This window comes from Leuciscus leuciscus, assembly GCF_965113295.1.
Source record: "Leuciscus leuciscus genome assembly, chromosome: 25".
Lineage (NCBI taxonomy): Eukaryota > Metazoa > Chordata > Actinopteri > Cypriniformes > Leuciscidae > Leuciscus > Leuciscus leuciscus.
Window position 1 is genome coordinate 21,018,151 of NC_138724.1, and position 67,531 is coordinate 21,085,681.

A 67,531-nucleotide genomic window follows, 5' to 3' on the forward strand; every position below is an offset into this window, starting at 1 on the left:
GGATTGTCAGCCTCTAGATTTTGCCAAATTGAGAGGGAAAATGGAACGGTCGGAAAGTGCAAGAATGGAATGGTCCTTCTAGATGATGACTGCTTTGTTAAACTTGACACAAACATCTCTCACGGCTGGCCTCAATTACAGCCAGTCACCAGTAATTACAGTACTGGGTAGTTTAAGCTTGAGTCAACTTGCAATGGTTGTACGTTACCTCATCTATATGCAGATGTAGTGTTAAATAGATATACTAAGTTTAATGCAAGTTCAGCTCAATCAACAGCATTTGAGACACAAGTAAACGCAAAACAATTATTATAATTCAGCCTTCGTTTTCTTTAAAAACAGCAAATGTTTTGGTTATGGTGAGCCACTTACAATGGAAGTGAATGGAGCCAATGAGTGGAAGATTTAAACGCAGAAATATGAAGCTTAGCAAAAAAGAATTTTAGTGTTTGCATTAATTCTTCTGTTAAATTGTTTATTATATCCGTAATCTTGTTCTCATCGTTTTTAGTCTTGGCAATGGAATTGGAGGATGTTAAAAGGATGTTACTTTTTTCCTCACTTAAATCGTGTTAACAACACATTATGTTTACTTCTATATATTATTTTTAATTTACAGATGGACCTCACTCTTTAAGTGGCTCATTGTAACCCTTTTTTTTTTTCTTTTTTTTTTTGCATACACTATGGCACAGATTCTCTAAATAGTTGCCACTTTTCCATAATGTATTTCAGTACCTTGTTTCTATAAATAAGGATCACTATATATTCACAAAACTCACTGCACTTTATCTCCAATATTAATGAAGCCAAAATCCAATGTTGCTTTGTGTAAATTGTGTGAGCATGCATTTGTATATTTCCTTTAGTGAATCGGGCACAAAAATCAGGGCAGATAGCAGACAATGCATTCTTAGTGAATTCCCCCATGCCTTGTTGAATGCATGAACTCTCACTGTAAAAATGTAAAACATTTCCTTGTAGGAGAAAACTCATCATCAATGTGACATTTGCACTTGACGTATGACTTTTTGAATATTGACAACCTTTTATTTTCTCAGATAACTTTCTTTTTTCAGTTGAAGAAGTTGGGTTGAGTTCCACCGTCAACAGATTTGGAGGAGACGTCTGAAACGTACCTTAGCATTGTAGGAGTTACAGGCAGGTGATCGAAAGTATATGACAGAGCGATCCTAATTGCTGTCTTGGCAGAGAGTACACTGCTTTTCTTAACAGCATAATTAAGATTCCCATTAGTCGGTGCATCCCTCTGTAATGTTTTGACAGAGGTTGTTAGACTTCTTATCTTTATCGTCACCTGGCCATCTCTTATTTTTTTCTTCTGAGCCCAACCTTATTGCCTGGCTTTCTCTTGCAATCGATCTGTTTGCCTTCCTTTGGCCGTTTAGCTGGACAATACTTTTATTTATTTACTAAATTTGGCTACTTCATTTTGACAGCCCTTAACAGCGATATCATTACCCATAACACTTCATCTTAAAGATGTTACCTCTAGAATTTAGCAAATAAGTGGAGTATTGACAGAGCGCTAAAGATGGCGAAGTGTCATTGTAAACCAAGTAGGCCCGGCGGTCTCTCTCCTTCCATTAGTTTCTGAATGGCGGTGCCAATACAGTGAAGAGAGTATTAGGATCAGAGGGCGCATGTCAGAGTTCACTGATTGAGCCTTGTGCAGAAAGCCTCGCTGACAGTGCAATCAATGCAGCGTTGGGTATCGATTCGGCAATATCACAGCTGTCTCTTAATGAAAGGGTAGCGGAGAACGAGGCAGCGGCTGAGTGAGGGGAGAAGGGCCGAATCATCGCGCGGGCTGGAATTACCTTTCGATTGGCCCGAGTCCACTGTGTTGTGACTCTCATTTTGCTGCGGCACCTTTCTCGGCTGATCAATACGACATCAGCCAGTGAGGCGGTAATTACCATCCCTCCGGCTCCACACAAAGCCCGGCAGCATGGGCCGGGGGGAACGGAGAGGTCATGCAAAAAGCAGCCGGCCACGCTGAAGGTGACGGGAGGTGGGGGGGAAGAAAGGATCCCCTTGCGCTCAGCGGAGTACTTAGCTGCCTTTTTAATTACTGTAATTTTCCACACAAGTCAGGAGAGCGAGCTGATGAAGTCAGACACTCTCCTCCCTGCTGTTCCTGATGAGGCTTGATGGGCCTTCAAATTACGCATTGACTTTGCTGTTTCATTTCCCAGTGTTTAGTGCTAATAACCTGTAGAGCCCCCTTTTTTCTCCTTCTCTTTGCTCCCTCCCCCCTCCGCCACTGCTACACACTTTCTACAATCGCTTATATATACACACACACACTCTCTTTCTCTCTCTACCTCTGAGTCCTTGGTGTCAGTGCGGTAATTACACTGTGTGAAATCTCTACCGCAATCACAGCTGTCTGGCCCTCTTCTCGCGCCCAGGTCAACCGGGCCACAGCTAATCTGCACCGCCGTCAGTGACAAGATGGTAGACCGCTCTCTTTCTCGGCTACTTTTGGAACTGTGGACTTTAAAATAAAGTCTCTTAAAACACTTTTCTCACTCTCAGTAGTTTAATATATTTGTCTACTATTAATGTCCAACAGTGAACATACTTCACAGATTTTTTTTTTCCCCATATCTTTACATTTTTTCATTTCTATCACGTATCAAATTATGTGTGTTTGATAATATTATGTGGTGAAAATGACATTTTAAACATTTTTTGAATGAAATAGCAGACGGTTTTGTCTAATTTCACAGCAAGCACTTTATGTCTTAAATGCACATGATCAATATACCTATTTTTACCCTTTTTTGGGGGGGGCTAAATGTAATGCTCTTAAGTCTGTTAGTTTTAAGTCTTTTAGTTTTCATAAAAAGTCTAAAATATGTTAGTTGTAAAACATTTTTGGAATTAAATGACAGGCTGTTTTGTCTTGCTAAGGCAAATTTCATACCATTTTATGGACCTTGAAAACAATTAAATAATATTTTCTTATTTTTTGGCAAAATTTGATTCTCTTTTAGTCTTTTAGTTTTAACAAGAAACTTGTCTGAATAATATTGTTATAAATTGAAGAATGCACATGCATATGTGAAGTTAATTACATTTTTGGAAAGAAGCGGCATTCTGTTTTGTCTTTCTAAGGGTAATTCATAGTTTTCATTTATGTATCTTTGGGTCATCATGAAATCAAAACTGACCCTATTTACTTTTTTTTCACACATTACTCGTCCTTGTGGTGAACAATTAATCTGTGCAAATTAATACACAGAAAAAAATGTTTATCGTGGTAATCTTTAATCAAAATAGGAACATTTGCTTCCGCTCTTTAATGGCATTCCCTCTCTGATGACATCAGTTTGATGGCTTGGGTTGAAAATCCTTAACCACCCCCCTCCAACCATCAGTCTGCTATGAGCAAAGGATGGAGAGGAGGTGCGCTAAAAAAAACCTATTACAATATTCTGTTTCACTTGTAAAATGTCACAACACTGAAGTAAAGTCGGTTGCAACTTCCGGTTCACTGGGACTTTAAATACATGATTAAATGATAGTTTCACATGTGAGTAACACAATATTGATTTGAAATTTGATGTTTAGTGTATAGTTTTGCCAAGCAGACCAATGAGGTTTCATTTTGAGTGGGGCTACCCAGAGCAACTCTGTAGAAATAGAAACCGCTGTTCATTGCTCAGATTTACATGGAGGCTTTTGTCACTTATCAGTCTAACATGCATGCCTGTCAGCAGAAACAAGGCACCATCAAATCTTTATAAAAAAAATACATTGCAACTCTTTTTGTAATACAAACCGACTGCATGGCACTACCCCACCTCTCTTCAGCCCTGGGTCTTTCACAAAGACCGTGAAGTCACACCCTCAGTTTAGCAGGTTACTTGCCGCTCCCCAGGCCTCGACACTCGCTGCAGAGAAAACAGTTGGAGTTCGAGTGTGACCACTGATGCATAACATTCCAATTTCAGTGCCATCCCATACTGGAAGACTGCAAATGAGACGAGGGAAGAGATGAATACTCTGCCCTCGACGAGATTTGGGCCTGCCGTGTGTTGTGAAATTCCGCTAAAGAGCTAGAGACAACTGTGGATAGGGATTCTCGGTTTCTTGCATGCCAATTATCACAGAGTGTTAGTTTCAAATTTAATGGAAGAGTGTGCTTGGATTTCTTTTTAACATCCTTTGGTTGCTTTTGCAAACATATTGACAATCGTCTAGTTTTAAACTCACAAAACTAGACATTTTAACTAATGTTGTTGTTTTCTTCAACAATACTTCATAGAGTAACCTTCAATGCAACTTTGCCTTTTGAGCTTCAGAAGTTTAAAAAATACATTGTTTGACTCAATCGATGTGTTATTTTTGTCAATATGGCAGGAACGGAAGCCTGATGGACCTGTAGAGAAGCGTCAGTTGTCGAACTCTAGAGATGTGGCATTTCTACAGTCTTCTCTCCATTGAAAACAATGGACCTTTGGTTGCCTATTGACTTGTGTACATCACCATTTTTATCACTACGGCTTCACTCCCGTCCTCAGAATGAATAATTGATTTGTCAAGGTACAAAAAAAAGGTGAATAATAGGAAAAGTAGGGAATAGAATGAAGGGAAACAAAAGTGAATTGATCTCAGATGAGAGAGTAATCAAAGACCTCTCAAATACAGTAGCCCAATGATACAAAAACCACTCAAAGAACTGTTTAGGAGGCCTTTTGATGCTGCTGGGCTTTGTCCAGATATGAGGACCACACTCACGCATGCCATGTTTGATTCCAACAGTTCTGTTGTGTGGTGGCTGAGTGAACTTGAGGGGGAAATGAGGAGGCTTTGAGCAGTGGGGCCCTGTTGGTCCTGCTTTGCTCGTCCATGAAAGCAATGCTGTTCATTAGCTCGGCCAGTTCTGTCTGCCTCACTGAGCCCAAACACATACACACACACACAACAGCACACCCTCTAGACAGAGCAATTGGACCTTGCACGTAAGCCACCCAAAGACCCGTCACACAATGAGCTTATTTATCTTGGTGAGTTGCGATCTGTTCTCAGGAAGAAGCGCGCTGGACTGAAATGGTCAAGGTGAACGCTAATTACTTCTGTTGCAGAAAGAAGCCGAAAAAGGCGTTGAATAGTTCTTGTGTTCATGCAGTCTGTTCTTCTGTCTACTGTGTCTTTATTTCACTTGTATTGTCTGTCTGTATGTTCTGTGCATAATCTGTCTATATATCTCGATAGTTTGTATAATCTGTCTATCTATTGTTCACATTGTCTGTCTGTATATTGAGCGATCATTTGTAAAATTGGGATCTATCTATCTATCTATCTATCTATCTATCTATCTATCTATCTATCTATCTATCCGTCTAAATGATAAATCCATCCATCCATCCATCCATCCATCCATGTCCCCTTTTGACAGGGTTTAGTTTTTTCTTCATTTAAAAAATTTATCTGGGCTCCAATTACAAACACATACATTTAGAATTATTCCTGTAGGTTCTCATCGTTCATCATAATAGTCTGAGCACCTCAGCCTGTTTCAATCATTTGGCATATCCATTCACACAGACCTCTGGTATATTACTCCTAATGAGCGCCTATAATTAAGGGTAATAAGTGTGATCTGCAAAATCTTCACCCTTTCACACACACAGTCTTGGCTAATATACCTCTGTCCGTGTGTGTGTGTGTGTGTGTGTGTGTGTGTGTGTGTGTGTGTGTGTGTGTGTGTGTGTGTGTGTGTGTGTGTATTTTATAGCATAATATCTTATGGCAGATTAGAAGACTTGGAGTAAACACATAAGTTCTGTGGTCTCCATCCACTTTCATTGTGTGAAGAGAGCAGCATAAACATTCTTCAGAACTTCTCCTTTTGTGTTCCACAGAAGAAAGAAACTCATTCCGGTTTGGAACGACATGAGGGTATAAGTAAATGATTAACTATTGCCTAAAATGAATTGAATTTAGTTTGTAACATAATTGATACAAAATTACGTTTTCATAAAAAAAATGCATGTGTATGAGTCCATAACTGCCAAGTTTGAACCTTTTCATACACTTTTGAGGCCAATTTCATAGTCATAGGCCAAGTTCTAAGTCATATCTTGAAGCTGTCCACCATCTGAATGCTTTTGTATCTCCTCTCTGGCTCCAGGTGTCAGGGCGAGCGCTCACAACAACAACAACTGGAGGAGAACGAACCTTTCAGGCAAACGCTGGTGTCTTAAGCTGCGGTAGAAATAAACTATGAGCAAATTGGACAACAGCAAGACTGTCATGCTGTGCAATGCCATTTTCCTGCAGGCTCCTTCTCCTACTGTCTTCAAACACTGCTGGGGTGGTGTGTACATGTGCATGTCTGTGTGTGTATGAACAGAGCACTCACTTTAGAGTTGATCAAAGCTAGCAGGCCTCATCCTCGCACTGGGGCATCACCGAATTGCTAGTGCCGAGTTTGTCAGCCACAAGTGGCCCAGCAGATCTACGTACCCCGACCGAGACAGAGAGTGGATTAAAGAAAGTACACAGAGGGTGAGAGCTGTGTACGGGCAGGCAAATAAATCAACAAACCACACTGCTCAAAGAAAAACACATTAAATGTGAGATTGTAAAACGCACAAAATATCATGGTATTCCTGTGGCCATGTGTGGCTCATTTATTTATTTTGATCTTTATCCATACATTTTTTATTTTAATTAGGCACTTAACTGTATAGTTTATTAATTGATAGAAAATTTAAATAAATTAAAATATATATATTTTTTAATTGGCACTAACTTTGTGACCTTTCTTATGGTTGCAGTCCATCTGATTTGTCATATTTCTTTGCAACTCAAATAATATCTTTAGTAGTAAATGTTTACTAACAAAATTATCTGGAAACAAAAATCATTCATCAAAAAACTAACAGTTGTTGCAGGAAATAACTACAACACCATTAAGCATTAGGTTAAATTTCAAAGTTTTCGGAAATATTTAAATATATTTTATTCACAATTGTCAGATCCACATCTATATAAGGAAATAACTTATTTGTTTAAAAGCGTGTAATTTCTGTTAAAGTATTCTTGAAGTATTTATGCTTATGATCCAGGTGTGGGTTTTAGCCCTACAGTTTTCTCCCTGGCACCATAAAGGCAATCAAACACCCATAATCCCTTGAAACTCCAACGAGAAAGAAGCTTAGTCACTAGTGTAACAAAATAACACAGAACCGAAAGTGAAAGATGGTCAAACAAGTTCGCAGAGGGTGTCATTCTATCCCTGGTGGCCTGCAAACACCCCTGCAACCCACAACCTCTCCTGCACACCCTTATGTGCCCTGACAGTCGATAAGAGCAGCCAGCTGGGCGGGCGGCTGGGGTGTGACCCAACTCCCATATGCATACCCATGCCAGGCAAAACTCTCCATCTTTTCCTCAGTCTCCCTCTGTTCTTCTGGGCTCAGAGGGTGTGAAGTAGGCGTTGACCTGTGCCGCTGGGTCTCCAGGGAGAGAGCTGTATGTCCGGCTTCATTTGCCACTCACCTCTCAATTAGAAGCAGAGCGGGGACGATTCCCGTCGCCTGTGTGTGGGAAGCAGAGCCCTGTCTCTTTCTGCCTTCGTGTGGTTTGATGAGTGCCGTGAGGGCTTGTATTAGTTTCACTCACTGTCTCCGTGGGCAGCTGGAGATTTCAGATGCTGCTTTGTGTTGAGCGCCGAGATGGTGCAGTGATGAGGGCCGTACAGATTCCTCCCTCAAATAAATATCGCGTATAATCCATTTAAAATGATCTATGGGGAAAAGTATTATGGAGGGTGTAAAAAATATGCAGCTCTTTTTTTTTATATAATTCTTTCAAACAAAAATTAGCTTTATTCAAGCTACAAAGTTGCCTATTTCAGCCACTGTCCAAATCGGTGTCCTGGGGTCCATTTTAAATTGGCAGGAGTCTATGAAAATTCCTGAATTTTTAAATATATATATATAAAGCCAAGTCATCAATTGCAATTCACTATAAAACTGGCTTCACGCAAATTTATAATTTATCTGTGTTTACCTAAAGGTTTATATTGGCATATTCCATTAAGAATCTTTAACATCCATGGAACTTTTTCATTGCACAAAAGCTTCTTTTAGTGGGGGAAAAATCCTTTAGATTATTTTTTTTATTTTTTTTATTGTTCACTGAAAGGTTCTTTTGGGAAGCAAAAAATAGTTCTTCTATGGCATTGCAGTGAAAAATACTTTTCTAGGATTACCTACTGGTTATGGGTTACCAATTTAATTTCTGTGGGTGGATTTAAACCAGCCCTTTCTGGTATTAATTTGCTATGATAACTGTGTATATTTGAACATTTATCTGGGTGCAATATCATTTATATATATTTATATTCAAAGTGATATAAATGTATATATATTTATATTTAAAGTTATATATATAAGAGAGAGATTTACATTAAATAAACTGGAACAATTCTGTTAATTAAATATCCTTCTGTGAGCTATTGCAAAAAGCATAGCCAAAATAAATAAAATGCTTATCAAAGTCATGTGTAAGTACAACAGTTATATCTCTTTTCTGTAAAGGTCAATTTTTGCAGCTTTTTGTGTTATAAGACTCTGCAGGCTCATAAAATTACTTATGAGGTCAGAGCCTCGCTGAGCCCAATACTAATCCTCTATGGCCCCCTTCTGGTCAGATGTATTAAATTCGTGTAGCACGGGTTTATCACAGTGCCTGTTTTTCTGTCGCTGTCCCTGACATGATAATTCTCTGTGTCTGTCTCCTAGGTTCAAGAGCTCTTCCTGGAGCTGGAGTTGAGTGACTTCTCCCTATGCTTATGAAAAGTCCATTTCCTCACTCGGATGAGTCATGTGGTCCTCCCAGCTTCCACAGATAATCCTTCAGAGGCTGGGGTCACAGGCAGGCTGCAGTTCAACGGGCCCCTGACTATTTGTTTGATGAGTGGCTCTTGGCCCCCCTCGGAAAGGGTACAAGGTTTATGCAACTTAGAGGGGGGCACATGGGCCGGCCATTTTTGTAATATTGCTGAATAATCGCTCATTGATGGGAGTCCTACTGTCCATGTACTGGTGATTCTTCCAACAGGCACAGAGCACTGCTCTGCCAATAATACTTTGATAATGGATGGTTCGGGGCAAGGCCCACAGAGTGGCATATGAAATCATAGTGGCATCTTCCTCTCTCTCTATATCTGTCTGTGCTGTCCTGCCTGACGGCTGTGTGACAGAGAGAGTGGCGAGTGGGCTTTTTCCTTCATGTCTGACTAGTCACTGTAATGACTGCAGATGGGAGAGCTGCAGGGGGCCCGAGGCTCCGGGGCCCTGTCATTGTTTTGGGGCCGCCCTGACCCACTCCTCTCATCCTCTTCTGCCTTCTAACGCTGAGCAGTAATTGAAAAGTATATTAAAGCAAATTGCTTATATCAGAGGACGCAATTTGTCCGAGCCGGCATATATTTGTTCTCATATAAATAAGAGAAAGCACTTCCAGAAGTTGCAATGGGTCTCCACAGCATTCATGTATTAGATTGTTTATAATTTGACAGCAAACACTGAAATCATTTGTCCACGGTGATGGTCCTCCCCTGGGATGTTAGAAGGATTAACGATGATCTGCTTATTGACTTGAATTAATGTCGCACTTCGACGTTTAGAAAAACACACACTCGTGTTTGTCAGTGCAGAACACCTGCTATTTTGACTATTGTATATCAACAAACAGTCTCTGATCCTCCTGGTTTTGAAGTTTAGATGTGAGGATTACGTTATTGTTTTATTATGCTCCAGACATAACAATGTTTTTTTTAGTCTGGAAATGTTTTTTGTTACGTTCTAAAAACATCACATTGCTTTCATCTGATGACTTCAGACGAAAACACTGTTACTCTTTTAGTTGCTAATTTGAATGACGGCCGGAAGTGGGCCACAGGATGGCAGGAATTGGTCTCAGGGGACCCTCGGGCTTTGCTTATGGCCCCTGAGATGAGGGTTAGTGTTCCCAAGTGAGGGGCCACGGGGAGCAGCAAGCAGCTGTGTGGAGTCTGGCCTCCATCTTGCCTGGTACATCACCTTAGGTTGAGCTGAGCAGCCATCCAGAAACAATTTGGTTTTGTCCCCTAATGCTGTTGCTCTAGCCTGGACTCTCTTCACTTTCTTCTGACTGTACATCTTTGTTTTGAATATGATGGAAAATGAGTGAAGGGGTTTTACCCGTAATATGCAAAATAATAATTATATATCTCAAGATGGGCTCTTTTGACCTTATCATTCTCACTATTTGTCCACTAAGTGGATGCACATTTAGGTATTCAAGAGATATTTACCTTTTTTATACCCATAGTAGAAGAAACACCCAACTTTGCATATAGTCTATTGATGTTCTTTATGTATTTATTATGCTATAGTGTTTATATACATTAACACATATCTGATTGTACATTCATTTGTTGTGATCTGTATTTATACTATTTATTCAATGGTTCTCCCCTTTATTGTACATCATTTCCAAGCTATACTTTTTCTGGATGACACCTTAAGTTAGTAGCCTATACAGCAAATTGAATCCATTAAATCATATTTACTAGCATTGGGCCTACAACAATTAGAACAAACCAAACCTTATATGATGAGACAAGAATGTAAAGGGTTATGTTGAGTTTAGAAGATATTTCTGGTTAAACATGATGAGTTGTTGGACTGTGACCTTTAACAGCTCTTCAGACTCTTATAGGAAGGGTTAGTCTTTACTCCAGACCTTTACTGACATTAACCCTGATCTCTAACCTCTATTGTGCTAGCACAAGCTTAACAGACCCCTCAGGTAGATCAGATTCATGAGGCCAGATTCATTTCTCATCTGCCTTAAGTCCCTGTTTGTGGATGATCCATGTTGTAACATTTTATATAACTGAATCAACCTGATTAAATTCAATGTATACAGTCACTAAGGCTTTAGCATTTGTGTTACATTAAGTAAATGCATTTAATAATTGAATTAAATGCATTAACTTGTAATAACCGAATGAAGCCTGCAACTCATGAAGTAGTTGTCATGAAGTCCGCTTGGACTACGAATGAAAAGGAGAGTTTGTAAAAAGGAATTATCTTTGAAATAACAGTAATTCGCTGCACTTCGAGATTACTTCACTCTTGCTCTAAGCTCTGCAAGACTCTTGATCAAATGTTGAAAATTTCAAGGTTGACTGCTTTGAAATCAAAGCTAATTTAGGACAGATGTTGAGTGTCTTTTCAAGCAGTTAATTGATCTGATGTTTTGTCTAAATCTGAGAAGAAAACGTGGCATTAATCAAATTAGTCTCGTAAGAGAGTGTGAATGTCTTAACATTTGCTAATTAGTCTATTTCTGCTTTGGGTTTGTTAATTTGATTAATTATCTTTCTAGGAGAACACTTGTCCAATTGATAATTAGATGAAAAATATGATCTCATATACTTGGTACATGTGCTATATTGTGTAATTAAAAAAAATTATATATGGTTTACATGAAAAATAATGCAATTATTGTTTTGAATTAAAAGAAACTATGTAGGCTACTTAGTAGTATATTTCACATTTCTCATTGTTTTTTGTACTAATATCTAAATATTACAGTCTTATATTGTAGTTGTGTAATACTGAACCAAATGTTCAGAAAACACAAGGTTGTACTTCCTTCAAAAGTTCCTCCCAACCTAATGCATGTTCTCTCTTGCGTACCCCGTAGGCCTTTGTTTCAAGCTAAGCACACAACAGTGATCGAGAGAACTACCACAGCTGGAAAGAAAGGAATTACTAGACCCGAACGAGGGACACCTCTCCGGCTGGACAGGGCTCAGTGTTTGTGGGACTTAATAAGCTGCCAGCCCTAATCTCAGTTTGAGGTGACCCCTGTCACTGTCTTTTTCCCCTTTACATCAGCGCCAAAGGGGGAGAAGATGCTCTCATCACAAGAGGATTAGTCGGGACACGAGGGACCCAGCATGCAGTAATGTGCTGACCAGGGATCTGTCTTTGCACTGGCTTAAAGTAACATAGTAAGTTATATTGTCCACTGCGAAACACATGGCAAAAGCTCAACTTGTTTAAAAAGACTTTTCGATTTCAAAATTTCAGTTTACTTTATTTGTAAGTTACTTTCTTTTAAATGATTAATCAATTCACGACATGTTATTCCAAATGATTTTCCTATAAGAATTTGCATGTAGTCGTCGTAATCTTAAAAAATAACTGACACTAAAACGACTTCCTTTTCCGGTAACATTATCCAGGCCACACAGACTATTGGATAATGTTAACGAATATGCAAATTTCTCATAAATAAACATCCTGTTTCACTTGTCGCACTACGAAAGTAAAATGACTAAATAAATTTCACTGCACACCCTAAAAGACTTAAGGAGTTCTTTTGACATTTGAAAGTAGAAACTCCTTGTTTAAGTTTAGCGAAGCGAGTAAACTTGAAGGCTTCGAATGCATGTGAAAATATACATGTGAACCTAAGCTAATAATTGCAGTGTATTCGAATGAAACTTTTTCTTTCTTTGAAAGAAGATGATATGTCTTCCCACACATTATGCATTAATTAGATATGTGCAATTCTGTCTGAGGTGGCGATGCTCTCGCAGAGGGCAAGTCTTTTCGTTAACTCAACAGAAAGGTGCTGTTTAAAAGTAGCATCTGCATAACATATAATTAGACATGCTTCAACTCAAAGAAACGTAAGTTATTGTAGGGGAGGCGTACAGAGGCTCATATTATACTTGTGATATATTTTTTGTCAGGTTGGTTTGTGTTGTGTTTGTTCTTAGTATCTCGGAACGGAACGGCTGTATTACTATCCAGGTATTTGGAGAATATAGTTCTGAATAGATTCCAAATTAGATTCATTTGTCACGCAAGAGAAAGTCACACCAGGTCTTAATTTTCGACAACAATACTTTTCCTAACCACATCTGCTCTCCGTTACTAGGACATTTGTCATAGTTGGGTTTTCGGGTGATTTCTGGTTCAGCGAACCTGGTGGGGATCAGTGAGTCGAGGTACGGTCTGTTCTCTGTCCGTGTTCAAATCGACATGTGACTGGAATTGATTCAGGCTCATCTGGATTTCACACTTTCTCACCCTGATGTTCCAAGAATTATGCACTTTAAAAAATAGAAAACAAATAAAACAGCCAAACTGCTTCAGTCTATCACTGCAGATCTTTCAATTTACATTTGTCTCATTATGCTACATGACTCACAAAAAATCTGCCAAGAAATGGGTTTTAGTATATGATTTAAAATTACCCAGTAGGGTTCTTACAGCCCAATGCCTCGCACAAGTAAAGGATAGGGAGTTATTTGTGGGAAAAGGAGTGTGAAATCAATGAAGTGTGTGAGTTAGTCTAAGGCCGATACATAACAGATAGCACAGGTCAGCTCTAAGCTCTGCTGATTTGCTTGGCTTTACTCTAATACGTGTCAAGCGCAACAATCTTCTCCCTCGCTGCCTCCCCTCCAGGGCCGGAGATCCGGAGAAGGGATTGTCCTCTGAAGCCTAATCGCAGAAGATGACACCATCTCAATTGCCGGATCACTGTTGAGTAATCTAATCTTTTCCAATGAACTCGGAAACTCAAAAAAGGCATTATGCTCCATGAGTCTAGTCACTAAATTTATCTAATGAGGAAGATGATGTCAGTAGCATGGAAATAGACATGGATGGGGGCTGAGGTGGCTTTCATGTTGGTCTGCGGTTTTGCATTTGGGCATTAGGTTAGCTGAAATTACACAGGCACTAAGCAATGCAGTACTGCCATTAGTTGAGCAAATGCCAATGTGCTCAAACAGTAGGGTTTGCAATATATACAGACCCTTTCCAAAAAATTTGAATATCATGGAAAAGTTTATTTATTTCCACAGTTCCATTCAAAACGTTAAACTTCCATAGATTATAGATTCAGGGCCCACAACTTAAACGATTTCAAGTATTTAGTTGTTTATTAGTACATAATTTGGGCTTCCAGCCCCTAAAACCCACGAAAACAGGATTTCAAAAATTAGAATATTACATGAAATCACACAGTAATTACACAGTAATACCATGGTCATTGAACCAGCTTTTGGTTCTTTTGGCAGTGTGGGCAGGTGCAAATCCTGCTGGAAAATGAAGGAAGCATGAAGTGCTCTGAAAATGTCCTGGTAGACGGCTGCGTTGACTCTGGATTTAATAAAGCACAGTGGACCAAAGTCCTCTTTTCTGATGAGAGCAAATTTTGCATCTCATTTGGAAACCAAGGTCCCAGAGTCTGGAGGAAGAATGGAGAGGCACACAATCCAAGATGCTTGAAGTCCAGTGTGAACAACAACAGTTTCCACAGTCTGTGTTGGTTTGGGGAGCCATGTCATCGGCTGGTGTTGGTCCACTGTGCTGTCCACTCAACGCAGCCGTCTACCAGGACATTTCCAGAGCACTTCATGCTTCCTTCAGCAGACAAGCTTTATGGAGATGCTGACTTCATTTTCCAGCAGGATTTGCACCTGCCCACACTGCCAAAAGAACCCAAACCTGGTTCAATGACCATGGTATTACTGTGTAATTACTGTGTGATCTCATGTAATATTCAAATTTTTTGAAATCCTGTTTTCGTGGGTTTTATGGGCTGGAAGCCCAAATTATGTACAAATAAACAACTAAATACTTGAAATCGTTTAAGTTGTGGGCCCTGAATCTATAATCTATGGAAGTTTAACGTTTTGAATGGAATTATGGAAATAAATTAACTTTTCCATGATATTCTAATTTTTTGGAAAGGGTCTATATATAAATATATGATTCTGGTTGTTTAATTTACATTTACATTTTACATTTATTCATTTAGCTGACGCTTTTATACAAAGCGACTTACAATTGCTATATATGTCAGAGGTCGCACGCCTCTGGAGCAACTAGGGGTTAAGTGTCTTGCTCAGGGACACATTGGTGTCTCACAGTGGATTCGAACCCGGGTCTCTCACACCAAAGGCATGTGTCTTATCCATTGCGCCACCACACCCCCTATTTAATAGTTCTGTTAGCAATTCTTTTAGTATTTTTAATGAAGAAATAGATCCGTGAACGTATTTTATTGATTCACTATAGAAAACCGAACCGATTCACATTATTAATTCATTCGAGAACTGAAGAATATTGTTTGCGGTGTACGTGTGTTTTTGATTCACTGTTGAGAACCGATTCACATGAGTCATTCATTCTGGAATCGCATTACACTGTTTGCGCTGTTCGTATGTTTATATATATATGTGTGTGTGTGTATTAAAGAAACGTTTCACAGGAATCATCGGTTTGGGAATTGGACTACACTACACAATTTGCGTTGCATGTTTTTGTCTGCTATAAAGAACCGATTCACAAGAGTCATTTGTTCGGGGACTACGTCTGTTTTGCGCTGTAGAATAGATTCACTAAAGTAGCGTTCCGTCCTAACGCGCGAGCGAAACATTTAACAAACTCGAACGTCATAAGGTTTCGAAAATTTTTACATGGAAAAAGTTCTAAATAAGAACCAACTTTTGGTTCCCAAACCTATCAAACAAACTACAGATAGAAGTTTTGCTACAGAAGCAGTGTTCTCACAGCTGTTATTGAGTCCTGAATGATGCCATTCGTTTTGCGTTGTTCCTCTTCCCTCAGGCATCAGCTCATCTACTCCTGCTGATCTACTCGTTGGATGGACTCAAAAAGTCAGAGTTGACCCCACAGAACCAGTGTGCCATTGAACAGACAGCACAGCTCAGCTTGAGATGGACGGCAGCAGAAACAAGAGTAGGTCACTGCTAAAGCTACTGAATTCAACATTTGCCCCGCTAACAACACTTTGCTAACGTTCCCATTAAGTTATGAAATTGTAATTTATGTATGTTCTCTGAGCGTTCAAAACGTCCTTTTTTTATTTTTAAACGTTTTTTCTTGGTTATGCAAACGTTAAGGGAACATTCCAAGTTCTTTGAAACAAGTAGTAGGCTAACATTTAAAAAAAACTAAGACTTTTAAGAAGAAAAAAACGTTCCATTAACAATGTAGCCTATATAGATAATGTTTTTTGTGCTAACATTTGGATAATGTTATTGAAGAGATGACTTTAAATGAATGTTCTGTTAATATTACTGGAAGAACATTTCTTTATAACTTAGAGAGAACCTTGCCAGAACAAGAACAATAGGACAGTTATATATACTGTATGTATATGTGTGTGTGTGTGTGTGTGTGTGTGTGTGTGTGTGTGTGTGTGTGTGTGTGTGTGTGTGTGCCATATGATTACAAAAAAATTAAGAATTTAACTTCAGCAGAGTTGCTATAGTGCTATAACAATTTAAAACCTATTAGACAATAAACGTAAGTTAAAATCCCCACAGTTACTTTAAAGTTTAAAACATGGTTTATAGGGCTAGAGTAATCACTGAACTGTAGCTTTACATATTCAAAGCATTTTTACTGCTTCATAAGCTAGTATTATTGTTTCACTCTGATTCACTCATATTCATAGAAATTATGCGAGGAACCTGATATGGTCTACTACCCCTTACATCTTAAATGAAATCTGCATCCAAATATGTGAGCATTTTACTATTATCAGATTCACATAAAGGGACATTATTATAATAGTATTCAAATGTCAAGTCAAGTCATGCTTCATTGTCATTCAACCACGTAGTGGACTGTTCCTCCACATAACAATACGATACAATCAAATATAAGACAGATGCGTACATAACATACGTAGGACAGTGTATCATGTGGTGCGTGTTGTTGACTCAGTCCAGCCCCTGTAATGCAATTTAACAATGTTGCATTTGCCACCTCATATTTCATAACGACAGTATGTTAAATCACAGCAAGCCACCTCAACAACGCTGATGGGCCCAGATGTGTTAAAGGCACAGAACAATACTTCCACCATGTTTAATAGGTGTGTAACCTTCCAGACTCATCTTCCCGTCACCATAGTTTCAGCATTAGAGCGAGCAGTGTCCCCTTCTGCATTTGAAGCCCAGTGCATTGTATTTGATTTGCTTATTGGCAAGTTTATGCCCCACTTGGCACCATTGATGCTAAACAGAGAAACAATACACCCATAGTTAAAGTATAAATATTTGCCATGTGACCTCGCAGGGGAATCCTTGCTCGCCTTGAGTTTGTTGCATGATATTTTAACTTTCATTTAAAGGAATATCTGCATAGCAGGGCTGTACAGTGCGAGCATTTCACTCGCATATGCGCCTAAAAATAGTTTGTGCGAGTAGAAAAAATAAAAAGGGAGCACCGGTGCGACTACGGATTTCAACCCTTTCATTCGCATTTTGCTCCTAAACTAAATCCATACTATGTGTATCAAAGTAGAGTAGCCCACAATTCTCGCGCATCTCTGTATAAAAAATGGACAAGCACTGTCCTACAACTTCTTTTTCACACCTGCAAAACACAGAACTCAAATGATGAGATGCGGTGACGTCGCCCTGCGGCGAGTTTATGAATGAAAACATCCGCGCCGCCCGGCCAGCACGGGCGATTCACCGCCCCCGGAAGTTAAAATTAGGACAGATTGATCTCTCTGTGTGTGTGTGTGTGTGTGTGTGTGTGTGTGTGTGTGTGTGTGTGTGTGTGTGTGTGTGTGTGTGTGTGTGTGTGTGTGTGTGTGTGTGTGTGTGTGTGTGTGTGTGTGTGTGTGTGTGTACGTGTGTGTGTGTGTGTGTGTGTGTGTGTGTGTGTGTACGTGTGTGTGTGTACGTGTGTGTGTGTACGTGTGTGTGTGTACGTGTGTGTACGAGAGGAGGACTAGTTTCTCCACGCCACTGCGGAGTCCGACGATGCGGTGGAGTTGAGCGGAGCGATATCGGTGTGACAGTCGTAGCCCGCTCAACTCGAACGTTGAAGGAAAATTAACTGACCGTGTACAATGAAGAGAATTGACTCGTATTTCCTAAAAAAGCAAAGCGAAACCGCTGACAGAGCGGACATCGGTGAGAGAAATGTGGGAGAAGTGGAATCTGGGACTGACGATGTTGACTCCGTCGAGCCGGAGGAGATGCCAACAGTTAGCCTAGCTAGCACCGGTAGTGCTAGCAAGGTTTACAAATTTAAAGGACTATGATCCAAGTCCTGCAGTGGACCGCTGGATGAACTCAGCCAAGCGTGCCAGGCGACTTGACTACAAAAAGATGTGGGACAGGGGTGTTCTCTGTGTTTAATTGAGGGTTACAGTAGGCCTTATGATGGCCCTGTGTTTATATGTATTAGTGCACATGTGTTACTGTGTACGTGATTTGAGTGTAAAATAATAAAATTGTGTTATTTATGAAATTTAGTAGTGCTCCTAAATTTTTTTCTGTGCTCCTAAATTTTTTCACTAGGAGCACTTGTGCTCCTAGTGAAAAAGCTAAGCGTACAGCCCTGCATAGTGATACAGGACAAACAGAAGTATGTAACAAAGGTGAAAGAGATGTTAAGGGATGAGAGTTGTTATATGAAATTATTGCTTAATCCCACACTAAATTATAAAGGAGAATTAGATACATTATTGAATAGAGCTGTTAAGAATGCATGGATAACTGAGAAAGATAACTATAAATCTACATATCCTAAGTTGGTAAATCACATACAATTATTAAAACTTGTACTAAAATTAAAACAAACTAAAAATATTAAAATAATAGATAATTCAAAATATGAATAAATACTAAAATAACACTGCAACAAAGTTGTAATATTGGATATAACTACACAGAAAAGGTTTTTTCACACTAAAATCATGGTAACACATTATTTACGTCTTTTGAATACACTATTGATACGGTGAGTATTTTAACATTTACGTATTGCCCCATTGTAAATACCTATCTGTTACCCATATTACTTGCTTTTTTAAAGAAAAGGGACATGTGGAAATGATCCCACAACTGCTGTCGGCTGAGCTTGTTCTAAACTGGGAATATTCCTTTGACGACTGATGTTATAGTGTTTTTTATAATGTTGAGAATTCTCAAAAAATGTGTTGAGATATCATTGTTGAGATATCAAATTATCAAGCAATTGCGTTTTGTGAAATATTTTATTAAGAAAAATGCCTTAGAGATATTCATTGGAGGAGATAGCAGTCTGCTAGCACATATTAGATCAGATTAGATAGCAAATTGTTGGAAAAAACGAAGTTTCTCAAAGCTTTTGCCAGCTCTTTTGGATGGGTAGCTCAGATCATGCGTAATTACATTATAGCCGAGCTAGTTACTAAGACTGACACATGCCTCATACACATTAGAGGTTCATTAATGTGTACCATGATCACCTCCCTAACACTACATGGCCTCGTTTGAAAAGGGCACATCTTCATTAGACTTCGTGTGATGGTAACACTTAATTAGAAACATGGATTTGGAACCTGGGGAGCGCAGCAAATGGAGTTGTTGCTACAAGCCAATCAGATGAGGTGGCGAACACCTTTTCCCAGTATGCCGATGGCCGCGTGTGACTGTGTGTGTGCGTGTTGGGGAGGGGGCTGTTCAGTCGAGCATGACGGCCCCTCCTGTCACCCACTGACCTGTGAGGGGGCCCCAACGAGCGGCGAGTGGTTGTCAACCTAAGCGCTAGTGACAGGCCCCACTCCGGGCACAGCTGTGCAGGACCCCGCTGTTGTTTTCCCACTGCCTGCTGGGCAGCTGCACTGCTGAGGGGGCGACACTCTCGTCCTCTCCCCCCTTTTCCCTCTCTCTATCCCTTTCCATGTCTCTTCCTCTTCTACCCTCACTCGTTTTGTCTCTTTTTCTGAATGTAAACACTAATTTTTAATCTTTTTGTTAGTGTTGCACTGTAATTAATTTCTTTTAATTTAGCCAAAACTGAAAATAAAGTTTTGGAAATTAAATTTGAGTGTCGTGTTCTCAGATAATTAATTATACCAGTCGTCAGTAGGCTAATTACATTTCACTATTAAACGTCACTAATTAGGGCAATGACTCTCCCCAAAACAAAACCAATTATTTTTATTTTTTTGCTGTTTTGGCTGAATATTTTAGTTTTGGGTTATTTTTTGTAGTTTCCAAGCAACATGATTTTCCAGGAACTCATCCTAAGTCTCTGTATGAAACCTTAAAGGGTTCTGTCTGGTGCTTCATATATAAAGGAACCTTTTAGGGGTTTCAATACATTGTAGAATTTTTATTAATTTCTGTTGAATTAAACAGCTCATAAACATATTTATCACTAGATAAAAATTTAAATAACCCAACAAACCTGAAAATATTATACAATCATTTAAGACATTTCTCCTACTGTAGAACCTTTTTGTGCATAAAAGGTTCTTTAAAATTAATCTCAGAACCCTAGGGTTCTCTATAGAAACCCACTGAACCTTTTTTTCTAAGAGTGAGCGTCATTTGCGTGTATCGTGAGTGATTTGCCCTGTAACCAGGCTGGGAAAATGGCAGTTGGGGTTGCAGTGACAACCCCCTGCTCTTACCCCAGGGTGGGCGACAGGCTTGTAGCCCTTGGGGAGCCACTAATCCCTTAGTCTGTCCTCGGTTCTCAGTTACTAGTTCAGGGTCATGTAAGACCTCAATAGTTCATTAAACTCTGACATGAACAGGTCAAAGGACCAGTTTTGCTGTCCTCGGTTCACCCAGTTGCCTCATTTAATGCTGTTTGAAAGAATTTTACATAAAGATTTGTGTGTATGCACTTTTATTTATTTATTTTTTATACATATTAGAGAAAAAAATTTAAGAAATTGTCACCTATTCGATATGTTTGATAAACTATTATTTAACATTTAATTAACCTAGCATGTAAAGATGCATTAAATGCCTGATCTTGTCCTTAAAAAGGGGTATTTTGGTCTGTCTTGACCATCTTGACTGTATCCAAAAAATGTATTCATGCAATAATCTCATCATTTTGACATATGTTGATTAGATATTCAGTTCATTGTGCTGTAGTAAAATATTTTTTTGGTTAAACTAACTTTAAATTTAGCTGTGTCCAAATGTGCGGCTAGAAAGGGCATATATTTAAAACAAAAAGTATTTTGCATCAAGCTTGATATATTGTACTGTGATGATTTGATTTAATTCAGATTTATTTTAATTCAGATTTTATAATTCAGTGTGTCAGGGTTATGTTTGGTTTGTCTGTGTTTTAGGGTACATTTACACGACAACAATGTATTAAAAACAGAAAAGATTTTCCTTCGCGTTTTTCACGTACAGACAGCAGCGTTCACGAAAATGACAAAAAATGCTGCATTATGCATGCCAGGCCAGTAGGTGGCGAGGTCCCTTTGTAAAGAAACTACGCACTTATAGACTGAACATGTAATACACATAGACTGTAAAAAAAGATGGACAACGCCCCTTCGCTCTCTTCCATTGATGAGAACTGAAGCCGCCAGTGTCCCGATATGGCGCTGACATTTTGGAACTTGAGTCTGCGCAGTAGCGATCTCGGGACCAAACCTGCGCAGTAGTGAGCAGGAAGTAAAGCCGCGAAATCAACGCTCCGCCCTCACTCTCGCAGAATGCACTCAGGGAGAGTGGATTCTGCACACTTTTTAAAAAAATGTATTGCAGTACGACAAGAGGCTTGTTAAAATAAAGTAAATACAATCTCCTCAGTCCTCCGAAGATCCCGAAAAAAATGTCCGTTGGTGCTTCAGTGACTACTTCGCTCAGAGAACCTGTCAATCACAGCTGTCAATCATGACGTTACACCACCGCATCACGTAACTAACTAAAAACCAACTTATTTTTGAAACAGACACTTGAACTTACATCAGCGTGATAAAAACGACAGCAAATGAAAGAAACCACCTTTGGAAAAAAGATATTTGAAGTGTAATTTAATTGTTTAGTTGGTCTCACGTCCCATTGAATAACACAGGGAGGCGGGGCTTATGACCTATACTAGGACCAGTCACCGGGGGGCGATCGAGACGTTTTGGCTTCACTTTTCAAGGGCTTGTGCGGCACGCTTGGTAATACACATGCGCATGACATCACCGTATTCACAAAATCGTGTTTTTGTAGTTTTCAAAAGTTTGTGTTTTCAGGCCTGCAAAAAGGCGTTGTCATGTAAATGAATGGCCAAAACACATAAAAAGTTTTCCATTTTTAGTTGAGTACGAGGGAATGGAGTGGAGACCTGCCCATACTCCGGAGACTGCGGTAAATACCTGGGATTCTACCCCCCTTGTAATTATGGAGGAGAGTGCAGAGTTAGCAAAATGCCTGTTTCTTCACCCAGCACCATGACTGTTTCATCGTCCTGCACCAAGCTTGTTTCGTCACCCAGCACCATGTCAGTATTGTCTGTGTTCCCACCCTTCCTACCACTCCCACCTCCTCTGCCTGACTTGTGTTGACCAAGGAGGCTGTTCCTGAATTGTCTGCCTGTTCAGTGTCTGCCCCGTATCGGCCAAGGAGGCCTTTTTTGAACTGCTCATGCTACCTAGTTCTTCTGCCCTGTTTTTACTTGCTCAATTCAGCCCTTCGCCTCCTCCTATGCCACCTGCACCTGGCATCCTGGATCCGCCTTGAGCTACCAGATCGCCAGCTCCGCCCTGGAGTGTTGAACCTTTAGCTACACCTAAAACCTCCAAGCCCGTCACTCCACCTCGGCCCCTCCGACCAGTCAGCTCCACCTTGGCTCCTTGCTCCCTCGGCTCCACCTAGGACCGCCGTCCCTATGGCTGCACCGGGCTTCCTCATCCCTCCAGCTCCACCTTGGTCAGTCATCACTCGGCCTTTACCATAAACTTCTGGGCTTTCGTCTGCGACTCGTCCCACCACTCCTTTGGCTCGATGTGTTTTTTGTTATTAATTAGTCAAATCAGACTTATTGAAACGCCTTTGACTGATTTGACTGACCTTTTGCAGTAAATGGTAAATGGACTGCATTTATATAGCGCTTTCACAGACCCAATGGCCACCAAAGCGCTTTACAATATTGCCTCACATTCACCCATTCATACACCGACGGCGGTGTCAGCCATGCAAGGCGATCCAGCTCGTCGGGAGCAGCTGGGGTTAGGTGTCTTGCTCAAGGACACCTCGACACTTGGTCAGGTGGAACCGGGGATTGAACCACCAACCTTCCGGTTTGTAGACAATCTACATGAACCACTGAGCCACTGCCGCCCCACTGATACAGTATTCAGTATCTCTTCTAAAGACATTATCATGGTTCTTATTACTGACTGAATAGACTTCACATTGTTTTTAGCAACTGTGAAGAGTATGCCAAGGTATGTAATGCATGAAATGGCCCTATTAGGCAGAAATTGGCTTTAAAAAAATACCATAATATGTTTGTTTTTTTCCAGAACCAAATGTAGTGGCATATTTATTTATTTATTTATTTATTTATTTATTTATTTATTTATTTATTTATTTATTTATTTATTTACTAACCTCAAGATGTCTTTCTAGAGATGAAAAGAGAATAGAAAGCATTTTGACATGACATCTGTCTGTCTAAATTACTGAATAATAATATTCGAAATTACGGCTTTATTACATTCAGTTTCTGAAATCAACTCAAGTCATTTATCAGTAAATAATTACGCACCATTACTGGTGCAGTCCCTGCCAAGTTTATTACTGTCAGATTGGTTAACAACCGCTCTGCCAATAGCTGGTTTTTGGCACTTGCGCCGTTGATGTCCTTCTCTCTTGCTCTAAATAGCTTTGCATTCTCTCACAGCAGCTCTGAGATTATCCGTCTGCGCTCCGTTCACTGCGAGATAAAAAAATGAAAAAGAAACAATGTCTGATTGTCTTTGTACATGAGCTCTGGGCTCTTGGGAGACCGACTCATTCTGCTTCAGGCGGAAACATCGTCCTCAGTACAGATGTAGGCCTTAGTGACAGACAATTTAACACTGTCTCAAAATACGCACACACACTAGTTCGGTCTTCCAATTGGTACGTTTATTGCCATGTAAATACAAATTGTCTGTAAACAAAGCTAAGCTCCGATAATGAAATTATAATCATCCCAATAATGCTTGCTGTGCCGTGGATGTAATAATTATGATGTGTTTTTGTTTGTTACTGTCCTCAGTTATCATTAACGGAACATTTTAAATGTTACGTTTAAGCGTTTTGCATACACTTATCCAGAGCGTTTTGCATTGCATTTTAGGTACACATTTTATCACTTCATGAGTTCCCTGCGGGAATCGAACCTGACTTGACAGTAACATGTAGCATGTACATGTTTAAAATGTCGAAATGTTTCGGGTGCATAACCACCTGTAAAAAAGAAAAATCATAAATGAGAGCACTTTATGATTCTCTAAGACAATACTGAGACTAAATTCTTGCTTCTAAGATTTGTCTCCTGAGAAAAAGACCCCACTCGGATATGCTGAGATACCAAATAGCAATTTAGTACATAAAAATACTAACTTTAAATGTTGGCATATTGAATAACCCACTACAGCATCAACAACACATCAAAATAAGACGATTTGAAGTGCACTACAAATGCGCTATGAAAAAGCAACCTTTGTGCAATAACATTCTCCTATGAGTTGTAAAGTGACTATTGTTAACCATAAAATGTACAGTGATTACTTGTTTACTTTTCCAAATGACAAGATTATTCTGTGATTGTGTACATCAGTCTTGTGTAGATGCATGCAAGTGCCATCAGGGTTGTGCCTTCGCTGTGTGTCTGCAAGGCACTTCCAGAGGTTACATTGTGCTAAGCTAATTAAGAGCTTGCCTTGCCGCTAGCCCAGAGCTAGCATAACGCCCGGATCAAGCGTGTGCTTGCCAGTGACTTCAAGTGATGAGTGTACAGGCCATGGCCGAAGTTATGTAGAGCTTTTCAGAGTTGGATTGAGATGTCAACCGTCAGACAATGAAAATAACAGACGCACAGTTGAACCACATTCACTCCATTGATCCATTTTCTACAAGAGTAAACAAATCATCAAAGTGAAGATCCGTGCCACAAGGTGGGTGGTGTAGCCGTGGCAGATTTGCGCACGTCTGAGATTTAAAGTGTAACAGGCCAATGCGGATGTTCGTATCCATGCTTTTGTGTGTTTCCCTGTGCGGACCTGTGTGTGTGACAGCAAGCGCGTCTTCGCCGTATAAGGGGGAGGGCGGCATTCTGCACCCTTTCTCACACTATCCCCAGTGGTGCGTGGCTCTGTGAGGCTGCGCTTAGTCAAGCAAGCCGCCCATGCTCACTGGCATTTCCTAAATGCGGCCCAGCTGGAGGCCGACTCTCTCGCCCGCCTGAGTGGCACACACACACTCTCTTAGCAGGAGAGGGAGGGACGGCAGAGAAGGAGGGAGACGTGTGGCGGCTGATGGAGTTCTGCCCCTCGTTCGCCATCACCGGTACCGCTACGGCTATTAGCCACTGCAGCGACGCATTTGATGCGCATTTCCTGTCACAGTGGTCTAGCTCCATTTCGAATGCGCACGAGGCGCTTAATTTTCATCATCCGACTGTGTGATGCCCTTTCTTTTAAGTAATGTCAGTGTCTTTTTTTTAATGGTATTTCTGTCAAAAGTCTCTTAAGGTAATAAATGAAGCTTACGGGGGTGGATAGCTAGTGGGCGGGAGGGGCAGAGAGAGATAATTGACTTTCCAGAAAGCTTCTGAAATTATCTCCCGACTTCAATCATTAACATGAACGAGCATCTGTCAGGGAGGGGTTGCACATGCATATGCACACAAAATGCAGCCAAACATCAAAAGATCTGGGTTTTTTTGGGCCACATATCCTGAATTTGTTACAGTGACCATAACAGGTTTATTCAATAAGGATAAGCTTTACTTCGTTGCAAGTTCAATTTCATTCTCCGCAGATCATAATAGATAGTTTACAATGGCTTTATTTGTAACTTTATTTTTCGCATTTGCACCTTCATACAGGATCTCAAATTTGCGCTTTCGTATCTCACAATTATGACTTAATTTATCATAATTGCGACTTGATATCTCACAGTTGTGACCATGCAGTATATCAGGTTTCTCACATTTGTGAGATTAATTCACGAAATAGTGACTTTATATCTCACAATTGCAATGTCATATCTCATATTAGGATTTTCCAATTTCACAGTTATAACTTTTGAAATCTCAATTACGACTATCTCAAATTTGTGATTTCATTGCTCACAATTACGACTCCATAATTCTCAGTTGAGACTTTTGTAACATTTGTATTTCCATGTCTAATGAGTATGACTTTTTCTCACATTTGCGACTAGTTCTCGTAATTGTGACTTTATATCTCACAAATTTGACTTCATATCTCACAATTGTGACTATATCTCAAATTAGCATTTTCATATTTCACAGTTATGACTATACAGTACAGTTTTTTTTTATATATATGCACAACAATATACCTGTCTGAAATGCATTACAGAAACTGTTAATTGATCAAGCCTATTTATGACCTCAAAATAGTCATTCTTATGACTTTTCCAAGTGATTCACTTATTCAGGCGTTAATAGCAACAGCAACACTGCCTCGTTTCTGCATAATATTCATATACGCTATTGGTTATAATAGAGCTGTCTAGATAATTATTAGTCATCATTAAACTGTCTCTCAAAGGTTTATTCTCAGCTCATATTCATTTCATTCTTGAAGGCATAATCACGGCTCAAAGAATAAAGGCTTGCGGTTTAACAATTCCGTGTAAATACTTAAAGACACAGGTTTTTTTTAACTGCAATAATACAGCCGTACGCTAGTTAAAAACACAAAAACTTCTGTGAAACAGGCTTTGTTATCTAAATTGTGAAATTATGTTTTGTCATCTACTTTAATCACTCATTGTTCTCCTTCTAACAATGGAACCGCAAACGGAATCACATAAATTGGTGGGGAATTACAGTCGACTCAAAACATCCCATTTGATTTAAATCCATTGTTGTGCCAGCCGAAACAAAAGAAAAGAAAAATGTTGAACCCCCCAACATGCATTCCGCATTTTGCATAAACTCTTTTAGTAATTCTCCCGGTGGACTGCATTGTCTCCGACGTGCGTTTGAATTATCCAGCTCTAATGTGTTTTTCATTAACACAGCTCTTAAAGACCCTGCGCACTGGTGGGTGTTGTGTTGACCATGTCAGATCCAAGTAGGGAAAGAGAGAGACGAGCAACTAAAAAAAAACTTTCTAGTGCCATTTTGTTTTGTGTGCACTGTAATTAACTTGCCAGCAGTAGCACATTAGCATTGCATTAAGCTCTCAAGAGCGGAGCTCAGCCGCTAGGTAAACAACAGGAGATTGTGTTGGCCATGACTTATGTTGCTTCGGAGACTCGGTGACCCCCATTAGAGCGCTGCCCTCCTCCTGGTGCCCACAAAAGCGGGCACGGCTTTAACTGTCACCCTAGCACCAGCGTGTAATGCCCACCATTCTGGCTTGGTTAATTATTACTCATCTCTGATGAGATTGCTTACCGATGTGGCTCATTATATTGAACTTTTGTGCTGGCAAAACTCTGTCACATTCTGTATAATGCTTTAAGATTTTGAAATGTTCCCCTTTTAAATCTTCGCCTTTTTACTGTACATGATGATTACTCATGATTTATGATTGTTTAGGTGTTATTTTGGCCTCAGATTCAAAAGGATTGGATGTTGATTTCAGTCCATTGTGAGGGAAACCTGGGAAAATTGTCTCAAGTGTTGTAAGTCATACCAATTTTTGCACAAATATGTTTTAGCAGTGCTTTTTTTCTCCAAACACTTCAAAACATTTAAAGCATTTAATAAAAAAATGTGTATATAATTTATAGGTTAGCCAAAACAACGTTTTGCTATTTTAACTAGCTAATAAATGATTTTGTGTTTGGTAATTGTTTTTTGTTGTCATGTTCCCTGTGGTTTTGTATGTCGATTTCAAACATTTTGTTCAATGCATTTTGGGGCAAGTTGTCACTCAACTCCCTTTAAATTACATTTTAAACAATGTTTTGCTGTTGTTTTATTTTAGAATGAACATTTTAGCTAGTTCGTAAATAATTCTGTGTTTCTTAATTGTTTTAATTAGTTTTCAGTGGTTTTGTATGTTGATTCTAAACACAAAGAGTGAACTACAATTACAAAGAGTGAACTTTGTTCAACTCTTTGTGAGTTTTTATCGGGGCAAGTTGTCACATGTGTTTTATACAGATTTTGTACATGATTTCTGTTAGCCAACACATTTCTCTTGGCCTTTTCATTTTAGCTTGTTCATTAATTGTTTTATGCTTCATAACAGTGTGGGAAAAAAGCCTGTGACTTCTTTTTTTTTTAAGTTGAATTTTGATCAAACACTGAACTACGGACTCAATTAAGTCTCAAAGAGCAACATTTGAGCAATTTGTTTTAAAGAAGCTTTTAAAATTTAGGTTGATAAAGCGTTTATTGGAATGTAATATGGAATTTAAATGGAAAATTCATATTTTTACACAATTTCTGATAGCCAATTTCTGTCACACATTCCATTTTAGCTTGTTACTGAGTTTCTTAATTGTTTTTATTGTTTAAATTTAGTTGGAAAACTCTTTAATAGGTAGAGTGTTTGAGTGTGAATGTGAATGCGTCCCAGTGCTCTCAGTGCTGGGTTGTGACAGGAAGAGCATCCGACGTAAAACCTGTGCCAAATCATGTGTGTGTGAAGCGGACCATGCAAATGAGCGGGAATAACACTAAGAAAGAGAAAGAAAAACTGTCCCATAGTGACATCTTGCCCCACATAATGCATTAACCTTTTTATTACATTTAGATGTTGAATTTTGTTCAAATTGAGAACTTTTTTTTTTTTCGCAAAAAATTAAGAACTACAACTTCTAAGACAACCTTCTATGGCATTGTAGTGATTTTAGTGAGGTTTGGTGAACACTTCTGCAACTGTGACATTTCAAACCTCTGAAAATAGCCTTGAAGCATTTGGACACCTTCCATTCGTCCATTCTTCTCAATATGCACTCATCCATCCATTCTTTGTGTCCATTGCGTGCGTCGGCTCCTTGAGCGAAGCTCTCGTTCGCACCACACTTGTCACCCCTGATGCGCAGTGGTTACAGGAACCCAGCAGCCCCGGCTCTGCGTGTCCTGTCAGGTTGCCGTATGACTTGTGTCAGGAACAATCTGTTGCCGATTTGTCCGTCTCTGGTGGTGTCCAGCCATGCGGCAGGTCCGCGGCCTCTCTGACCTCAGGTGATGGGACACTGCCCTGTCACATGATATTTGCAGATAGACTTGCGCACCGTGTACGTGTTTGCGAAAGTGTGTGTTTGTGTGTGAGTGTTTAAACCCTGTAGGCTGTTTGTACAGTAATTAGCTACAGTAGGGAGGAGGTGGCAAAAGTAATTCGAACAGACAAGAGTTTTTACACTTGAAAGAGAGATCACACACACACACTCAGATGTTGAAGTGTGTGTATGTGGGAGAGACTGAGAAACCGACTTACACCTCAAAGAAATGCATTTTTTGTTGATTTTTTAGTATTGTAATTCCAGTTATGTCCACAATATGCAAGGCCTATAAACTTTTAGTCATGTGGCTTATTGTCCCAAATCTTTGCTCAGAATTATGGATAGAAATAAAATACAGTGTATAATGTGCAACTCACACAAAATCTCTTTCTGGACATAAATTCACAAGCAAAAACATGCATTTGACTTTCAGTGCATTCATGATGAACATTTTATAAGGTTGTGCAACAGAATTCATTTAATTGTTTTTAATAAATAATTAAGTAATTTTGTGTTTTATTTAAATAATGTATTTTATTAAATGTTTTATGTAAATTTAAAATGTAAAATATAAATATTTAAATTATATGATTAAAATATTTACTTTATATATATATATATATATATATATATATACAATATAAATAATAAATATTGTAATATATATATATAATACAATATAAATGATAAATATTGTATTTAAAATAAAAATATTAAATCTATACATTGTGAAGTATTTAAGAAATATTAAGTATTTAAGTATATAGATAAAAAAATAATTTAAATAAAATATTTGTTAAATAAAATATATGAAGTTAAAAAGAAAAAAGGGGGAAAAAAGGCCTCTTAAATTGAAAACGCTTGCTTTAATGTTTTTTCTTTTTACTTTGAAGTTGAAATTGACAGAGACAAAATTGAGAGAATGTGTCTTAAAATCTACAGAACTGCAACTCTGTAGAGTAGACAACGCTAGCTCACAAGTTTGTAACATTAAAATGTAGTAAAAGAGAACATAAACTAAAAACATTAAAACATGCATTTTCATGATGTATTTGCGGGTCACGTTAGGCCTTTGTTCTAGACTGAACACAGACAGATCTCCTCAGTCTATCTCAAAGCATCGTATAGGATACGTCACCATGTCCCAACAGGAAAGGCAGGCGTGCCCGCAGTGACACGACCTTGTGTTTCTGCATGTGTGTGTGTGTGTGGACGTGAGGTTTTGTGTGAAGTGGTCACTGTGGGGCATCGACAGCAGCTGGGACCGTCCACTCAGGGGTGTGTGTCCTGGGGTGTGATGGCCACTGACGGTCAGCAGAAGGTGGTTTGGCCACAGTGTGGCAAAGTCGTCTGTTTGCTGAGGAGGTGACCAGGAACCCTGGGGGAAATGAAGAGGACACATACACACTTACACAAACACACGTGCATGCCTCATTTGAAGAGTCAAGCCGAGACACCATACTGGACATTACTGGCAAAAAACACCACGTGATATTTGCATTATCTTCCACTCCAATAGTTGAAAGCTCCATCCACTTTAAAACTACTCAGTTTTATTGCTCAAATGTTGCTCTTTGAGTCCCAAGTTGTATTTATTTGAGGTATCAACTTTGGCTTTTTGCTTTTTAAGTTGTACAGTATATAATGCAGACATTAATGAGATGTTTGTTTACACTGAATGAGATATGAAAGCTATAAAATGTCAATTTTATTAATCAAAGCTCAGATAATTTATTTTTGGAATAATTTGCTGAGAAATGTGTTTTTATATTGAAAAAATCTGAAAAGTTTAAGACATCTTTGAGATCTGAAATTCTTGATCAGGCCGGCAGTATGTACAGTTTTAAACTGGATAATTTCAGTAAAATATTATTTTGTTGGAAGATATTTCCATGTGCATGCAGGGCCATTTTTAAGATTTTATTTATTTTATTTTATTTTATTTTTAACACTTTAATCATGCAATCAAAAAATATTTTTGTTAATCATATTTTAATTAAAAATGAAAGTTTTCATGCACATTTTTTTTCCCATTATAAAAACATTTTCTTAATTGTCTTAAATCTTCATGGGACAATTTGTGTAAAATATTTCTTTGACATTTTGTTGACATATCTTCTTCAGGGCATTTTTATTATTTTATTTGTAAAGATTTTATCTCTGAATTTTTTTTTTTTTTTTTTTACATGTTTAAAACTTAAAAAAATGCAGTTTAATCATTAAAAAAACAATAAAAATCATAAAATGCATTATTAAATGTTTTATTAAGTCTTAAAATTTATGTTTTTTTATTTTAAATAATATCATAATGCTAGTAGTAATAAAGATAATAAATATTCTGTTTATTCTGAATATTTCAGCTAGGTGTGTGTAAACGTAAGAGCACAACTGTTCATACACGTGTGTGTGCGTGTGTGTTTACATCCAGACCGACTGTGTCTTTGCTGCTGCAGGTGAGCCGGCCCCAGAATCAGTCTCCTCCTTTGCATAAGCACTAATGACAGCAGCCAGCGCATGTAAATGAAGACTCTTCGCTCTGATTGAGAGAAAGCAATGTGTCTGAGTAGCCACACACTAATCATCCCAGCGGGAGCTCCATCTGATTCAGTCCCATCATTCCGCATGTGTTCAACATCGGCCCATTTAAATGTCAGGCCTTGATGGGCCACCCCAACTGCAGACGGGGGAGGGGGGTGCGGTTGTGATCTGATGAGACGAAATTACCTTTTAATTAGTCGATTCTTTAGACTTTCATAATTGTTTTGGTCTTACAACAAATGTGAGGCCTGTAATTTTAAAAGCTATTTTCCAGGCAGTATGAGAGAGTTTGAGAGGTTGAAAATTAAAGCGACAACAGTGTTTGTACATTCACTTAGTGTTTATGTGACTGGTTTATGTTCATGACTGGTTTGAATCATACTTTTTAATGTTCAAAGAAGGTCATTTAATAGTGAGCCTGATCCCAGGCTAGTTTCTGTGACAGGGACCTTTAACCTCAGCTCTGCTTGTCATGTTATGTCGGCTTTATGGGTGTCCACTTTACTTTCAGCTCTCTGAATTATTGATTCTCTTTTGAATTAAATATTAAGATCTTCCATGTGCATCTACCTTACTGTGATTTACTCCTGTGTATCTTTTATTGCAACATAAACAGAGCACTATTGATATTATAAAAAAAGGATAAGAGACAATGAGTTTATGTGGTTGTTTTTATGGCACTAGAATGTAAAGCACTTTACCCTCAGGACACACACTCACACACTAACACTCATATTTGCCGGAAGACACAAATGACATTTATATTTCAATGTTCTGATTCTCTGTTCTGAATGTGTGTGTGTGTGGAGGGTAAATTATGTGGGGGGTTTTATTTATGGAAATGTAAAAATGCAGAAAGTTGTCTATATGAGGGTTGTGTTCAGGGTTGGAGGATACTGTTTGTACAGTATAAAAATCATTATTTCTATGGAAAATCCCCGTAAAACATGGAAACCCAACGTGTGTGTAATAAAATTAAATAAGTATTGTCATGTAATGTTTTTTTAAAATATGAAAATTTAAATAAATTAAATAAATATACATATATTGCATATTTATGTATAAAATGAAAAATAAAGAAAGAAAGAAATGGTCTTGACAGTTTTTATATTGAATGTACATTGTGTAGATCATGGAGTTCTGTTTCCCCCTAGTGGTCAAAATAAATACAACTGCATCTTAAATTATTTCTGTACTTTTTAAACACATACTTTCTACATTGAACAGTGGAAACCCATTTTATATGGATGTCCTATTTTTTCATCAAAAAAAAAAAAAAAAAAAGATTATTTGTTGAAAGAATGGGTTTAATATATTTTATATTTGTATTATTATTAGAAATATCTTATCTTTTGTGTTCCAGTTTTGTAAGGCTCTACGTTTGTCACTTTCAGGATTTGAGCGCAATGACCCCCATGGTCAACAGGGGGTGTCAGAATCCTAAAAATCCCCAGTTTACCAGTGTAATTTGATTCTTCATATATCATACAGCCATGTAAGCACAAAACTCGTCTGTTTTATCCCAGCGTACTAATTCTAATAAATTATTTCATTAATTATTAAGAAATGATATCTAGTAATGATGTAGTTCTGAAATATTCCTAGTATCGGTGCATGCCCTTACTATTTTTAAAATATCATTTTGCATGTATTGGATTAGCATTTTTTCCCAGAGGATGCATAAATAAATAACATTTTGTTTGTTTGTTTTTGTTTGATCTTGGAAAATGCATTGACCTACATTGGCGTTCAAGTTGGAATTCATTCTCGACTAATGTGTGCCAACTTCTGAACTACTTGAAATAATAGAGGCACAACGTTTTTTTCTGTTAACAAAAGCAAAGAGTGAAACATATTCATCCCAACTCCTGGTACGTTGAATATGAACTCATACAAGCAGACTGATAACATTACTCACTCACATATAAATGTCAAAGACATACAATTAAACATACAATCAATAAAATGATTACGTCAGAAACGTAGCAGAGAAAACACAAGAGATTATTCTTAATATATGAAGAATATATTTATAGAATAATTTAATAATCATAATAACCTTTTCTTTGGCCACAAGATGGAGCCAAAACCCTCAAGACTGAGATTTGTCAAGAACATACACATCATGTGGTGTGGTCTATCAAAACTATTATTAATAATTTCACATATATTTAAACAGAGGAAAGATATAGTCCAGGTTGAGAGTTGGTTTGTGCATAGGTTAAAAAGTTTAAAGTGAATTTTGGCGTGGGTTCAGATTCTACTTTTAAATTGGTGGAATTTCGGCATTATCAAAGATGTCCAAAGGTTGCTTTCTATGTGTATCTAAATAATGTAATATAGCTACATCTCAAGCATATTATAATGAATTGAGCAGCAATAATTGGTTTCTAAGATTAGAGGTAGGATTAGGATTTGTTTCAGGGTCAAGATCAGGTTAAGCATAGGATTAGTATATATATTAGGATTAAGAAAGGACACAAAGGAATTGGGGACATCTTGAAACACAAGGTGAGATAGGACTGACTAGTGTTGACGTGTGATGTAAACTCATCATCCCTAACATTGGCACTGACTGTCCATTTTCTCGTTTATTACACGCCTTCTCACCAAATAAATACATGTGGAAATTATTTTATATCTGTATATTATCTTAAAGGGATGGTTCACCCAAAAGTGAAGATTATGTCATTAATTACTCACCCTCATGTCGATCCAAACCTATAAGACTTTTGTTCATCTTCGGAAAACAAATGAAGATATTTTAATGAAATGTGAGCGCTTTCTGTTCCTCCATTGGCAGCTTACGTTGTGTAAGTTACCACTTTGACGCTTCAAAAAGTTCATAAAGAGATCGTTCTGATAAAGAATGTTTCAATGGACTTTCCTGCAGGACAGCCATCCCAAAGTAAAGCTTGGTTCAGGGATCAGTCGTAGAATGTTCTTGAGTGGCCTGCACAGTCTTCAGATTTAAATGTCATAAAAAATATTTGGTGGAATTTGAAGAAAGCAGTGTTTACGTGAAAACCAACGATTATCAGTGATCTGGAAGCTTTTTCAAGCGAGGAATTGTCCAAGATTGCAGTAGAGAGGTGACAGAAGCTTCTAAGCACTTACAGGCAGTGTTTATTGGAGTTTATAAAGAATAGAAGATTCTGCACAAAAATTTACTTTTGGGGGTTGAATAATTTTGTACAAGGACTTTTAGAGCCAATTATATTTTTTACAACTTTACATTCCACTTTCTATAGTAGTTGATTTTTTTCATAAAATTCAGTTCTCAGCAGCAGCATCCACCATCTTGTTTAACACAGTCATTTTGTCATCATTTGCTATATCCAGCTTAGTAAACCATCAGATTAAAGTAGAATGTAAAACTTTCTGCAAGCTTTTTTCAATGTAAATTTAGGTGTCTTTCCAGAAAAGGATACAAAAGGACACCAAAATAACCAAATCAGTTTGATAAACTCCTGAGATCATCTAACTGTGTGACGTAAATTACATTAATGACATTAATACAGTTATACATTTTTAGATACGATGTTATACACCTTTTAATTGTGATATTTGTCGGAAAACTATGGTAATACAAACAGTAATCAATCACAAAACCATGGTTAATTTTCCCAAGGGAAGGTGAACAGTCTTACAAAAGCTACAGTAAACACTATATCAAAACACTAATGTTGGCTAGCAGGCGAGCGGGCACTAACAGCTTTTCCCTTTGTTTACATTGTAGCAACAACATAAAACGTTTAATTGGAACTGTTAATAGAAAACGCTACTACAAATAATAAGACAAATTTACAAGTTGTGATCCACAAACAACAGATTGTCCTGACAAAATGAATGGGTTCTGGAAGCAGTTCACCGTAAAATGTGCAGCGCACAGATAAACGTTGAACAGTGTTTAAAATAAATTGTAACTCTTAGTTCATCAGCCTTAGGAAGGTCAAACAAATGAGTTTTGTAAACGGGGTGGACAAAAGAGTGTCACTCTTTGACATAGCAGCAGCTCAACCAGACCATGCACCGTTTTCATGTATTCCGTCGGCGGGTATTATTTAAATAAGTAACAAAGTGACTTCGTAAAGCCCGGAAAAAAACGCGTTGTAGTTCAAATGAGCCGTTCTTTGTAGTTCTTGGAAAGTGTATTCTGTTCAATAAATGTTGGTCGACACTGTAAAGCGTCGTCTGATTTAACATCTTTGCGGCTGCTATCAGTGGGAGCACACGCGGGGTCAGAGTTGGCATCAGCCTGTGACATCCATCACACGAGCTCGCCAAGGCTGCGCTGACAAATATCCACGATCAATAGCATCTGACAGGACAACACGAGGTTATGGCCATCCCTGTCGACGCTATCTATTCTCTTTCAAGTCTGACAGATGTGGGGTAATTAATGGACATCATTAATCAATCAAAGCCGTTGCTAAACTTCGAATTGAATGTGCGAACACATCGTTATTTTGGCTACTCTGTGGGAAAGAAATAAAGCTCTTAAAGGGATAGTTCACCCAAAAATGAAAACGTTGTCCTCTTTTATCCACTCTCACCTGTATGACTTTATTTCTTCCATGATATAAAAAGGAGATATTTGTACAGGTCGAACAAGCTGCACTTTTCCACATAGTGAGCGAATGGTGACCATTAAGCCATGTTTTCAGTGGATATTATTTCAGTTTGTTAAAGGGGTGGTTGATTATTATTTCACATTTTTAACTTTAGCTAGTGTGTAATGTTGCTGTTTGAGTATAAACACCATCTGCAAAGTTACAATGCTCAAAGTTCAAAGCAAAGGAAGATATTTGATTTGAAAGAAATCGCTTTTTAAGGACTACAACAAACAGCTGGTAGGGACTACACAACATTCCTCCAGGGTTAGTGACATTACCAACCCTAAAATTTACATAAACCCCGCCCCCGGAACATTTATAGATTATCAAGACAGAATATGCTAATCAATGACTAGAAGATAACTACACATAAGATACATAAATTCATCAACTAACCATTCAGAAATGTCCTGTTGCATTCTACACGTTGTCACCTCTTCTTGAGTCTCTCCATCATTGTCTGACTACTGTTTGAACATAAAAGGCTAAAAGTTGTAGAAATTTTCAGTGCATGTCTGTGTGAGTGCAAGCTGTTGAAGCTCCGCCCCCTGTGCCGGGAGCAGCAGCTCATTTGCATTTAAAGGAACAGACACAAAACGGTGCGTTTGTGCTCACTCTCAAAAATTTACAATTTTTACATGCTATATAAAAATATCTGTGGGGTATTTTGAGTTAAAACTTCATACACACTCTGGGGACAACAGAGACTTATTTTACATCTTGTGAAAGGGCATTATACCACCCCTTTAAACACAAAGCTTTGAATTGGCTTAATTTGACCCATATACATGTATTTGCTACTATTTCATTTATTGGTATTGGTTTTTGGCATTTGACAGTCCCACTTTCACTCTGTGGGAAAAAAAGCAGCTCAGGCATTCTTTTGTGCGCCACAGAAAAATTCAAGTCAAGTTATGCTTGGAATGACATATGGGTCAATGGGTGTATAAATAATAAAATTTCTTTTGATAGAGTTTAAAAAGAAAAATGACAGACATCCGATAAAAACCTTGTTTTATTTGCATATAAACTTGGCTAAAAGTCACAATGGATAAAAAAAGTCACAAAACATAAAGTAAGCATTTACAATATCAGAAATGACATAAAACCGTTTTTTTTGTATGTGTGTGTTCACAAGATTGCAGATCCACAGTGAAATATACAACGCACATATTACAACTAATAATGGAGATGGAAATGAAATGGCTTAATGTTACGTCGTATAGTTTCGAAACAAATGCGATGGTACTGCAAATCTATACGATAAACAATTGTTTGAAACTTTAGAGACATTTACCGAATGTATCTTTGTATATCTCCTGAGGCAGTCACATAGTAAATTCTCATCCACTTTTAAAACATGGTATCTTTATGATCTCGAAAATTTGCAAAATCAGTCTAGTCTAAACTGTAATTGTAGGACAAAACACCACAGCGATAATGCAACGAATTAAATTCACAACACCCCATTTAAAAACGCTTTCATCTTTTGACACATACTGTGCCACTCTTTATGTTGAGAGTACAAAATGCTCGCCTGATGGAGTTTAATGACCTGGTAGATAAAGATGTCTTCTTGATTAGAAAAGAGCAAAGTCTGATTGCAGCAATAAATATCAGACCCAATGGACCCTTTGACATGAGTGAAGTATGAACTTATCCATTTAATCCAAAATTGATATACACCACACAATAAGTTCATGACTTTAAATAACTTTATAATAATTTTACAAAGCACAATTAAATCAGACATGGTCAAGTATTGCTGACGCTTTTAGGAGTACCTTTATAATGCACTTTTTAAGATCCTGACCAATAAAAAAAGGAAAAACAGAAGGCAACTGATGCAAACAAATTACAAATATGAATTCACAAGTTCTTCTTCGCCGACAATAGTCTTTTAAATGGTGTCGGATTCAATCCGACTTTAAAAAATATTTCATTTCCATGCATTTTTAAATACAAGCAGTACAAAAAGACCATTAATTTTAAGTAAGGAAGAGTTATGTAGAAAAAAGGAGGTGGGGCTTTAATGAGTCTCAGGAATTTCCTGGGTTGGGGAGATCAAAAATGATTGGTGGATTGGTGGGCTGGAAGCTGACTGTACATGTGGAGGAGTTGATAAATGTTGTGTAGCCATCTGTCATTGTTCCATACCCTGAGAACGAGAAAACATTTTTATGAATTTATTTTATGTGCATTTTATTTAAAATGTTGAAATACTTGTTTACCCATTTAAACAATATTTTAATATATTTAGATTCATATTTTCAATGTTTTTAAATGTATACATGTACATATGTATTTAAATAGTAAAATAATAAAAAAGATTCACACATACATACATACATATATATATATATATATATATATATATATATATATATATATATATATATATATATATATATATATATATATATAAACATACATGCACAAACACACATAAAATAATATATATATTATTAAAATATATATTTAGAGAGAGTTAAGCCCTCACCTTCATGGATTCCTCCATATGCGTGGAGTTTGGGTCGGACCCTCTTTTGTACAGTGTTGAGTAGTTCCACACAGCCGACTCTCTGAAGTTCTTTGGGGACCCAATCTCTGAACCCTGGACAAAGTCCAACATCACATCCTTAGTTGCGTATCATCACATTTATGATGACTTTAAAATACAACAATCCATCAGCAGACACAAACTGATGTAAACATGCTCTACAGTTACATTCACATTTCCTCAATGCTTACCTAGAGGAGGCCCATGTGTCATAAGAATATCTACGTCTTCAGGGATCTGGTTCCACTTATCGAGGAGAGACTGGCCACGAGGTAAGTTAAAACCCCATCCATTAAACCACGGGGTCCTGTGGGAGCAGACAAACGCATTTTACACACTTCATAAATGTCAAAATCATCATACACATGCCTGCATGCTGTTCTCACACACATACGCCAAAAGTCGACAGTATTTCAAAATAGACTAGTTGTAAGGTTGCATGAATCTGCAGCCATTTAAAGAAAAAAATCTATCTATCTATCTATCTATCTATCTATCTATCTATCTATCTATCTATCTATCTATCTATCTATCTATCCATGTGTAAAATGAAATACTCTGCTGTATCTTTAATGCTGTGGGCCTAATTTTCTGCCAGAGGTCCAGGACATCTTGTTCAGATACATGGCATCATGGATTCGATCAAATACCAACACATAAAAAATCAAAACCTGACAGCCTGTGCTAGAAATCTTATAACGGGCCATGTTTGTATCTTCCAATAGGACAGTGATCCAGTAGGACAGTGATCCAAAAACAAACATCAAAACAAAAATGGGTCACTGAGCACAAAACCAGGCATCTGAAATGGCCATCCCAGTCCCTGACCTGAACCCTATAGAAAATGAGTGGGCTGAACTGAAGAGAAGCAGCGCCAACATGGATCTGGGAATTTTAAGGATCTGGAGAGATTCTGTATGGAGGAATGGTCTCTGATCTCCTGTCAGGTATTCTCCAAACTCATCAGGCTTTATAGGAGAAGACTCTGTTATCTTGGAAAAAGGAGGGTTGCAAAAAGTATTTAATAAAAGGGGGCAAATAATTTTTCCCAATCTGTTTTGGAGAAAAACATTTATTTCATAATGTGATTTTCCCCCCACTTTCAATTCTTTTACTTCAATAAAAGGTTCGATTTTTGCATAAAAAAAAAATATATATATATATATATATATATATATCAAAAGGATAATGCAGATTTATTTTTTACAGCCATCTTTGATCATATTTACCAAGGGACCAAGGGCATTATATATATATATATATATATATATATATATATATATATATATATATATAGTATGAGTGTGATAAGTTTACATTTTAAATTTAAACTAAATTACCTCACTCATTGTGAGACAGCTGATGGGCAACTAGATGACACATTTTTGACCATCACGATCTAACCCAAACAGTATCCAGACGACTTTTTCTTTAAAAGAAAAAACAAACATGAAAAATGGCTCAAGAGTATTGCAGCATTAGATTTGAGGCCACGGCACAACTCAAGCTATTCATTTGAGCCTCCATCAGGGCGTCCAGCGGTTCGGAGCGGAGCAGAGGTCATCTGCAGAGGAGGCAGATTGATCAAGCTGTCAGCACCAATGAGCAGAAGCATGTTAATAAGAGTTTTATTTCCCCTCTGGGATGGGCCTGCTGACAGCCTGCGGTAACCCGGGCCAGACCTTTATTTACCACTCTCAGACCCAGTCTGATAAGGGCCAAGTGTCTGGGCCCAGCTAGACAAGGCTGTGCAAGGCCAGGGCTAAATGTAGGCCTTGGTAGAGAGGGCAGGAACTGACCCCGTGCTGATAAGCAGAGCTGGGTGATGGATGGAGACTGAGCAGACAAATGAGAGTTGGAAGCACTGCGGAGAGCAACGTCTGCAACTGCTCAACGCCACTTCAGAAGCTGCACTACAGTGCAGGATTTCAACATTTCTTGAGAATGTTCTTAGATTTTTTTTTTTCTTAAGACTGTGCTTTAAAAAAACGATTTTAAGAAGAATTTGAAATCCTAAAATAATGTACTTTTCAATCATCTTAGCCTATTACACGGCTCTGTGGAATACTTGTTTCTGATTGGTCAATAGCGACATCCAGCGATAAGTCATTCCCAGATAACAACCGCTCAAAACAGAACGTTTTTTCTTCGTGGAAGTTTTGCATTTGGTGAGCTAATAGGATATTAAAATATTTTGTATACAGTTATTTAATTATACCATCAAGTAGTTATCGTGGACTCGCTCTCTCGTTTCATACAAACACAGCTGCTGCCATTTTGTGACTTGTTTTGTACACTGCTGGATTATAAGATACAAACAGGTACGATTTTAAACAGTTTAATCTATTAGCAAACACCATCGCACACCTGCAGGTGATAGGTGCGTGGGAAAAAAAGACCAAATAAGGAACTCCCGCACTCTAAATTAGTATGAAAATTTTATTAGCAACGTTTCGGTCTCACGACCTTCATCATGCAAAAAAAAAAAATGTCACGCAAAAATTCAGATCGTACAGATTTCTATTGGAATGACTGGATTTCCCCCATGAAATTTCGCTGAGCAGCAGTAAATATTAAAACACCTTAACAACAATAGATACATATAATATATACTACTGTTACTAGGGATGTGCACTAGTACTCTGAAGTGACACCAAGTCAGATAGGGATTACTAATTAATATCGAATTATACAGGGTGGGCCATTTATATGGATACACCGTAATAACATGGGAATGGTTGGTGATATGAAAGTCCTGTTTGTGGCACATTAGTATATGTGAGGGGGCAAACTCCTCAAGATGGGTGGTGACCATGACATATACTAATGTGCCACAAACAGGACTTTAATATCACCAACCATTCCCATGTTATTACGGTGTATCCATATAAATGGCCCACCCTGTATAATTATACAAGGCTCTTTTTAACACACTACGCACTTAAAAATGTCATGTAAAAATGTGCTGAACTCGAAAATAATGTGCGCGCGTTTATTATGATCATTACGATAATCTGCAAAAAGTGCAAAGAGCGTCTTTGGCAAGAGCATGACTTATGAACTTTATCTTAAAGGTCCCATGACATGAAATTTCCACTTTCTGAGGTTTTTTAACATTAATATGAGTTCCCCTAGCCTGTATATGGTCCCCAAGTTTCAAAAAAATTTAATCGGTGTAAATCGAGCTTTTGCTATTTTTCTCTGCCTTTGAGAAAATGGAGCCTCAACCGGGCTGATCTTGAATCTCCTCCTTATGACGTCATAAGGAGAAATGTTACCTCCCCTTTCTCTGCTTTGCCCGCCCAGAGAATATTTCTCGCCCATGAGAAAATGAGCTAGGAAGTAGAACGCGCGCGCGATTTTAGTTTGTCCACGAGAGATATCATGGCTTTTGAGCGAGCGAAGCATAATAATTGCTCAATAATTGGATGTACAAATGAACATCGAATGGTCAATACAGAGCTGGGCTTGCTGAACGTCGGACAAGTAAGTCAACAAATTATATATAAGTGTGTTGCTTTACTGTTTATGGTTACCTAGCTTCTTACACGTAGAATGTGGCTGTCACATTAGCTATGCAGCTATGCAGTTACTTGCGCTAATGTAAAGGTAGACAGCATCAAGTTACACATACTGTAACGCGAGTGTTGTACATTTCTTTGTTATTTGGATAACCGTTTTCCTGTTGGTTATATGGCGCACGCGATATCCGCATTTCAAGATCGCAGAGCTTGATGTAATTGTAATAAGATAAATTACAGATGTTACAGATCTCTCATGAAAAGGCAACAGTAGGTTAGCGTTAGCTACATGATGATAACTGTAAACCATCCGAATAAAGTACCGTATCCAGACATAATATTTTAAACTAACCATTCGGAAACGTCCTGCTGGAGCCGCTGAGTTGCAACTTCTTCATCCGTTGCTTCTCCATCTGGATCAGATTCTGGGTCAAACTGAAATGCTTGAACGACTGCGTGTCTGCGTGCCATTGCAATATATCCAACATAAACAAACATGCATGGTACCGTTGGGCAAGATGGTCAAGGCCACACCCACCCTCCACCTTGCGCTGCCTTTCTCCTCCTCATTAGTATTTAAAGCTACAGACACCGAAACGGCCCGTCTGAAGGAAGCTCATTCTGGGACTTGCTTGTAGTGGCTATAATTCTGCACCGAGGCTGAATTTTTGGAAAGAGATTTCAGATACAGTACTAAGGACCACTAAGGACTATATTAAAGCCTACAAAAAGTAGCATGTCATGGGACCTTTAAGAAATGTCTTAACTTCTTCCATAAGTTTAGTAAATCCGGCTATGATATGACCTGATAGATGAATCTGATGATTATAAAAACAGAAACATTAGGAAGGATGAGATTACAAATATTTAGTAGCTAAGTTGTAGCAGCTAATAGCATTAATGAGTCTTAAAGAGCTTGATACTGCCGTACTCACAGGCATGCATATATGTATGAGCACACATGCCCAGTTGTCCAGAGGTCATTTTACAACGAGCACTTGACAAAGTCGGAGCCTCTGAGAGGCAGGAGGTTAAGACTAGAGGGGGGAAAAGGTTTTCACAGCATGTTCCCTGAGACCTGGATCTTTTTTCATTCACTGAATAATGTTGAAATAGACGAGGAACTAGGGCCCAGTCCTTTGTACCACCTCAAAATCTCTCTCTTGTAAATGTAAAATAACAAGAGAGAGAGAGCGCCCTGGAGCAGTGTATTGAAAACCAATTACAGAGAGAACGAAAAAGGATTTAGAGGAAAAAAATTGAAACGCATGGAGTCTGTCGCTTTAAAATAACTGCCAATTAAACTTAGAGATCCAGTTAAACCTTGCAAGGGAACAGGGTCTGTCAAATAACAAAGTTTTCCTCACCAGATGCATGTTCCAGCATCTACTCTGCTAAAAAAAAAAAAAAAAACACACATGCACAATTATGAAATGTATAGGCCTAAGTGCTGAAATTACAATTATTTTACATTTATTACAAATTAAATATTTGCACGAAATGTGGCGATTAATTAATTAATAAAATTGCTGAGAAATTACCCCCAAAAGATAATTTGGAAACTTAGTTTGATAATTTGAATAACTTTAGAAAAAAAATATATTGGATTGAAGAATTATATAAATTATATTTAATTCAGCATAGAATTTATTACACAAACTTTTAGGCTACAACGCCATTAGAGTGAGTAAATGTTGATGACAGAATCATCTTTTTTTCTAATATACCTTTAATGGGTTTTTTATTATAATTTGTATTACACAAAGCAATGCTATAGAAATAGAATCAGAATAGAATCCAAGTAAGCAATCAACAAAATGTCAATCATTGCGGTTGGTCAGGACAAAAAATTTACATGAAAAAATATAGCTTTTATTGCTTATTTTATTGTGTTATTTTGACATTATTTATATACCACTATATTATTTATAAGCTTTTATTTTCATTAAAGTTTAACTTATGTGCTTTTGCCATAGGCCTAGTCTTTGATTTGCACAGTTAACAGTGATTGTCCATTCTTTTGTGTTTTAAGACAAAGATGTAAGAAAATATTCAAATACAAGCTGTCACTTTACTACTATCCCCCTTAACCAAACTTAAGAGCGCGGTCATTTATGGATTCGACACTACACGTCCATCATCACAGGCTGGGCTCATAGACTCGGCAGTATCCACTGTTTGTCTATCCATTAACGCTTCTTCATAGATTGGAGAGAATGGAGTTGATAGTGGATGAAATAGAGGCTGAACACAGGAAATGGCTGCTGAGGTCTCAGTGTAAGTGTGTGTATGTAGACTTGTCCATGGATGATTGATGGAGAGGCAAATAAAGGCGAGTGGTTGCTTTCGAACCAGGCCTGTACCCTTGGGTACAATCTCTCAAACCTGTAAGTTTTCCTGCAAACATACTCAGGCTCGTCTGCTTTAACTTGCACATCAGCGTCAGAGTCCGAGTCGGGCTTTCATCCGCACATCAAGCTAGTCATAAATGTGATGTCATTACATCCCCACATAAATCAAACAAATAAAGGAAGGCAGGATAAAAGAAATGCCAGGGCTCTCTGAAATACTCGATTGCTAGTTTCATGCCTCTCATATCAATTTTGCGGTCTCTTTTTTTCTTAGTATAAATATCTCAATCAATATTTCATGTCCATTCATTATTTAAGTAGCTGTGTAATAAGTGAGATAATGTTCAGTCTGCTGGTAATTATCACAGAATAAATCACCTCTGCTTAACATTAATATAATACATTTACTAAATGTTACATTAACTTTTTTTACTAAATGTTAAAAGGGATAGTTCACTTTGAAATTAAATTTTGGTATGTTTTAGCTTACCTCAAGGGCATCCAAGATGTAGGTGTCTTTTTTTCCGCAGTAGTTTCAATTTTGATATTTTTAGGTCAAACCGTTATTGTCTGTCAGTCATATAATGCAGGTCTATGGTCACTATCTCAAAGAGCATGCACAGAGTCCAAATTAAAACAATTCCCCATCGTCCAAATTAAACAATTCCCCATCGTAAGTACACACTAAGACACGAAACGAGTGGTTTGTGTGCGAAAACGAACAGTATTTATATTTTTTATATTTATGTTTTTACCTCTTATACACAGCCATGTCCAAGTGATCTGAGGGCGCGGGCGGGTATAGATATATACACTAGTTGTCATTGGCTACGGTTTCGTTCCAATGAACTGCAGTAGCCAAGGCGACTTCTATTGTATATATCTATACCCGCCCGCACCCTCAGATCACTTGGACGTGGCTGTCCAAAATTGAAACTACTGCGGAAAAAAAGACACCTACATCTTGGATGCCCTTGAGGTCAGCTAAAACATACCAAAATTTTATTTCAAAGTGAACTATCCCTTTAATGTAAAATTAACCCCAATTAAATATTATTATATTTTTTAAAACTCCAATAATCTTGAATATAAATACCAAGAAAAGGTTGTTTTTTTGTTTTTTTTGGAGAGAGAGAAAAAGCTTTCACTGTCAGAAACTGTTCAATACTGGGACACAAGTGTATATTTGTGTCTGCGGGTGTGTGTTTGTTTTGGCTGCATCAGCACTTTGTTTTGATGAACTCTCAGTGACCTGGACACACTCACACTGGCACACAGGAGCAGCCGGCTGAGCCTCAGTAACTAACACGCACACACATGCACACGCACGCACGCACGCACGCACACACACGCGCACACACGCACACTGCTTGCTTTGGAATCAGTGTGCCACTCTAATGCACAGGCCCGCCAGTCTTTCAAACACCTCACATGCAGAAAGGATTACTGAAATATTTATCTGCCCCTGACAGCAGGACAGCTAAATAAGAGGGGGATCAGAGAAAGATGTGTTATTGTGAAAGTAATGTTGGAGACGGTTATCAGTGGTCAGGAGAGAAAAAGCAGAGATGAACACGGGACAAAAGAGAAACTAGAGAGTTAGAGAGGAAATGAGACGGGATTACCCGTCTAGTGTGATTTTGTGATGGTACCAAACAGCACACATCCCAAAGCAAGATTGGCAGCAAATATATTAAAACATTTTGTAACAAAAAAAACAAGTGGCCCACTTCAATCTTGAAGCATGCGAAGAGATTTCTTTTGAGAGAAACTTATATGTGGTCAACATATTTCCATACAGCCTGCTTACTAACAGCATCAGACTCCTTTTCTAGTTGGTCCATCTCTCTCTCTTTCACTGTGCCCACACTATGCCCTCCCATCCGCCACCAGCAGGCCCAGCAGAGGAGATGTCAGCTGTTTATTATCACTGGCAAATGACCAGGGGTCATCTTACAACCAGTGACGTGAGCAGGTAGCCAGAGAAAACTGTGACTTCTATAGAGGCTTCTGTTGATAGCTGAGAGGACCGGATGGACGAGGAAATTTACGAACAGCATGCAAGTTCTGCGTTTCCTCCATGAAGGTCAATAACGAATGAATAAAATTGAAAACATGAGCAAGCTAAAGTATAACAAGCATGCTTCTGTAACTCGACGAGAAGAGCGTGGCTAGACTAGCAACACTAAGGCCATGGGATTGATTCACAGGGAACATGTGGAAGCCATCATATTGTGGATAGATGAATGTGAAAATCAGGAGAGAGATGAGAAGCATCAGACTGTTATAGATTCTTTTCAACATCTCAATTCAGTCAATTCAATTCAGATGAGTCAATTAATATTCATTAGCAGGCCTTCAAGAGTCTAACACTACCCAGGTGCAGCACATAACGCACATTAAGCTCTCAAGATGTTATTAACAAGCCTGTCAAATCTTACATCTTTACTAAAGCCAGTGTATTACATGATTTAACGCTTCATAAAATGTTTATATTTCTCATCCTTGCCAGTGGAAATGGAATCTTTTAGAAAGGAGGCCAATTTACAAGAGAAACCCAATACGGTGCCTTGACAGTTTAGAGCAAAGCAACCAACACAGCCATTTAAACATACCTGCTTCATCCCAAATTCAGTTCTCTTTCATGTCTTATTGTGCTTGAATGGTCAAATACACACACAATTATGTAAAAATGCCCATCGTGTGGAGTACTCATAAACAGTTGGGTGTAAATCGCTTGTGTATTAATATAATGAATCCATGCATTCAGCCTAAAATGCATGCTGCTCTCTGTGACATTAATGTTAATCAAAAGAGAAAATAACTTAGTTGCTCTTGACTGAATAACTTTTGTATCTTTAATAACAATACATTTATATTTTAATTCATACAGTGAATACTATGCAGTATTTAATTTTTTCATATGATTATTCAATTTCTGTACTATTTTAGTAACTAGATGGTAAATAAATCTATTGTACCTGAAAAACATAATTAAACGCATACCTCGGATCTTTGGTGATCCAGGACGTCATTCACTACCCGCCTTATAAATTGTTTTAAGTTAGACACCAACCTTCTTATTATTCCTCAATCAATTCATTATAAACAATATAACAAGAAAAAAAATCAAATTATAAAAGAATGCCTGTTTTCCCATTCATTTTTTAATAAAAAATGTAAAGGCGCCCCAAGGTGTGTGTAACAGTGTAAGCATATTGGAATTTTTGATGACTGAATAAGTGCAATTCACCTTTATTCCACAAGGTGGCAATGTCTGATACACAATGATGAAGTGACGTTTCACTCATAGTTAGGCAGGTAGAAAACAAAAGAATAGGAAGTATCATCAGCAAAACTTGAAATGGCTCAGCGATTTACTGCAGAGAAAGTACTGAACGCAATCAAATATTAGTGCAACTTAGGGGATCCAGTAAAGAAACTGTCAGTGATCAAAATATTGATTTTGAAGATGTTGAAAATTATAGTTTGAATGTACTGGGAAATGAGCTCTAATGAGGTCAGTGATGATAGTATAAAACAACTGAACCCTTTCAAGCTCCAAAAGGTAACAAAATATGCCTCATTTTATTCTTCTGTAATTGTTACTCTAATTTCAGGAGTGTTTTATTTTATCGCAAAAGGTAGAGATACATAGATATAGATGGTAGATATAGATCTGGTCGCTAAAGAGCATTTGTGGATAAAAAGTATATATGTTTTTATTTTTTTTAGAAAATGGCCGATCGTTTGGTTAGATAAGTCCCTTATTCCTCGGCTGGGATCATGAAGAGCTCTTTGAAGCTGCATTGAAACTGCTATTTGGACTTTCAACATGTTGATAACCGTTGAAGTCCACTATATGGAGAAAAATCCTGCAATGTTTTCTTCAAAAACCTTAATTTATTTTCGACTGAAGAAAGAAAGACATGAATATCTTGGATGACAAATTATCAGGAAATTTTCATTCTGAAGTGAACTAATCCTTTAATAACAAAAAGAACTATACCGTGGTATACCGGTATATATCATTATCATGTAAAATTTCTTATATTGTGAAATAAGATTTTGGTCATATCGCCCACCCCTACTTTATGTTATTCACATGTAAATTGTACATACGTTCGATTTTAATATTAAATGTCCAACAGTTTTCACATAATTTACAGCTAACACAACAATTTGTTATGCTTCTGAGAAAGATTAGCATACATGATCAAAATTGAAACATTTCCATGTTTTATATGTAAAACTAAATCCTAAATAGATCAATTGCAAAAAGGCTTTTTCCCTATTCAGTCTGACTGAAAAGGGCTGAAAAACATTAAAAATAAATTCCAGCACTCATTGTAACAGAATGAAAACTCTATACCAATGCTTCCCTCTGCATTACACATATCACACGCCATTTCATAAAATGGTGGGGACACAATCAGCCTGAGCAAAAATTGGTGGGGACACTTCCCAACCGTCCTCACCTTAAATGACACCTATGCTACTAATACTTCCTACCAAGTAATTAGCGCTATCAGTTTCACAATGATCTGACCGCACACAGGGGGAGGAAACCTCACACTTCATATCTAGTATCCGTACAAATGCAGATAAACAGCTTTGCTGTGTTTACCCTAAAAAAACACAAATTACTATTATATCATCCCTGATCATTCATTCACAAGCACACCATAATCAAAACACATTAGCACCGAGGATGAAGCCGTGATACGGTTTCTATGGCAGCAGGAAAGACGCACCCCCACGATCTATCGTAGCCTAGCCTTGCAAACACTCACCCAAGATGAACTCAGGTCACATGACTTATGTCTGCCTTTCCTAAGAGGATTAGAGAGCCTTTGATTTTCAAAAGCCAAACCACCGTCTAGCACAACAAGCTTACACGTTAATCAAACCAATCAAAGCTGCAAGCTGGAATATATGCGACACGTATCGGAGTGGATATCAGGCATAACGTAAGTAGGATTACCAAACGTGCCGTTATCAGGATAGCGGTTGCCAAGCTATGCAAGATAGCCCTGCTTCTATTGGATGATCTGGTTAGGCATACGAAGGTATATCGGATATTTGTCTGGTACGACACAGAGAGTAATCAAGCCAAGGTCAATGTAGCGACGGGAACACTGCCATGAAAGGGAATACTGATAAATAAACTGACATAAAACAGGCTCGTCTTCTACCTTGGGCCAGACGGGAGTCAAGCCTGAGCGAGCACTTTGTAGGGAAGAAGAATGAAGCCGTGTAAATGACCTCCTTGATGGCTGAGGCCCGGGGTCAGGCAGGTCAGAGCGGCTCACTGTGAGCATGCACTTGGAGGGGCGCACCGGGGTCGGCCTCACGTTTTGATCCTGGCTCCCAACAAAGCACCAGGATGTGTTGGAACAAAAAGCACTTCCTGCAGGAGAGGCTGGGAAAAGTATGACCAAAGAGCACCCCCACCAAGACCACCCATCACAGATGTCTGGTTTCCCCACTTCTAACCAAAATTAGCATTCTAATTCTGCCTGGCTGAAGACGGCAAGATATTTTAGATAGACATACTAAATATAGTTTTATGTTTGGTGGTTATGATCACCACGTGGTGGTTTAAATAGTGGGTTTGATTTACTAATGGTCTATGTATTTTTGTATAACGTTTGTGAAACCACACACACAAAAGGTGGCTTTAGAAAAAAAATGGTTAAGCGAATAAAAAAACAATATGTATATTAACTAGAATATATGCGATGTGCACATACGCACACACAGACAGACAGACAGACAGACGTGTGTGTGTGTGTGTGTGTGTGTGTGTGTGTGTGTGTATGTATATATATATATATATATATATATAAATAACATAACAATAACATCATAATATGCTAATGAGGTTTAGAATATTTATAATATTGATTCCAAATTATCAGGGTTCGTTAATTAAAAAATCATTTTATTATTTATTATTATTAGAAACAAAATAACTAAATGACTACAAAAGTACTAACTAAACTTTTAATGTTAAAACAATAAAAACAGTATTATATAGAATATATTAATATAATAAAATAAAAATATAATATATAAAACAATGCAGCCTGCATTGATTAAGCAAATGAGATTTCTAATAATATTTACTCAAAATAATATTGATTAACATTAGAATGAGGGGAAATTTGCAGATTTTTTTTTTTGCATGTGAACTTTTTCTAAGCACAAACATGCATTTTGCATGAATTTATGAATGAATGAGGCCCAATGCATCTTCCACAAACAGAGCTGCAGAACCAGATACCAAGGACATATAGTGACCAAAAAATGGATGATAATAAAAGACTCATTATATTAATACACATATTTAAAAAAATATATATAAAAAAAAAAGAGAGACAACCATCATTCAATTTCAACTGACGCGTCAGCATCGTCTCCAGGTGATAAACTGCTTCTAGTAGCTGTCGACTATTGTGTCACACTGCCGCAAAGCTCTCCGTGCCAAACACTGCTAGGCATCTATTCGCACCTGAAATCTAACACAGCTTTGTTGGTCTCCCATCAGAGAGGGGGGCAGCCCAGTGGGTGAGGGGTTAACTGAGATAATGGTCTGCTTATCAGACGCTGAGGTCTTTGCATTAAAGATGCCAATGTGTGATGACGGCTGTCTGTGTGTGGGTTAAGAATAACAGAGCAAGAAAGATACAGTAGATGGAATGAAAGAGAGAGAGTGAATGTGCGTATGTGTGTAACACTATCTGTAGCGAGTGAGGACATGTCTCGTGTCCAGCGGAGCAGAGAGTACAACGGTGTCTAGCATGACCCAGGTCTACAGAGGTCTGATCAGTTGATCTTAAGGTATAAGCCATGAGAAATCATACAAGAGAATCCGATGAATCAGACACAAACTTAATGTGGGTCAATCAGTCATCTGTTACTTAACTAACGGACTTGACATATGTTGCATATGTTTTGTACATACAGAGCACTGATTTAGATTTATGGAGCTCTATCAAAAAACTTAAAGCAGCAACATTCTACATTAGCCTTAAAAAAAAGAAAGAAACTGTCATCTTGGGAATATGTTTTACCAAAAATGATTTTCTAAATATTTTAGAAGTGGTTCTTAATGAAATCAGATTATCCAAGTACCATTATTATTTAATACACTTTAAAAAAAAATCATAATAATTACAATAAAAATATAAAAAAAATCCCAGTCCCGTGATGAACCAGTTCTAGGAGTAACAGTTCAAGATCTACTAACAGTCAACATGAAATAACATTTGAAACCCATTTTATTTCCATAACATTGTGTTTTGATGAGTGAAACAGGATATTCAACAAGATACGTAGGTGTAACTTAAGTGGCCTTTGTGACATTAGCCAAATTATTAAATTTTGATGAACAAATAAAAAGACAAATCTTTTTTTCTTGGAATTTGTGTACAAATGAAGTGTTAAGAAAGGAAAAATCATTCATTGTAATTTCATGTTGACCTTAAAAAAAAACGTGGAAACTTGCTTAACTATTGTACACAGTGATGGCTGAGAGAATTTAGAAGTCACTTTACATAAACTAAGCCTGCTGAGGATATCTGATTCAAATGTTTGATACTTCACTAAATATTCTGCTCGACAGATGTAGCAAACAAAAAGTAACAAACAATTTGATAACAGTGATTTAGAAATGCTTACCACGGAGTCCCGTATATCCTGAATCCTTTAATGGTGACCTCAGAGTCCTGCAAGTACACACAGTTTGTAAGGAGGGACTGAACGTCGTCAAAATCCTCAGGCCTCAGCTTGGACACTGAGGGGAAACGGTAGTAATCCTGCTTTACGAGTTCCGACATAAAGTCTTTATCGAAGGTAAGTTCGTGATTTCCCGCGATGACAACTTTGTATTCATAGGGAAGACTGCCTGTAAGAGGAGAGAGATAATGAGAATGACAGATTTTGGCAGAAAATGGACAACAATATTTTGCTAAATTGTGGCCATATGACTTCAAATGCTAAGTGACATGTTAGACCAGATTCTTTAGTGACATAATCTTAAACAAAGAAAAAAGATTATCAAAAGGCTTTGACCAATCGGAAGTGAATTTACAGGTCACTGTGGCTGCCATTCGTAGGCGAAAGAATGACTTTGATTTCAACAAATAAACAATGGTTTTGACCTCTGTAACCTTAAAGAACCTTGATTTCATCTAAGTGAATTGCTGCCGAGGACAACGAGACCAGACCGAAGGGCACCTATTAAAGCCAACAGATGGGCATTTTTCAATTTCCAATTTGACCTTCTTCACCTCCAGTAACAGCAAATGCCTTCCTACTTGTTAGAAATGCTGTGCACATAGCAACTTATTAAATTCAGTCAAAACTATGTAACAATAACATCAGTTTTTGCATCAAAATGACAAAATAAAACACTTATGTGCATCAATCTTAAAATAGGGCACTGGCCAAATTTGCAATTTGCAGGGATTTTTTTGCAGTTAAAACAAATCCTCAAAACAGCACAGCTTTTAAGTTCATAAATGAACCGTTTTTTGTTTGTTTTTCTGCCATTTCTGGTAGAAGTGACTTAAACGGTATCATTAATATTGACCTTTTGTTTGGGAGTTCGTGTTGTGACAGTAGGGGAAGTGCTTGTCAGCAAAGGTGACAGGACTGGTTTTGCGCACTTACCTAACCAGTCATTAAACTTCTTCACTTCAGACGGCAGGCCAAGCTCTGTAAAGTCGCCCGTGTGAAGCAACACGTCACCAAAGGGCATCTGGATTCCATCGGTCCTCGAGTGCGTGTCTGAGACACAGACAAAACGCGTATGACCCACGGGCTTCGGCGCGTCGTAGGGAAGTGGCTCTACCCTGTGGAAATTAAGAGTGTGTTTGTTTCTGAAAGAATGTTTATTTGTTCAATGTATAGATAACTTATTAGCGAATTAAGAATAGATTAAAGATACCAAAGAAAATTCAACTTCACAAAAAAAAACAAAAAACATTTTAAATGTCTATACATTGAAAGTCAATGGGGTCCAAAACAACTTTGGTCCCCATTGCCTTTCATTGTAAAGGCGAAAAAACACTTGTGTCAAAAATTCTTAAAAAGTCATACAGGTTTTCTATTAAATTCAAGTGAGAATTGAAGGTGTAAGGAGGAACATCCCATTTTTGAGATTCTTTTTTGTGAATCATGTCATAGTCTACTTGTTTTCCCAGCATTATTGCCATTTATTGCGCTGATAAATTGCTCTGTCGTGCACATCTGTACAAAAGTACATTGCATCGGGTTACATAATAGAATTTAACGACAAATGGATGTTTCTTCCACACTTAAGCTAAAAGCAATTCAATGGCACATGCATCCTGGTCGATCCCTTTTGCTTGTGCTGATCTGCCTTAATTGCATGGTACCATTAAAGCAGCAAAGGCTCGGCTAATCAGGCTGCTCCATTCTTTAGGATCTGCACCCGGCCTCATTATGCCATCATCAGCATCAGTCAATAATCAGGTTTTTTAGAGGTGAGCTCTGACCCTGAGGTCAAAGAGCTATTGTTAAAGAGCTAATCAACTCAACTAACCTTTGACCTTCCTCTGGTTAATAACAGTCTTACACTGCTTTAGCCCTAAGATCTCTATTACGATTACAAGAAATTTAGGCACAAATGCACTAATGCAGTTTTTTTTTTTTTTTATGTATTGGTTTGATATATACACAACCTAAAATGTTTATATGTCTCTGGTTCTTGTGTTCAGTCTGAAAGACAGTTCATGGCTATAAACAAAGAACGAATAATTAACAAATATCCAATTTGAAACTGGACTGGATTTATACAGTGCCATTATCTTGTTATGGACCCCTCAAAAATATCATTAAAACGCCTAATCTGCAACACTATTAAGTTAAAAAGGTCAATTTAATTCATTACAACAGAAGTGAAGCCGCAGGAGCCTCTGATCACCTGGCGGGGTGAGACGAGACGAGACAAAAGCGGCCAGATGTCCCCTCTGTCAGCATTCTGTTCTGTCTTCAATCAATCAATTAAATAAATGTTTCAGTTACAGGAACACTGTACATAGACACTCACATGTGGACGTGAGGGGGCTGGAAGCGGCTCTGGTTGATGTTGTAGTGGGTGAAGGCCTGGGTCGGGTTGGAGCTGTACTCATCCACAGAGATGGTGACCTTCCCCTGCGAGGATATTCTGCGAGCCATGGCACCTCTGGTTGGGGCATGAGCAGGTCACAGTGGTACACTACGGATCCGGTGAGCAAGCATCCTTTAGTCCCAAGGCTTGGATCTGAGTCACCACATACAGGGACACCAAGATGCAAAACGTTAATGATGCAAATTCCAAATCCAAATTAAACAAGAAGGTACGGAGTATCAACAAAATCTGTCCTCAATGCAAGTTTAATATATGACTTTTTGGTAGAAATTATCTTATATCTGCTGCTACTGATATATTCTATGTTATATTGAAAAATAAAAATGTTATACTCAACAACAAAAACAGAGAGCTCAGCTATAAATTTTTCAGAGCCCTATAAGTGGACATGGTGATGGGGAAAAAAATAAGTTTAATGAATCTGCATTCCACAAGAAATTTGTGTTTGTGCGAGAACGCAAAAATTTTGTTGCACCAAGAAACTGATGATTGAAATAATATGAGCTGGAAGGAAAAAAGCTAAGTTTCACGAAGGAACGCAATACTTTTGCTGGAAAAGAGAAAAGATTAAAGTTTTGAAAGCAAAACACAAGAACATTGACATATAATTTCCCTCCTATCTTATTTCTTTACTTTTTTTCCATCATCTTATCCCTTTAGGGGCGTTGTATATTTTCACAAGAGAAGTATTATATCAGTTTATGAAAATAATTTTTATATATATATATATATTAAGTTCGATTAAGAACTTTTCATATCAGTGCAAGCATATATGGTGAGCATAAAACCTTGGCCATCTATCAAAGGTTTTATGCTCACTTAATAGTGAAGTAATAAAAAATAATAGTGAAGTAAAAATCTAAAAGTTCAGGAGTCCCAAAATTGACTTGGAATAATAAAGAACCAGTAAGAAATAAAGAGCCGAATAACAGACAACTTGAAATAGAGCAAAATATTTTAAATTGTCCTAAATATGATCAACAGAAGAAGAAACATTGATTGCTGTGAGAGTTAAAATAAAATAAAAAACATTTAAAAAATCTGTTGCGCTTGGCGTTGGGGTCCTAAACATCCTTTCAGGGTGTATCTTGTAATAATTCCCATCTAACTGTATTTTATCCATCACATAACTTATTCTTAATATTTTTTCCCTTGGTTGAGAACCTCAGCTCTGCTTCCTGTTGTTCTTGCAACATGGATTTCAAACTGTCAAATGCACCTTTCCCACAATGCTTTACTGCCTTCTCCCTATGACAACAAAGACAAAAGCTTAATTCATTGTTTAAAAATGTATCATTTTATCTATTTATCATTCTTAAGTCATGTTAAAATGTAGGTAATTAAAAGACATACACAAGATTGTTTTAGTGGGGGGGAGACCTCCCTCATTGTTACCTGCATCCATTTATTTTGTTCAGCTGCACCGCCTCACTCACACAGTCTCAGGCGGGCTAACCTTTTGCCATAAACTTGAACTTTGCTCACCCTCCCTGGAAGACTTGAGACCGGTCACATTAATAACACTTATGACCAACAGCTCGCGGTGAGCTGGAAGCCTCTGACTCCATAATTATCAGTCAACAAAAGCCAAGCTTCTAAACTGGCGTCAGACTGCACGAGGAAAGTCTATATTTCATTGTACTGTTAATGCAAAATCTGTTCTTCTTACTATGAGGCAACTGAATCAAAAACGTTCATTCAGATAGCATAAATATCCCGTATATAACATATAATTTGTGCACAAAGCAAGGCACGAGTAATCCTGAGCACATAATAATCAATAAACATAACCGTTTTCCACATAATTCCTCTATTCAGATGCAGAGCTATGAACGTGAAAGAAACTTGACGGCGCGAAAATGTTACAATGTATCACTGCGAAAATATTATAATGTGTCCGCTGCGCTGGTTTAAAAATGTTCCAATGTATTTCGAGATAATTCTAAACGATTTCCCTCGAATATGACAACCAGCCACCTCTAACCCATTACCGCTTTGTGCCTCGCTATTTTTTCTCCTAGCGATCTTCTTCAAAAGCGACTTGTGTGTACCTTCTCTTTTGGCCCAGAACCGCTCGGGGGTTGTCCGCTGATGTGTCAAAGACGACGGTCATCGGGTATTTCGGAAGCCGTGAGGGGTTGAGGTCGCGGCGGGCAGGGCAGAACCTTCGACCCCCGGGGTCTCTCTCCACTAGCACTCTCACTGAAATGCGACAGACGAGGAAGGAGGGAGACAGACGAGAGAGAACAGCCTCGACGTGGGAAGAGGGGGAGCCCGAGAGAGACGAGTGCAATGAACGACGCTGCCACTGGGGTCAGAGAGCATAGCAGAGGAGTCGAGAGGTAAAAAGACGGACAGCCATTGGGTTGCACCTTTCACCGGAAGCGCACGCGATAGGTCAGACAGCCAATGAATTTGGCAGCGTTATTTGCATAGATTTTATAATAAATGTAGACTGTCATTAAGGTAAAATCTTTATATTTTTATAAGCAAGAGCTGATCCATAATATCAGTTTGGCTGTATGGTCTAGCACAGCTGTTTCCAAATATGTATATATTATAATAAAAAAGTTCAAATGTATTTGTAGAATTTTCTTTTTCTAATTAACATTGTTCCAAAACAGTTTTACAGAGAATAGTGCCTTACAACACCCGGTATATCAAAAATCATTAGTTTAACACGTTAACTTTAACAGCCTTAAAGTCACCATGATATCAATATTCTTTTTTCAATTCAATTGAAATCAAAATTTTTTTTATGAAATATTGCAGCTTTCGTTATAAATGATATATCCATGCACATCATTATTATTTTTTCATTTCTGTGCCCTCATATAAAAAAATTAATTAAAAAAAACGCCCTCCATCTTGCAAGGAAATCTCTTCTCTGATGATGTGTTTACAGGCGCGAGGGCGGGACAACCTGTCTCTCACATGACATCACAGCAACAGCAAAACACAACCATCCAATCAAATTCCAGATGGATGAAATCAAGCCCAGTCCTACATTTTTTCTTGTTCGAGAAGCCATTTAAAGGGGTGGTTGATTATGAATTCACTTTTTTAATTTTAGTTAGTGTGTAATGTTGCTGTTAGAGCATAAACAGCATCTGCAAAGTTACAATGCTCAAAGTTCAAAGCAAAGGAAGATATTTGCTTTTAAAGAAATCGCTTTTTAAGGACTACAACAAACGGCTGGTAGGGACTACACGACGTTCCTCCAGGGTTAGTGACATCACCAACCCTAAAATGTACATAAACCCCGCCCCAGGGACATTTATAGATTATAAAGCTACATAAATTCATCAACTAACCATTCAGAAATGTCCTATTGCATTCTACACATTGTCACCTCTTCTTGAGTCTCTCCAATATTGTCTAACTACGGTTTGAACATAAAAGGCTAAAAGTTTTTGAAATTTTCAGTGCATGTCTGTGTGAGTGCAAGCTGTTGAAGCTCCGCCCCCTGTGCCGGGAGCAGCAGCTCATTTGCATTTAAAGCAACAGACACAAAACGGTGCGTTTTGGCTCACCCTCAAAAATGGACAATTTGAACATGCTATATAAAAATATATGTGGAGTATTTTGAGCTAAAACTTCACATACACACTCTGGGGACAACAGAGACTTATTTTACATCTTGTGAAAAGGGCATTATACCACCCCTTTAACTCTGGTATACGTCACAATAGGAAAGAAAAGACTATGTAAAGAAAATGTAAAAACTTTTTTCATCTTTGCAGCTAATTGTTATCACTAATAAATCTGTATTAGTTTACAGAGTTCATAAAAGCAGGGCTGACATCTGGTTGATAAGGACAGCGGCTGTGTCAATATTACAACTCAGCTTTAGGCAACTCATTTATCATTACCAGCAGGGTAGACTTCTGCAACAGACTCCTTCCCGGAGTACCCTCCAGTTATTTTATTTCACTTTATGTCCATTTATTTATTTTAATTTCCTTTTTATGTTGTTAAAAATGTATAAACTTGACTTGACTATGATAAAGATGAGATGCTCTTTGAAATACTATGCTGTAGAAATAACTATACAGATTGAATACTGTTTATTTAATTGTTTGATTAATGCAGTGACACTGCTGAGTAAAAGAGATCAAACCTACATGCTCTCATGCACATCCTAAAACCTTTATTTTGTTCTTGCATGGGCACGGTTGTCATTATTGTGTATGCATGTGTGTGAGAGAAGAGACATTCTTTGAAGAACAGTGGGTGAGGGAGGCAGGGAAAGCAAGCTGAAAGAGAATTTGAATTCCATGGCAACCAGGCTGTTCAGGCTTCCATGCCTTCTGTCATCCAGCTCTATACTGACAGAGCCTGGCATCACCAGCGCTGCTCTCTTGTCTGTTCAGCACAGGAGAGCGAGCGTCAGATCATTACTGCTGTTTTCCATTCACAGCAGAGTTGTATTGGTGGATGTGCTGGTGGGTGAGTGGGTGTTTTGGTTGGTTCTATAGCAATGTTAGGTGCCTTTGTTGTGCATATTCATTGCTAAGCCTTTTTTTGGTGATCAAATATGATGAATGCTCTCAAAGGATGGATCAAGATCAAATCCTCTCATGTCAGGATGATTCTCCCTCGGGAGATGTACATATACCGCATACAGTGTTTGTGATGTTGTGCTGCTCAGATTCTCTGTTGTATGTTCAAAAGAGCTTTAAAGAGAATGTAAAATATAGCCTATATGTAATATATAGTATTTATATAGACTACATGTGTGTGTGTATGTATGTATGTATATATATATATATACACTGTATAAATAAAGATATTTCAATTGGACTTGAAACTAATATCAAAATATTTGTATATTTAATATATTTATTGTTATTTAATAAATAATATAATATATGGCCACAGTAAAAAAAAAATTTTTTAGCAATTTTTATTTGCTCTTGATAATCAAGAAAAGAAATGTTAACACCTTTCACAATCCAATTATTTCCAGATGGATAAAAGAAAAGTTAAATATACTTTATCACTCGGAAATGCGTCACTTTATGGAGGTAAAATGGATTGCACATTGACTTTAAAGAAGAATTCATTAAAGTCAATATTCAAATACATTTTCTAGCAGTCCAAACCACACACAAAGTACAGTACAGTAAAACTAATCCCTTTTTAAAAAGATGACCGTTAGCTGACCTCCAAAAGTAATGAATAAGGGAACAAATCCATAATCTAGAAAGGATGAATCAATACACACTAATTCCACATAATGCAGTGGGGTTTGGGGCCTCGGTAGTGGTCACCGGGCATTTGTTGTCCCCTGCAGAGTTCTCACAATTGCAGCAGCTTGCCAGGAATCATTATGAAATGAATTGACTCTAGGGAGGCTGGGGTAATTAGTGAAGGCCCCCTTGAAGTATCCACACTTCTTTGGACCTTCTTCTCTGACAGTGACACATTCATTTCCATTATAAGACAGCAGCTGATTCAAACTATTCATTATGAATATTTGGAATTTTGGGGGTTAAGATTACAAAAATAAAATAAAATAAATTATACAGGCTTTATAGATGTTGTAATATGAGAAAGAGTGATATATGTATGGGTAAATCACATCCAAAGCTTGTCTGTATTATTTGATCTCATACCACACTATCCTAATGCTGAATATGTTTGTCTGTCATTGACTGATGTAGAGTTTGATATTGATCGCGCAACCCAGCTAACCCAGTTTATGCGTCTTTCATGAACATGAATATCTGTCAATATGTCAAAGGTGACATGGCACTGTCACTTCCTGGATCTTTGGAACTCCGGCACACAAACCCCCTTGGAGGAGGAAGGCCTGGTGCCCTTTGACCTTTTCAATAATTACAGGAGGACTGAGGAGTATAATAATGGGGCACTCAGCTATTCCAGTGAATAAGGAAAGAGGGGGTTTTCCTCCAGCGCAGCTGTCAGTCATTGCAAAAGACATGTAGTCAATAGTAAATGTGCATTTTCAGCATACGTCAAAAAAACAGGATGTATACTGTATTATTAAGGGGTTATAAGAACTACAATGATCAAACTGTGGTGTACAGTTATTGATCAAGGACATACACGAATCACTGATCGAACTGGCTTGTACAGTGGGTGCTGTTTACATTGGTTGTGTAGCAAAGTAGGATTGCAAATTGATTTTTAAGTTAACTAATCATTAGAAGAGATTCCCTCAAGCTTTTCTCACATTACTGCATGTATTGATGCTGCTTTCAGATATAAGACACATCCCTTGTGCCACTTGCTTTGCAAAATGTTGACTATTTCAAAGACTATTATTGCTCATACTAAAGATTAGAAGTCCTCAAACTTACTACTGAATCGGAATGATACCCGAACACCCTAACAATAACATTGCACTGCCTTAGTAACCACCAAAAATATCATAGCAATGCCCTAGCAACCACTCAGAACACCCTAGCAACCTCCATGCAACCTGCACTAAAACATTCTACAAACTTCTCATAACATCTAGCGCTGGCTTTATAAGCTGGCATAACAACACATTAGCAACCACGCACAACAACCAAGGATATATTGCACTGATAAGCACCACTTACCCTTTCTTCAGAAAGTGTACAGCAACCACCTACTGTAGCAATGCCCTGGCAACAACCCAGAACATTCAAGCATCCACCTAGAAACACCCTAGCAACCACTCTCAACAACCTAGCATAGTGTAGGCTTTTGCACTGGCAAGCACGCTTACAATTTCTTCAAAAAGTGTAAAGCAACCACCTAGCAACACCCTAAGAACTACCCAGTACACCCATGTAACATAGAAACGCCCTAGCAATCACCCAGTACACATTAGCAACCACTCACAACAACCTAGCATAGTGTCGGTTTTTGCACTGATAAGCACTGTCACCGTCCCGCTAGCCGGACGCCTAAGTTTACTTCACTATTATTACAATTAAATCCTAATCTAATCATGACAAAATATATATCATTGGAAAGGTATATGACTCCTAAATAGATATTTTAGAACTGTTTTTTTTGTTACAAATTATGTAGGAACAGTAATAGATGAATTAATGACAAGAGTGCACCTCAAAAAATCTACATCATAAAAGGAGTTCTGACCTTTGTCACAAAAAGTCGACGCACACTTTTAATAATTGAAACTTTGGTTTTCATGCTAAAAGTTCATAATAAAACATATAATCTAGTATTTGTCAATAAAAAAATATGAAATAATATTATCCTCTAAAAAGTATAATATATATATTATCCTCTAAAAAGTATAGGCTAATATATATTATCCTCTAAAATATAATATTTTTTTATCGCCTTTTTCATTACATCACATATTTTAGTAGTTATCATAAATTAGGTATCATTTGAAAGTTTACAAACTCGCGTTACCATAGAAATGGTACTCTAAATTCTTTTATTGTTACTTCCCTTTTGGGGCGTCATCATGTTTCATAATTTATGATCAAAGCCTTTTCTAATCTTGACAAAACATATTGTCAGAAAGGTCTGTGTCTCAAGGTTCCATATTTTGTGACAGAAGTAATATTTGGACAGAAGTTACAGCAGAATACATACAATTAAATTCAATGGAATGTATGTCTCCCGGTGGCTATTTTTGGTATTACGCCTAAACAAAATCTCATGGGAACTTACATTTTTGTGATATCAACTTCAAATTTGGAACACAACTTGGTTAGATATATGGCTTTGATTTTATAGTAATTTAGAGTAAAAAATATTTTGTAAAATATATATTTTATATAAAAGAAAAATATTAAGTACAGTATATTTGATTTACTGTAAATTTAAACTTCCATAACTTTTTCATACTTTCATTTTTTGAAGTGCTTTCAGCAATAATCTGCTGAGTGTTTTCTTTAAAACAAGACCAAACTTAGGTCTATATTCCAAAGCATTCCTGAATTACAACCATTTAAGTTTGAATAGTGCATTTTTATGTCCATTCTCAAAAAGGGGGTGACAGTTAATGGGTTAAACCAAGTAACATCCTAGCAACAAACTAGAACACCCAAGGCACCACATAGAAACTCTAGCAGCCAAAGATCCATAGCTGCCATGAAGCAACACCCTAGCAACCAGCTAGAACCCATTAGAAAATGCATAGCAACACCCTAGCATAGTGCTGGCTTTGCACTGACAAGAAGAACGTGTAAAGCAACACTCTAGCAACCATTACGTCCTGGCAACCACCTGAAAATCACCACTCACATTTTCTTCAGCAAATGTAAAAAGAAAAAAAAAAACACATCCGCCTTAAACTCTGTAGAGAGCTACCGCAGTTCAGAAAAATCGTCTCCTGAGGATGAGACTAATGGGTTGCATTAAGCAGGATACTTATCAGAGGCTTGTTTTGGCTCTTTTCCCCTTTCTCAATTAAATCAAGCAATTAGCAAAACAACTTTTATGTGAATTGCATTAAATGTTCTTTCTCAAAAAAAGATAGTGTTCGCAGAGATGTAAAAACGGAGTTTAAACTTATACAGGGCCTGACCTCACAAATGTGCCTTGACTTATAATGGGCCTGTGCCCTCTCTGACATTTATCAGGTCTTGGGAAAATTAAAAGGAGTTTTTCACCAATTCCGATTTTCACCTTTTTTCACAACAACTGATATGGCAACGGAAAGTAAATCTTGCCCAGCAAATTAAGTATTGATTTGTGTCTCTCTGGCCTTGCTATCACCTTGTCCTCAACGCTGTTATACACTGACTTGTTTCTATGGGCTAGAGAGAGAGGGCAAAAAAGCTACAGAAGGAATGTCATGTGTCTCGGCTTATTTAGACCTCAACCTCGTTCCTACCCTTCCTGTCATCTCAGGACCTCTGTCTCTCTCAATCTCTGATTCAATTAATTCTCCTGCTGTCAGTCACTGATGTTGCCAAAGCAGGTTTATCAAAGGTTACAGTTCTTGCAGTCTTCCACAAAGGACAGCTGTACTTATTACTTGTTCAAATTAAAGAATTGAATTCTATTAAACACTATCAGTCTATCACATCCCATGTCACACGTACCTCCAGATCACATGGGTTTAGGACCACCGAGAACCTTCATGAATTTTAATGCCTCACTTCTAATATGTGTTTCAAGTGGGGAGCTTGCAAGGCAGCAGAGATTACTGCAATGATATGCATCTTTTTGTGTCATAAATTTCCGGGCGCCGCTGACAACTGTCGGGTTATTATGTGCTTGCATTGGCGAAGCAGCGAATGAACTGCCTCGTCGAGACTCGCTGACAGCACAGACAGGAGCTTTGTTTGAGGAATTATGGTATTCAATTTCACATCAGTGACAAACTCTCTTCCTGTGTCAAAAAAACAACGATAACAGGACAGATTTTATGGCCGGCCTCCTTCGCTCAAAGTGGCCTCGTGAATTTCAATGGAATGAAACAAAGGAAATGGCGCATTTGTGTTCCAGCTGCGAAATAAGAAGTTTGGTGGCGGTCATGGAGTTTTGCCTCAAGCAATAACAGACAATTTATAGCTTCTATTCCATATTTATATGACAAATCCAGTTCTTGAATCTCCAATAGCGCTAATGTGTATTCCAGCAGCACTGTACCTATCACTGCGCTTGTCTGTGTTTGCGTGTTACATCGGTATGCCAGGTGGCACCATGTGACTGTCATTAATTCGTTCATTTAAACAATTATTATGTGACCAGCATCAGTTCTGTCACTTCACTGGCATTCCCAATGGCCTCATGGGATAGTAAATATAGTTAAACACTATCAAACGCAGCCAATGATTCATTCAAGAATGAAATGACGTCAGAACCCGAGCGACTGTCTGGGTGAGTGAGTCATTGAATCATTCGCTCAACCAATTCGTTCAAAACAATGATTAATTTGGGAACTAAACATGTATGAATGCATCATTCACTGAGCTGATTCGTGCAAAATTTGAGATCTTAATGATTAACTCAAATCATTTATTATAATAATAAAATCATTTATTGTCATTTTTTATAATCATTTATTTACTGAAATAGCTTATCATTCAGACAAATGACTCGTTCAAAACAGTTTCATTCAGGAACAAAACACTGTTGGACGCGGCTTATTTTGCTTTGTTTACAACTTTTTTCTTTGGCAGAGCAAAAATTGAAAAAGTAACTGCAATATTGTAACTTATAAGTGTAAATTCTTTGTTTATTCAACGGTTCCATAGAAGCAATATCACATCACTGGGCAAATCAGTATAAATTCAAACGATAACATCTGGTCAAGGTTATGCACGTTCAGTAGCCTATACATTTACTTTAGATGCTTGGTGTTGGGCACAAATGCCATAACCTATCTCTTTCAATCCTTGATATTATTTTCCTCAACATTTCCATAATTCTACAGTATTACACTGCAGGTGGGAAATCGAGTCGGATGGGCAGTCCATCAGAGACTAACTGAACTGTCATGTCTTGTGAGTGAGTGAGCATGTAGATTTGCATACAAATTAGTATATATTTTTTCTTGGTGCTTTACTTTTGGCTAAAGGGAGTGAATCAGTCTCATATCCTGCTGTCTCAAACTGTTAACAGGAATGCAGCTAGCAAAACACACCATAAAATTCTGATGCCAAATATAACTTTTGAATTCTGCATTTTCATTTTAGAGTTTGAAGGTTTATAGGTGTTTTAGGGGTGTTTTAAGTATTACTTTTATACAGGGCTTAAGATGGGAGTATATTCATAACATATAATGTTGGAATAAAACAGACAAACTTGAAGCTTGAACAATGAAGCCTTTAGAGCCTCATGCTGTTTTCATGTATTTCTGAATAAAATAATTACATTTAATAATTAAATTAAATAAATTATCAGTATGTGGTCTGAAAACATACATAATTATGAATATTTATTGTTAAATGTCAATTTAATGTTAAGGATGATGATGATTTAAGGTTTCAAAATTCATAACCCCATTATCATAAAATCCTTTAGGCCTGGAAGTTATTATGTGGGATTTTAGGCCATCTGATCACACAGTCAGACTAATTCTGTAGAATTCAGGCAGATTTGAATAGAGGAGTCATGTTCAAGATCACAGATGATGGATCTTCAGAAAGCCACAAGTAAACATGACACCTCCTCTCTGTCTTCATACGGTAATCCACAAATTAAACCCTTAATCAGAGTGACGATGACCCAAATCCCATTACCAGCCCTCAAAGCGGCTGTTGCTGAGCTTAATTAAAAATAAAGTTTACTCTTATTAGTGGCTTTAAATGAGATAACAGTAAGCTATGTGATCACATTAGATAGATTTGTCAAGTAACAAAATTAATTTATCTTTAATTTTTCATGATTTTTTTTTTATATATAAGTTATTGTTTTGTTCCATACATTTTGTCCACTCGAGTCAACTTTGTGTGTGTGTGTGTGTTTTCTCCGACTAGGCTTTCTAGAATGCATTATGTCTATTTCAGCTCTCTGGCGCCTCTTGCTGTTATATCATGAATACAACACAATAATACAAGAAAATAAATAGGCTATATTCTTAATGGAGATATAGCTATTTCAGGCATATCAGGGCTTTGAGTCAAACTAAAATGTTGAGTTTAAACTAATAAATAAAAACATCATATTTAGTTAGTTGTGTAAAAAGTAAAAATATATAGAAGAATTCTATGATGAAGGTAACTAAGCCAAACGTGTTCTCAGTCAGGTCAAGGTTATTATTTCAGATCAGGTGTTCACCTGCATTTTAAATATAGGCTAACTAAATGTAACAGTTTACTCATCAAAATGTCTGATGTTATCCAAAATGTTATCATTTACTTTTTTTTTTTTTTTTTTTTTTTTGCTGGAATGTTTTGTTTCACATTTGTGTGTGTGTGAGCAAAAACGGTGGGAAAGTTGGAAAAAAAAATTTTTCTAGTCAATACAAAATCTCCCCTGAGAAATATTCCCTGAAATAAAAAGTGTGGAGTAAAACCAGCCTCGATCTACTTGTGTCTCAATCTGGATTGGCTCCTCTAGATGGCGTACACATTCTTCACTAACAAAGTTCCCATGGCAACGATAAACGCTGCTGATAGACGGGGTGGGGTGGGGTTGGTGAGTGTGTGTGCGTGTGTGCGTGTGCGTGTGCGTGTGTTCTTTTGGTCTGGCATGACGTCATAAACAACACCGCTACTTTTCCAGCCGGTTCCGCGTTCAGTAGCCTACCCAAAAGAAGAGTTGCACCGTTTTTGTAAACCAAATGGACTATCATACTGCGGTAATTTACTTTCCACATCTACTTTTTCTAGTTTTCTGTTATAAAATTGCTGCCTGAGTTAAGATATTGCAAAGGAATGTAAAATCTAAAACTGAGACAGTGTTGCAAAGTGTATTTAGGTGCAAACGATTTGTTTGAAGTTAGTGAATTTAATGCAAATGAACTAGTGCATTTCTACTCAACTGCACTGAAATTCAAAATGTAAATGTTTCTTTAAAGTGTGTCAAAATCATCCTTTCTGTTGAATCTCTTCATGTTCAAAAGTTGTTGCCATCAGAGATGTTAATTTGT

At 37.8% G+C, this 67,531-nt stretch overlaps 1 protein-coding gene across 1 annotated transcript; it reads right to left on the bottom strand.

Moving 5' to 3' along the window:
* Positions 1–37,417: 37,417 nt before the first annotated feature.
* mpped2 (metallophosphoesterase domain containing 2b) lies at positions 37,418–57,317 on the bottom strand. The gene is made up of 7 exons (XM_082160165.1): positions 57,063–57,317; positions 54,931–55,143; positions 53,529–53,710; positions 52,536–52,761; positions 39,172–39,287; positions 38,921–39,034; positions 37,418–38,578 (listed from the first exon to the last, which is right to left on the bottom strand). The coding sequence occupies exons 2-7, from the start codon at positions 55,056–55,058 to the stop codon at positions 38,460–38,462; spliced, it is 885 nt and encodes a 294-aa protein (XP_082016291.1). The 5' UTR covers positions 55,059–55,143; positions 57,063–57,317; the 3' UTR covers positions 37,418–38,459.
* Between the last annotated feature and the right edge of the window lie 10,214 nt (positions 57,318–67,531).

What these genes read in the sequence shown, in the direction of transcription:
- mpped2 (XM_082160165.1), bottom strand. Translation starts at nt 55,058, where the DNA reads ATGGCTCGCAGAATATCCTCGCAGGGGAAGGTCACCATCTCTGTGGAT. An exon ending in GAAGTTTAATGACTGGTTAG is followed by an intron (nt 52,762 to 53,528) that starts GTAAGTGCGCAA and finishes CTCCTCTTACAG; the next exon opens with GCAGTCTTCCCTATGAATAC. An exon ending in ATATGGAGGAATCCATGAAG is followed by an intron (nt 38,579 to 38,920) that starts GTGAGGGCTTAA and finishes TCTCGTTCTCAG; the next exon opens with GGTATGGAACAATGACAGAT.